The following is a 72089-nucleotide window of genomic DNA, read 5'->3' as shown; positions in this document are numbered from 1 at the left end:
GTCTACGATAGCACTGTGTTTAGTTTATTGACAACCTTGTGTTAATCCAGTGCTTTTGAGGTGGTTAGCTCATCAATATTATTGTCGGAGTCTCCAAACATATTACAACCAGTGATAACAAAGCAGTCCTGTAGCATAATCTTTGATTCTGGTGCCTATTTCTCAACGGAGAAAGTCGCGGGTACTTCCTGTTTGAGTTTCTGCTTGTAAACAGGAAGCAGTTGTACAGACTCATGGTCTGGTTTGGCTTATGGACGGAAAAGGGAGGGCTTTGTATGCTTGCTTGTGAGTAGAATAGCAGTGGTCATTATCGACCCTAGTGGCCTTGGAGACGTGTTGACAGAAGTTGGGCATCACGTGTTTTAGTGACGTGGAATTAAAATCTCCGGTAACCAGAAAAGCAGCCTCTGGTTGTAGGTTTTCTTGCTTGTTTATAGCCTTGTACGGTTTGTTAAGATCCAGTTTGCTGTTTTTCTTGTCCTGAGGTGGAATGTACACAACAGTCACGATAACAGCTGAAAACTCCCTCGGGAGGTAGAAGGTATTCCAAGACTATCAGGTATTCCAAGACGGGTGAACAGTGGGTCGACACTTCCACCGCACTGGAGTTAGCACACCAGTTGGTGTTGATGTAGAGGCAAACCCCTCCCCCCATCGATTTCCCAGACTCCACTATCCTGTCCGCCCGGTGAATGGAGAATCCATCGAGTTGGATAGCCATGTAGGGTATCTTGTCCGAGAGCCATGTTTCGGAAAAGCAAAGAATGTTGCAGTTTCGAGGGTCCCGTTGGTAGCATATCCCCGCCCCCGGCCCCCTTCCCTCTGCAATGCCGACGTTTCCTCTTGGGTAGCTCGAAAATTGGATTGGAATTACAGAGCGAGCCCAGGGCAGGTGAGTCGAAGTTGAAGCCGGAATTGGGGTAAGTGTCATGTTCGTTTTTAGGATCGGACCAAGGCGCAGCATGGTATGCGTACATTTTTATTTATTTCAAGAATGAAACACTGAACGAAAAAACAAAATAACAAAACAAACCGTGAAGCTATACAAACGAGTGCTGACAGGCAACTACACATAGACAAGATCCCACAAAACACAAAAGGGAAATGGCTACCTAAATATGATCCCCAATCAGAGATAACAATAAACAGCTGTCTCTGATTGAGAACCATATCAGGCCAACATAGAAATACAAAAACCCCTAGACCTACAACAACCCTAGACATACAAAAATCCTAGACAATACAAAAACTAGAGTACCCACCCTAGTCACACGCTGACCTAACCAAAATATAAAGAAAACAGAGATATCTAAGGTCAGGGCGTGACAGTAAGTAACTGCCGATCTGATGTTCAAAAGTTATTGTCGGTTGTAAGAAGTAATAGAGGATACATTTATTGAAAATAAAGTAAAAATAAACAACAAAATAATCACAAAAAAGCTAAGTTGGGTTGGAGGTTGCAAAACAGCTGCCATCCAATACGGCACCATCTTTCTTCAGGATGTAAGTGAGTGTAATATGCTGTGATGGTCAATGAAAACATCAAATTTGACCATAGAAGTAGTAGTTCATGAGGTTCCTGTCAATGAATGGCTGCTGGTAGGTCACTTTTGTACATTTAAGAGCAGACATCCTTTATGCAAAACTGCTAAAGAAAGTGTCAAAAGTTCAGCGGAAGCAATATTCTGCAAACGTTATAAAACACCACAAAGTCCACACTAATCAGGAAAAGGTGAATGACAAAATGACAGAGTAACTATCAGCTCTTTCAAAATCCAAGTAACGATAAAAGAGGTGTTGTTTGCATGAACTCTTAGTCCCATTATATTTTATATCACACATCCGTATTATTGTATGTGACACAATAGATTCTATGTGTATGTAAGACAGTAAAACAGGCCCTTGACTGTTAAACAGGCCCTTGACTGTTAAACAGGCCCTTGACTGTTAAACAGGCCCTTGACAGTTACTGAGTAAATGCTGAAACTGGGGTCAACTTGATACTAGATTTTCTTGGTAATTGTGCCTGAATGTAGCACTATATATTTAGCAAATATACACATTAAAAACAAAGACTACATCAAGTATGGCCATGTTGTGATGGATCCAGACAACAGGCTGTCTGTGTCACCAGAGCTTATGGTTTTATTTCTAAAATGCAGAAGCAACATTATGCTCATAATGTCCAGCTCAGGACTCAGTGGACACAGCAATGGAGGGAGTAACCTGCCATTTGAGAGAGCTGTGGTGGGCACACCAAATTACTGACAGATGCTGTGAGTTGCTTGTCACATGCTCGGCAGTCCAGAGAGGGACATAAACACATGTATATGTCCAGATGTTGATTCAAACAGTCAACACAGAGTTATTACACTGAACCTCAAGCAAACATGAGCTCACCCCACAAAGAGCGAAACCCATTACAGTCATGCAGGCCACAGCCACCCTTTTCAGGGATGGGTTTAGAAGTTGGTGGCCTTTATAGGTAGTCTGGCTCAAGGTCTGTAGGGGTTTAGCCATCTATTCTAAATACTGTTGTCATTGCCATACATGCATAAGCCTGGTAACAGGCTTATGCATCAAGATGCATGACATTATTCCTGGACACCTGGCCAGGCAGCAACAGAACATAGGCTAATTCACTCACATAGAGCTACACTGAGTGTACAAAACATGAAGAACACCTGCTCTTTCCATGACATAGACTGACCAGGTGAATTCAGGTAAAAGCTATGATCCCTTATTGATGCCACTTGTTAAATCCACTTCAATCAGTGTAGATGAAGGGAAGGAAACAGGTAAAAACAAAAACAAAAAAACGTATTTTAAGCCTTGAGACAATTGAGACATGGACTGTGTATGTGTGCCATTCAGAGGATGAATGGGCAAGACAAAATATTTAAGTGCTTTTGAATGGGGAATGGTAGGGGCACTGGTTTGTGTCAAGAACTACAACGCTACTGGGTTTTCACATTCAACAGTTTCCTGTGTATCAAGAATGGTCCACCACCCAAAGGACATCCAGGCACCTTGACAACTGTGGGAAGCATTGGAGTCAACATGGGCCAGCATCCCTGTGGAACGCTTTCAACACCTTGTAGTGTCCATGCCCCGACAATTTATGCAACTCAATATTAGGAAGGTGTTCCTAATGTTTGGTATACTCAGTATATATTGTTGATAGGACTAATTGCAACCTAAAACATCTCTACAAACTATGCTTAAAATCACCAACAAATCTATGGATACTCCCAATAGGCTATTCAAGTTTCAATGTACCCATACAAACACTGATTTGGCTTTCAACCATAATAAGTGGATAGATTGTAGTTAATGAGGAAATATTGCAGCATAGTCACTTAGCCATATAAAGACTATTTCTACCCTCAAAGGAAATGGCAGAACTTCCTCTGGTTACAGATTCCAAATCACATTTTGCTACCTCTCCTCCACCACAGGGAAAAACAGATGTTCCTTGCTTTTGCGCTGCGTTCATGTGCTATTCAGAACTAGGACACTTTGAAACGTAAGACTTGCTATACAGTTGTAGTTATACACGTGCAGTGTTCAACGAATCAGACTTTTGAGTAAGCAATGCGTTGTACTACACACAAACACTTAGCCAACAAACATTGTTTAAAAATGTAGATTTGTTACGTGTTGAATTGTGTGTTTCTTGCACAGAATGTGGATATTTTCCAATGAAAAGCATCTCATGTGAAGTGCCTGTTACAACTGTGTCTTCCAGCTGAACATATGAAGAACTGACGTCACACTTCAAGATACTACACAGTCTGCGCTCCAGACTACATCAGTGTAGTCGTACCGGTTTCGTTCCAGACAACGTCCTTCAAGCTGAAGAGACAACTCCATTCGCCTGTTCTGATTGGAATATACACGTTATTCAAGGTATGTCTGTAACATTTTTCATCATTTATTGGAGTAATCATATTACATTGGTATTTGTAGGCTTCTACGTCAACAGTTGATGAACGAATAAAACAATAGAAATTCTGCACCATCCGTTTTAAAAACTTTGCAAATAAATAGCCAACCCGAGCAACAGTTACATTCATATCATTTGTATGTGTAGCTTATGTCTTATGGTCATGATATACCAGTTGAGGGTAACATTAACTTATTAATAATTTGTAATAAAAATAATTGAATGAATCCATAATTCCTAACAAATTTTAATAAGCAATACTAAATCAATAAATTACTCGTACATGATAAATAGGTAACTTAAGCAGTGCATTTTATAGGCATATTACTCATTATCCAACTAGATGAGAAATATCAACTGAATTACATTTTCTTTTTCATTCTATATGAAAAACCTTCCTTCCTCATTCCATAGTTATATTCCATAGTATACAAGATAGGCAACTGTAATGTGAAACTCTGAACAAATCCTTTTCCTTAATTACTCCCCCCAAAAAAACGAATTATAGAGTGCACATTCTCCAGTTTTATAACGATCTTGGGGTTTCCAAAATGTTCTATCTTTGTGGCTTGTGAGGGCAAGTTAAGGAGATATACCTTAATTAACACATGTGTTGCTAAATTCATGATTCTCAGCACATTTGAAGTGTGTCAGTGAACTCTAGGGGATGTAAATAAGAACAGCAAGGCAGCATGCCTGAAGAGTGGTGAAGGTCATTTATCCTAAGAATAGAACAACATACTAAATATGAAAATATTAAATGGTTTATGCAGATTAGACAATTTTGCACATAATTAATTTACTGCATATTATCAAACTGTCATCTTCTCTGAAAATTAAACATTTTTTTTATTACTCTCTCAGGTTCTCAAACACAATGATGGCCTTAACCACAACTCCTTTGTATCCTGAGATCTGGACAGAGCTGTCTCACAATGACTCATCGCCAGGCAACTCGACAGATGACTATGAGGACTACCCTGACGAGCACGCAGAGCTCCGGCAGTCCCTCAACTTCATGTCCCTCATCGTTTACTGCCTGGCCTTCGTGCTGGGGGTTCTGGGAAATGGACTTGTCATCTGGGTGACGGGATTTAAGATGAAGAAGACGGTCAACACGGTGTGGTTCCTCAACCTGGCTGTGGCCGACTTCCTTTTCACAGCGTTCCTGCCTCTGAGCGTGACCTACACGGCCATGGACTTTCACTGGCCCTTCGGCAAGTTCATGTGCAAGCTCAACTCCACGATCAGCTTCCTCAACATGTTCGCCAGCGTCTACATCCTGGTGGTCATCAGCATGGACAGGTGTGTGTCCGTGGTGCGCCCTGTCTGGGCCCAGAACCATCGGAACATACGCAAGGCATCCTGTATCAGTCTGGGTGTCTGGCTGTGGGCCCTGGTCCTCAGCTCCCCCTACTTTGTCTTCCGGGACATCGGGGCGTCCTACAAGAACGAAGAAATCCTCAACTGCTTCAACAACTTTGCTTTCTCCGATGACTATGACACAAAGGAGGTGGCAGAGCTGCGAGTGTTCCGCCATCAGGCCATGATCGTAACCCGCTTCCTGCTGGGCTTCGTGGTGCCCTTCGCCATCATCGTCACTTGCTACGCCATCATCATCCACCGGCTCAAGAGGAACCGCAACCTGGCCAGCCACTCCGGGCGGCCATTCAAGATCATCGCCGCAGTTATCACAGCTTTCTTCCTGTGCTGGGCCCCCTACCACATCATGGCCCTGATCGAGATGGTGAACAACGCGGCCGCTGAGTTCAGCTACACGTTAGACCACGTCACCACCATCGGGGTCCCCATAGCCACCAGCCTGGCCTTCCTCAACAGCTGTCTGAACCCCCTGCTGTACGTGTTCATGGGCCAGGACTTCAAGGAGAAGCTGCGCAAGTCCATTCTGACGGTTCTGGAGAGTGCCTTCACCGAGGAAGTGTCAAGGTCCAACCACACCTACACAAACTCTGGACTCACAAGCCGTAGCAAGGAGAAGTCCTATTCTGATGCTGAGGTATAGGGTCTTATATTATAATGAGAAAAACGTTATTGACCACATAATCTGGAAATTTGACTTTGGCTTTACGATAACATGATTGACATCCTTTAAAGCAAAGAAAATACAAACATTAGAAGGACCTTGTCATCAAGGTAATTCAATAATGTTTTCAAACAGCTTGACACTTAGTTTAAGGGAAAGTTTAAGGCAGGATTCAAGAATTTGAACGCTGAGCATGTACTCAGTTTTAACAAGGTAAATCTCCAGGACTGAATTCAAATCAAAAAGTTTGATTTCAATAATCTTTTGTGACTCAGAAAATTATGGGTTCTGTGGACACATTTCAGCACTGTTTTTGTATGAGCAATACAGTTACTAATGAGAATGTTGAAAGTGGGGTAGACTGTTAATAGAGAATACTGGATAAGATCAGAATAATTTGTATGATACACACATGTCATTGTTCAAGCTGAATATATAAATGGTCTGTCTTTTCGTTCAAAGCCACTTTTTGTACATGCTTGTTTTTGTAAAGAAATTGGCTAATATTTAACAAGGTGACTATTATCTGTGGTTTAAACTTGTATAGTTTATTATTGAAGGAATGTTGTTTTTCCTTAATACTTTGATGTATATGTTTGTATTTGTATACATTTGTATGTATGTATGATGTTATTAAAGGTTGAATAGATGACTACTTATTCATTTCTATTTTCCAGAAATCTCCTGAAGGCATGACCGTCTCTGCCACATGGTGGCAGCAAAGCTCTGTCACAGTTAGATTAAATGGAAATGTAATTTTGAAAATAAATCCCCCGCCTTGTGTCAAAAATCCCTCCCTATCTATTTAGGATTATCCCTGACATGTTTTTTAATTTACAGATTGTATATCAATTCATACTGTATTGCTTTGACCTGTCCAATGGTATTAGATCAATGATGGAGGAAGCAATTAACAATTTGATTCCCCCTCTCATTTCAACTGGGGTTAAACCTTTTTTTCCAACCATTTCTAGGCCAATTGAACTTCAAGCATTTGCAGCTTTAGAACAGTAAATGTTTTCATGATGATGATGATCATCATCATCACCACCACCACATCATCAACACCTTAATCATAACTGAATTTAACTTGACATTATCAGCTCTTTAATCCTTTCACATTTGTAGAAGTTCAACTTGCTACAGGCAAAATATGATGGTGTCCTTCAAGGTAGCCTGTTTTTATTACTTCAGTCAACCTAGCTATATTTCTGCTTCAGTAGGGTTAAGGCTATAACTGATATTTTGGCAACAATGTATCACAAGAATAGTGGTCAGCCCAGCCACAGTGTACAAGTCTACAAGACAGACTGGTAAAATAATAGCTTATGGAGTGGTCATGAGGTGGGGGTAAGATGGCGTACAGGAAAACATTTAGAAAAGTGGAACATATACTACAAAAGTATGTGGACACCTGCTCGTCGAACATCTCATTCCAAAATCATGGACATTATTTTGGAGTTGTTCCCCCCTTTCCTGCTATAACAGCCTCCACTCATCTGGGAAGGCTTTCCACTAGATGTTGAAACATTGCTGCAGGGACTTTTTTCCTTTCAGCCACAAGAGCATTAGTTAAATTGGGCACTGATGTTGGGGAATAGGCCTGGCTTCCAAATCATCCCAAAGGTGTTTGAAGTGGTTGAGCTCAGGGCTCTGTGCCGGACATTCTTTGTTCTTCCACACCGACCTCGACAAACCATTTCTGTATGGACCTTGCTTTGTGCACGGGGGGTATTGTTATGCTGAAACAGGAAAGGGCCTTCCCCAAACTGTTGCCACAAAGTTGGAAGCACAGAATCGTCTAAAATGTCTTTATATGCTGTAGCATTAAGATTTCCCTTCACTGGAACTAAGGGGCCTAGCGCGAACTATGAAAAACAGCCCCAGACCATTATTTCTCCACCACCAAAATTTACAGTTGGCACTATCTATTCGGGCAGGTAGCGTTCTCCTGGCAGCCCAGATTTGTCCATTGGACTGCCAGATGGGGAAGAGTTATTCATCACTGCAGAGAAGGCGTTGCTACTGCTCCAGAGTCCAATGGTGGTGAGCTTTACACAACTCCAGCCGACGCTTGGCATTGCGCATGGTGATATTAGGCTTGTGTGCAGATTGTCGGCCATGGAAACACATTTAATGAAGCTCCCGACAAACAGTTCTTGTGCTGATGTTGCTTCCAGAGGCAGTTTAGAAGTCTGTAGTGAGTGTTTAACTGAGGACAGACAATGTTTACACGTTACACTTCAGCACTCAGCAGTCCCGTTCTGTGAGATTGTTTGGCCTACCACTTCGCAGCTAAGTCGTTTTTTATTTTTTTAAATTTATTTGACCTTTATTTAACCAGGTAGGCAAGTTGAGAACAAGTTCTCATTTACAATTGTGACCTGGCCAAGATAAAGCAAAGCAGTTCGACAGATACAACGACACAGAGTTACACATGGAGTAAAACAAACATACAGTCAATAATACAGTATAAACAAGTCTATATACGATGTGAGCAAATGAGGTGAGATAAGGGAGGTAAAGGCAAAAAGGCCATGGTGGCAAAGTAAATACAATATAGCAAGTAAAACACTGGAATGGTAGTTTTGCAATGGAAGAATGTGCAAAGTAGAAATAAAAATAATGGGGTGCAAAGGAGCAAAATAAATAAATAAATAAAATACAGTTGGGAAAGAGGTAGTTGTTTGGGCTAAATTATAGGTGGGCTATGTACAGGTGCAGTAATCTGTGAGCTGCTCTGACAGTTGGTGCTTAAAGCTAGTGAGGGAGATAAGTGTTTCCAGTTTCAGAGATTTTTGTAGTTCGTTCCAGTCATTGGCAGCAGAGAACTGGAAGAGAGGCGGCCAAAGAAAGAATTGGTTTTGGGGGTGACTAGAGAGATATACCTGCTGGAGCGTGTGCTACAGGTGGGAGATGCTATGGTGACCAGCGAGCTGAGATAAGGGGGACTTTACCTAGCAGGGTCTTGTAGATGACATGGAGCCAGTGGGTTTGGCGACGAGTATGAAGCGAGGGCCAGCCAACGAGAGCGTACAGGTCGCAATGGTGGGTAGTATATGGGGCTTTGGTGACAAAACGGATTGCACTGTGATAGACTGCATCCAATTTGTTGAGTAGGGTATTGGAGGCTATTTTGTAAATGACATCGCCAAAGTCGAGGATTGGTAGGATGGTCAGTTTTACAAGGGTATGTTTGGCAGCATGAGTGAAGGATGCTTTGTTGCGAAATAGGAAGCCAATTCTAGATTTAACTTTGGATTGGAGATGTTTGATATGGGTCTGGAAGGAGAGTTTACAGTCTAACCAGACACCAAAGTATTTGTAGTTGTCCACGTATTCTAAGTCAGAGCCGTCCAGAGAAGTGATGTTGGACAGGTGGGTAGGTGCAGGTAGCGATCGGTTGAAGAGCATGCATTTAGTTTTACTTGTATTTAAGAGCAATTGGAGGCCACGGAAGGAGAGTTGTATGGCATTGAAGCTCATCTGGAGGGTTATAAACACAGTGTCCAAAGAATGGCCGGAAGTATACAGAATGGTGTCGTCTGCGTAGAGGTGGATCAGAGACTCACCAGCAGCAAGAGCGACCTCATTGATGTATACAGAGAAGAGAGTCGGTCCAAGAATTGAACCCTGTGGCACCCCCATAGAGACTGCCAGAGGTCCGGACAGCAGACCCTCCGATTTGACACACTGAACTCTATCAGAGAAGTAGTTGGTGAACCAGGCGAGGCAATCATTTGAGAAACCAAGGCTGTCGATTCTGCCGATGAGGATGTGGTGATTGACAGAGTCGAAAGCCTTGGCCAGATCAATGAATACGGCTGCACAGTAATGTTTCTTATCGATGGCGGTTAAGATATCGTTTAGGACCTTGAGTGTGGCTGAGGTGCACCCATGACCAGCTCTGAAACCAGATTGCATAGCAAAGAAGGTATGGTGAGATTCGAAATGGTCGGTAATCTGTTTGTTGACTTGGCTTTCAAAGACCTTAGAAAGGCATGGTAGGATAGATATAGGTCTGTAGCAGTTTGGGTCAAGAGTGTCCCCCCCTTTGAAGAGGGGGATGACCGCAGCTGCTTTCCAATCTTTGGGAATCTCAGACGACACGAAAGAGAGGTTGAACAGGCTAGTAATAGGGGTGGCAACAATTTCGGCAGATAATTTTAGAAAGAAAGGGTCCAGATTGTCTAGCCCGGCTGATTTGTAGGGTCCAGATTTTGCAGCTCTTTCAGAACATCAGCTGAATGGATTTGGGAGAAGGAGAAATGGGGAAGGCTTGGGAGAGTTGCTGTTGGGGGTGCAGTGCTGTTGACCGGGGTAGGAGTAGCCAGGTGGAAAGCATGGCCAGCCGTAGAAAAATGCTTATTGAAATTCTCAATTATGGTGGATTTATCAGTGGTGACAGTGTTTCCTATCTTCAGTGCAGTGGGCAGCTGGGAGGAGGTGTTCTTATTCTCCATGGACTTTACAGTGTCCCAGAACTTTTTTGAGTTAGTGTTGCAGGAAGCAAATTTCTGCTTGAAAAAGCTAGCCTTGGCTTTTCTAACTGCCTGTGTATAATGGTTTCTAGCTTCCCTGAACAGCTGCATATCACGGGGGCTAATGCAGAACGCCATAGGATGTTTTTGTGTTGGTTAAGGGCAGTCAGTTCTGGGGAGAACCAAGGGCTATATCTGTTCCTGGTTCTAAATTTCCTGAATGGAGCATGTTTATTTAAGATGGTTAGGAAGGCATTTAAAAAAAATATCCAGGCATCCTCTACTGACGGGATGAGATCAATATCCTTCCAGGATACCCCGGCCAGGTCGATTAGAAAGGCCTGCTCGCTGAAGTGTTTCAGGGAGCGTTTTAAATCAAATCAAATCAAATTTTATTTGTCACATACACATGGTTAGCAGATGTTAATGCGAGTGTAGCGAAATGCTTGTGCTTCTAGTTCCGACAATGCAGTAATAATCCAACAAGTAATCTAACTAACAATTCCAACAAAAAAAACTACTGTCTTATACACAGTCTAAGGGGATAAAGAATATGTACATAAAGATATATGAATGAGTGATGGTACAGAGCAGCTTAGGCAAGATACAGTAGATGGTATCGAGTACAGTATATACATATGAGATGAGTATGTAAACAAAGTGGCATAGTTAAAGTGGCTAGTGATACATGTATTACATAAGGATGCAGTAGATGATATAGAGTACAGTATATACTTATACATATGAGATGAATAATGTAGGGTATGTAAACATTATATTAGGTAGCATTGTTTAAAGTGGCTAGTGATATATTTTACATCATTTCCCATCAATTCCCATTATTAAAGTGGCTGGAGTTGAGTCAGTGTGTTGGCAGCAGCCACTCAATGTTAGTGGTGGCTGTTTAACAGTCTGATGGCCTTGAGATAGAAGCTGTTTTTCAGTCTCTCGGTCCCAGCTTTGATGCACCTGTACTGACCTCGCCTTCTGGATGATAGCGGGGTGAACAGGCAGTGGCTCGGGTGGTTGTTGTCCTTGATGATCTTTATGGCCTTCCTGTAACATCGGGTGGTGTAGGTGTCCTGGAGGGCAGGTAGTTTGCCCCCGGTGATGCGTTGTGCAGACCTCACTACCCTCTGGAGAGCCTTACGGTTGTGGGCGGAGCAGTTGCCGTACCAGGCGGTGATACAGCCCGCCAGGATGCTCTCGATTGTGCATCTGTAGAAGTTTGTGAGTGCTTTTGGTGACAAGCCGAATTTCTTCAGCCTCCTGAGGTTGAAGAGGCGCTGCTGTGCCTTCTTCACGATGCTGTCTGTGTGAGTGGACCAATTCAGTTTGTCTGTGATGTGTATGCCGAGGAACTTAAAACTTACTACCCTCTCCACTACTGTTCCATCGATGTGGATAGGGGGGTGTTCCCTCTGCTGTTTCCTGAAGTACACAATCATCTCCTTAGTTTTGTTGACGTTGAGTGTGAGGTTATCAGCGGGGTGGAGATGTTGTTGCCTACCCTCACCACCTGGGGGGCGGCCCGTCAGGAAGTCCAGTACCCAGTTGCACAGGGCGGGGTCGAGACCCAGGGTCTTGAGCTTGATGACGAGCTTGGAGGGTACTATGGTGTTGAATGCCGAGCTGTAGTCGATGAACAGCATTCTCACATAGGTATTCCTCTTGTCCAGATGGGTTAGGGCAGTGTGCAGTGTGGTTGAGATTGCATCGTCTGTGGACCTATTTGGGCGGTAAGCAATTTGGAGTGGGTCTAGGGTGTCAGGTAGGGTGGAGGTGATATGGTCCTTGACTAGTCTCTCAAAGCACTTCATGATGACGGAAGTGAGTGCTACGCGGCGGTAGTCGTTTAGCTCAGTTACCTTAGCTTTCTTGGGAACAGGAACAATGGTGGCCCTCTTGAAGCATGTGGGAACAGCAGACTGGTATAGGGATTGATTGAATATGTCCGTGAACACACCGGCCAGCTGGTCTGCGCATGCTCTGAGGGCGCGGCTGGGGATGCCGTCTGGGCCTGCAGCCTTGCGAGGGTTAACACGTTTAAATGTTTTACTCACCTCGGCTGCAGTGAAGTAGAGTCCGCATGTTTTCGTTGCAGGCCGTGTCAGAGGCACTGTATTGTCCTCAAAGCAGGCAAAAAAGTTATTTAGTCTGCCTGGGAGCAAGACATCCTGGTCCGTGACTGGGCTGGTTTTCTTCTTGTAGTCCGTGATTGACTGTAAACCCTGCCACATACCTCTTAATACTTCTTAATACTTAACGCCACTCCAGTTATCACTCTTTTTAACAGCGCCCTGTTCCAGAGACGAAAACAAGTCACAGTTCTTGTCCCCAGTCGTGTGGTGCGGATCGCACGCTCCCTCTGGAAGGTAGAAACACAAAAAATGTGCACGATTCCACTGTGAGTCACTTAAACTGACCCAACATTCCCCAACCTCTTTACCACCCAACCTGACACCACATATTGATCTGCCAGAAGGCAAGGATCCATTCTCTCCAAAAATATCCCTCCCACTGGGCCAGAATCTTCTTTGTCATAATCACGATGAGGATCAAACTCTACGTTCTTCACCGCACCTGCCACCGCAGTGAGTGGAGGTCGTTTGACCGCTGACCCATTACGGATGCAAGCAATGAGGCAGTGATCGCTGAGATCTTGGTTGAAGACAGCAGAGGTGTATTTAGAGGGGAAGTTGGTTAGGATGATATCTATGAGGGTGCCTGTGTTTAAGGCTTTGGGGAGGTACCTGGTAGGTTCATTGATAATTTGTTGTTGCTCCTAGACGTTTCAACTTCACAATAACAGCACTTACAGTTAACAGGGGAAGAAATTTGACAAACTGACTTGTTGGAAACGTGGCATACTATGATTGTGCCATGTTGAAAGTCACTAAGGCAATTCTACTGCCAATGTTTGTCTATTGAGATTGCATGACAGTGTGCTCGATTTAATATACTTGCCAGCTTGGCTTGCTTGGCTGAAATAGCAAAATCTACTCATTTCAAGGGGTGTCCACAGACTTTTGTATATATACAGTAGTGTATTATAAGTACATTTGTAATGGGGACAAGCACAAGCCATCTGGAAGATCTGATGAAGGAGAATATGGCGGTCAGGGAAAAAAGGAGAAAAGTGGAACATGTTTTGAATGAATATGGAAAGGTGGATCACACAGAACTTTTGGAAGACCTACAGAAGGAAATTGAATCTGACCAGTGTGAGGATGAATTAACTGCGGTGGCAGGTGCGGTGAAGAGCGTAGAGTTTGATCCTCATCGTGATTATGACAAAGAAGATTCTGGCCCAGTGGGAGGGATATTTTTGGAGAGAATGGATCCTTGCCTTCTGGCAGATCAATATGTGGTGTCAGGTTGGGTGGTAAAGAGGTTGGGGAATGTTGGGTCAGTTTAAGTGACTCACAGTGGAATCGTGCACATTTTTTGTGTTTCTACCTTCCAGAGGGAGCGTGCGATCCGCACCACACGACTGGGGACAAGAACTGTGACTTGTTTTCGTCTCTGGAACAGGGCGCTGTTAAAAAGAGTGATAACTGGAGTGGCGTTAAGTATTAAGTGGATCAACTGGAGATGAAGATTTGTTTGGTGCGACGCAGACCCGGTGGATAACGTGGTGAAACAAAGAAGACACTGTCTGTACTTCTGAGTTTTGATGCAGAGGTTGGATGTGTCAGTTATCCCTTGTTAGCTTTTTTCCTAAATCCATTACGGTGTTTTAGGTGTCAAGCTTATGGTCATGTGGCAGCAGTGTGTAGGAGGGAGATTCCTCGATGTGCGAAGTGTGCAGGAGGACATGAGACAAAGGAATCTGTAGTATCGGTGGAAAAAGTTGTGTGTGGAGAGGTGAGGTGAGGTGTAGAGGTGCCAATGGTGCTGGAGATCAGAGGTGCCCGGTGAGAGAAAGGCAGTTTGAGATTGCCAGCATCAGAGTAGTGCAGGTGTTGTATGCTGAGGCTGTGAAGAGAGTAATACAGGAAGATGGATCCATGTGAGTAGGCTGAGGCCAATAGAGAGTGATAGGAATTACATGTGCTTCAGTAAGGTAGATTTTTTGGGGCATTCATGGCCATGGTTGTCAATTGTACCGCAGGAATGGAATGTAAATTACAGAGGATAGATGTTCTGGTGGCAGCTGCTGAGAAGCACTTAGGTGTACAAGATTTTACTGCAGAAGTATCACAGATGTTTTGAACGATATAGTGTCCTGTCCTCCCAGGCTGCTGGCCCCCATGTAGGATCAGATAGGGCCAATGTAGTGGAATAGTGGTGAGGTTTTAATGAGTACAGGGTTAGTTGGTAGGGCAATTTTTCACAAAGATAATACATTCATACTACAAAATAGAAGGGTGATACACAGCCAATACAGTAGGTGGCGGCATTCACCTATAATATTTGTTTGCGGACCGCCATAATACCAAAGAAAAAGAAGAAGACTAGCCGATGGTCTCCGCCCCTTTCTCCTCCCCTGATTCTTATAATTACTATATAGAAAAAATGGTGCTAACTAGCGGGGAACTGGGTGGATACAACACGATTCACAATGTAACATAAGTGGAGCGATATAAAGAATGGGCAGAGAAAGTCTAACGGACTTTAGAAATGTGGTAAGTACATTCCAGAGTTCGATCCGATACAAGTTATACCTAACCTTGCTAGCTAGCTTTATGAACGGTCAGATAGGCCTCGCGCAATCTACGCTAGCTAAGGTAGTAGTCGCGGTGCCATCATTGCGCAAACAAAAGCGAAGAATTGAGCTAGCTATCTTGCTGCTGTCACTTGGTTGTCTCCTTACAAGCCAGATACAATGCATTTCACACACATGTTCGCATTTCGTTTAAATACATTGTTTTTTTTCTCTCTAACAACGTAGTTAGCTAAATAACTTTTGTAGAGTTGGAGGCGAGCAGCAGCCCGACATTTTGTTGGTATCAAGACAGCTGTCACGATGCTTTAACTCTGGCTCTACACATGCAGAGAATCGCTAACTGACTATGTGGCCATTGGCCAGACTGTCATAAGGGTATCTAGTGAACTTATTTCATATATACAAAAATATATCTGGGCATACAGGGTTGTGAAATGTATCTAGCTAGCTAGCTAGCTAACCCCGTTTAGATAAGAATACAGTTAATGTAGCTACGCAACTTATTCAAAATGGACACTTCTAGTGTATTTTTGAGTATGGATAGCTAGCTAGCTGATTTAGGTAGCTAAGTTGATTGATTTTAAAAATGATCAGCGTTTTCAACTGTTACTGACTTATTTTTCATAACTGTACAAACTACATAACTGTTCTCATGAACTGTAAAGTTAGCTATTTGGTAGAACCTGACCGATATGAGATGTTTGGATCTGCTTTTAGTTTGTAAACGTTCACGATAACCAATATATTTGCCAACATTTATATTATTATAGCTGGAATAAAAAAATCTGTATGGATTGTATTTAAAACAGCTCTACAAAGGTACCTCAGAAAGCTGATTTCATAATTTATTTTTAGGAAAGAACATTTAATGTAAGCACCACATAACATTTAGGAGCACCAGAAAACCAAAACTTTTATTGGGGGGGGTTATTCAAGGGAAAGGAGGATAAACTGCAGAGATTGCAGCAAAAAAATGTGTCTCTGAAGACTGAGCTGCATCATGCTAGCCAGTTGGCAAAACAATGAACTGGACAAGTTTTCTATGTTTTGTTATTTAGATATGTTTTCATTGATTGTAGGGCTGTAGACACTAAATTCTGGTAGTTGTCAATTGAAAGGAGAAACTTAAATGAGCATGGTTACGTGCACACACTACGATTATTGTGGATAGTCAGATTAACATAATAGTTTGTTCTAAACAATACATTTCTCAAATCCTGTTTACATGGACACATTAGAAATCAGGCTACCTGATGGAACTTAAATAAATGCAGAAATTGATAATAAAAAGAAACGTCCCAGCAGTGTGACAGTGTTCATTTTTGCAAAGCCTATTTGATTCGGCTCAAATACACAGCCGGAAAGCCGATTGTAAGCTGTTTACGTGTCCTAATAAATCGAAAGATTGCTCAGAAATCCAAGTGTTTTATTTGGTGCATGCTTACTTCGATTTTGACTGTATGCCGATTAAGATAAGCAGATACGTTTCGAGTTAGGTCAGGGGTTATGGGTAGGATTTAGCGTAGGGATGTCCCAAGGATACCAGGTGGCAATAATCCTCAGTGAACAGTGTCAAGTACTCTCTCACAGCTAGTTAGCTGGCTAGCACTCGTCATGGAAATGGGGGTGGTGAAACGTGAATATGAACCAGTCTCTGACAAGTGTCAGCCAATATATTAAAACTTAGCTACGACACGCTACTTTGTAACATGCTATATCATTTGTACCTATGAAAACATTTGAATGACAGAGCTTGAGGAATACCCTTCGCAAAGATGAAATACAGTGCATTCGGAAAGTATTCAGACCCCTTCCCTATTCCATATTTTGTTACGTTACAACTAGAGGTCGACCGATTACGATTTTTCAACGGCGATAACTATTATTGGAGGACCAAAAAAAGCCGATACCGATTAATTGGCAGATTTTGTTTTATTTATTTGTAATAATGACAATTACAACAATACTGAATGAACACTTAGTTTAACTTAATATAATGCATCAATAAAATCAATTTAGCCTCAAATAAATAATGAAACCTGTTCAATTTGGTTTAAGTAATGCAAAAACAAAGTGTTGGAGAAGAAAGTAAAAGTGCAATATGTGCCATGTAAGAAAGCTAACGTTTAAGTTCCTTGCTCAGAATATGAGAACATGAAAGATGGTGGTTCCTTTTAACATGAGTCTTCAATATTCCCAGGTAAGAAGTTTTAGGATGTAGTTATTATAGGACTATTTCTCTCTCTACGATTTGTATTTCACATACCTTTGACCATTGGATGTTCTTATAGGCACTTTAATATTGCCAGTGTAACAGTATAGCTTCCATCCATCTCCTCGCCGCTACCTGGGCTCGAACTAGGATCACATAGACAACAGCCACCCTCGAAGCAGCGTTACCCATGCAGAGCAAGGGGAACAACTACTCCAAGTCTGAGCGAGTGATGTTTGAAACGCTATTAGTGCGCACCCCGCTAACTAGCTAGCCATTTCACATCTGTTACACCAGCCTAATCTCGGGAGTTGAATGGCTTGAAGTCATAAATGGCGCAATGCTTAAAGCATTGCGAAGAGCTGCTGGCAAAACGCACAAAAGTGCTGTTTGAATGAATGCTTACGAGCCTGCTGGTGCCTACCATCGCTCAGTCAGATTGCTCTATCAAATCATAGACTTAATTATAACATAGTAACACACAGAAATACGAGCCTTAGGTCATTAATATGGTTGAATCCGGAAACTATCATTTCGAAAACAAAACGTTTATTATTTCAGTGAAATATGGAACCGTTCCGTATTTTATCTAACGGATGGCATCCCTAAGTCTAAATATTGCTGTTACATTGCACAACCCTCAATGTTATGTCATAATTACGTAAAATTCTGGCAAATTAGTTCGCAATGAGCCAGGCAGCCCAAACTGTTGCATATACCCTGAGTCTGTGTGCAATGAACGCAAGAGAAGTGACACAATTTCACCTGGTTAATATGGCCTGCTTTTAGCCAAATATGCAGGTTTAAAAATAAATATACTTCTGTGTATACTTCTGTGTATTGATTTTTAAAAAAGACATTGATGTTTATGGTTAGGTGCACGTTGGAGCAACGACAGTCCTTTTTCTCGAATACGCACTGCACCGATTTATATGCAACGCAGGACACGCTAGATACATTTGTAATATCATCAACCATGTGTAGTTATAACTAGTGATTTAAGATGTTTTTTTATAAGTTTAAGTTTAATGCTATCTAGCAACTTACCTTGGCTTCTTACTGCATTCGCATAACAGGCAGGCTCCCCGTGAGGCAGGTGGTTAGAGCGTTGGACTAGTTAACCTAACCGTAAGGTTGCAAGATTCAATCCCTGAGCTGACCAGGTAAAAATCTGTTGTTCTGCCCCTGAACAAGGCAGTTAACCCACCGTTCCTAGGCCATCATTGAAAATAAGAACGTGTTTTTAATTGACTTGCCTAGTTAAATAAAGTTGTAAAAAAAAAAATCTTCAAAATCGGCATCCAAAAATACCTGTTTCCGATTGTTATGAAAACTTGAAATTGGCCCTAATTAATCAGCCATTCCGATTAATCGGTCGACCTCTACTTTACAACCTTATTCTAAAATGGATAAAAACAAAATATAAATCTACACACAATACCCCATAATGACAAAGCGAAATCAGGTTTTTATAAATGTTTGCAAATTTATTTAAAAAAATCAAAACGGATACCTTACATAAGTATTCAGACCCTTTACTATGAGACTCAAAATTGAGCTCAAGTGCATCCTGTTTCCATTGATCATCCTTGATGTTTCTACAACTTGATTGGAGGTGGCCAAGAACCCGATGGTCACAGAGAGCTCCAGAGTTCCTCTTGGAGGTGGTTGTCCTTCTGGAAGGTTCTCTCATCTCTGCAGCACTCCACCAATCAGGCCTTCATGGTAGAGGGGCCAGACGGAAGCCACTCCTCAGTAAAAGGCACATGACAGCCCGCTTGGAGTTTGCATAAAGGCACCTAAAGGACTCTCAGACCATGAGAAACAAAATTCTCTGGTCAGATGAAACCAAGATTGAACTATTTGGCCTGAATGCCAAGCGTCACGACTGGAGGAAACCTGGCATCATCCCTATGGTGAAGCATGGTGGTGGTGGTGGCGGCAGCATGTTTTGGGGATGTTTTTCAGCAGCGGGTACTGGGAGACTAGTCAGGATTGAGACAAAAATCCCCAAATACCGGTGTGCCGCGCTTGAGGCATCATACCCAAGAAGACTCGAGGCTGTAATCGCTGCTAAAGCTGCTTCAACAAAGTACTGAGTAAAGGGTCTGAATACTTACATAAATGTGATATTTCAGTTTATTTTGAATACATTTGCCAACATTTCTAAACTTGTTTTTGCTTTGTATTTAGGGGGTATTGTGTGTAGATTGGGTGGGGACATTTTCGAATAAGGCTGTAACGTAACAAAATGTAGAAAAAGTCAAGGTCTGAATACTTTCCGAATGCACTGTATAACACACCAGTTTTCATGGGCTTCACTAAAGGTCTGTGAGGTTACCAGAGTTTAACGTTCTCAGAACGGCACTTGCTTTACATTCATTGTTTGTCACGATACCCAACACCCTTCCATGGCACTTCAAGTAACAGTATATGGCCGGTGTGCAGTTTTGGCACTTTACTGAGCTGGCAAGCTTCTATCTATTCAGCACTCACCGTAGATGCAGTAACAGTAGGTTCACAGTAGTTCACTCTCCTCTCTGACAGGTTTAGTTGCGTTGGGTGATATTGTCCAGTCTTGCTGTAATGCATTAAGGCAAGTTAAAAGTGTTTAAATAAAGACTAAAGGTATAAAAAAAATTGGGGCTAAAACGGTGCCTAAAAATACAGATTTGCGATTGTTATGAAATAAGCCTATGTAAAGAGCTCCCTCTTCAGGGTAAATAATTAAATGCAAAAATAAGTCAAATTCTATGAAGACCTAGGTGTTTTAACGGTTTATGCTTGCTTTGCTTAGGACCTTACACTGATTTAAGATAATCAGAGGAAAGTGTTTACATGATTAATGCAAAACTCTGAGTATTGCCATAATCAGTTTAAAATTAAGTTATTAGTAGTTCCGGGATGATACCAGTATCGCAATACTCATTAGTAACGTGGAAAGGAAACAAAAACAAAGCATATTTAATTTCTTTAGGAAATCAGCCCTAGTGTTGGAAACAAGCATGATTATGTTGTCATTGAGTCACATTTATTTATTTTCCAAGCTATAGCACACAATATTTCACATCAGGTTTTTAAAGGACCAAAGAGTTTGGTCTGCTTCGTGTCTTCATTTTTACCATGGAAAAAATATTGCAGTAGTGGTATCGTCACAGCCCTAATTATTAGTGTGCATGTAAACGTACTCCATGGTTCTCCTCACTTTTGTCAAGTGATTTTTATGAAATTTAGTTGGTTAGCTAATTTGGATATGTCTCAGACACAAATAGGCCTATGGGAAGCTGCATTTTCCTCAGAGTAGCTACTGTATATGCATTGGTAATCTGTCATTGCTAACATCTTCCATCTGTAAAAATATGATCTGCATTATTCCTAGAGCGGGTACTAAGATAAGATGATTGTACTTGTATGCAATAAAGCCCAGCAATTTTAACGTAGCCTAATGTCTGGAAACCGCATGTTGCTGTGCTCCACTCTAATAGTTTAGCTAGGCCATTTGTGGAACTTTAACAATCTAACAAATATATTTTTTTGTAAAAAAAAAACAGCCAGGCACCAAGCTGCTAGCTATGTAGTGTGTGAGATGGTCTATGAAGATTAGAGGTCGACCGATTATGATTTTTCAACGCCGATACTGATTATGGGAGGACCAAAAAAAGCTGATACCGATTATCAGCCGATTTTTATTTATTTATTTATTTGTAATAATGACAATTGCAATACTGAATGAACACTTATTTTAACTTAATATAATACATAAATAAAATCAATTTAATCAATTTAATCAATTTAAAATAAATAATGAAACATGTTCAATTTGGTTTAAATAATGCAAAAACAAAGTGTTGGAGAAGTAAAAGTGCAATATGTGCCATGTTAAAGCTAACATTTAAGTTCCTTGCTCAGAACATGAGAACATATGAAAGTTGGTGGTTCCTTTTAACATGAGACTTCAATATTCCAAGGTAAGAGGTTTTAGGTTGTAGTTAATATAGTATTTATAGGACTTTCTCTCTGTAGCATTTTGTATTTCATATACCTTTGACTATTGGATGTTCTTATAGGCACTATAGTATTTCCAGTGTAACAGTATAGCTTCCGTCCCTCTCCTCATCCCTACCTGGGCTCGAACCAGGAACACATCGACAACAGCCACCCTCGAAGCAGCGCTACCCATGCAGAGCAAGGGAAACAACCACTCCAAGTCCCAGAGCGAGTGACGTTTGAAACGCTATTCATGCCCACCCCGCTAACTAGCTAGCCATTTCACATCGGTTACACCAGCCATTAGGCTGATAGGCTTGAAGTCCTAAACAGCGCTGTGCTTGTGAAGAGCTGCTGGCAAAACGCACTAAAGTGCTGTTTGAATTAATGCTTACGAGCCTGCTGCTGCCTACCATCGCTCAGTCAGGCTGCTCTATCAAATCATAGACTTAATAATAACATAGTAACACTCAGAAATACGAGCCTTTGGTCATTAATATGGTTGAATCCGGAAACTATAATTTTGAAAACAAAACGTTTATTATTTCAGTGAAATATGGAACCGTTACGTATTTTATCTAACGGATGGCATCCCTAAGTCTAAATATTGCTGTTACATTGCGCAACCTTCAATGTTATGACATAATTACATAAAATTCTGGCAAATTAGTTCGCAATGAGCCAGGCAGCCCAAACTGTTGCATATACCCTGAGTCTGACATAATTTCACCTGGTTAATATGGCCTGCTTTTAGCCAAATATGCAGGTTTAAAAATAAATATACTTCTGTGTATTGATTTAAAAAAAGACATTGATGTTTATGGTTAGGTGCAAGTTGCAGCAACGACAGTCCTTTTTCTCGAATACGCACTGCACCGATTCTATGCAACGCAGGACACGCTAGATAAATTTGTAATATCATCAACCATGTGTAGTTATAACTAGTGAATATGATTTTATGTTTTTTTATAAGATAAGTTTAATGCTAGCTAGCAACTTACCTTGGCTTCTACTGCATTCGCGTAACAGGCAGTCTCCTTGTGGAGTGCAATGAGATGCAGGTGGTTATAGCGTTGGACCAGTAAACTGTAAGGTTGCAATATTAGATCCCCCAAGCTGATGAGGTGAAAATCTGTCGTTCTGCCCCTGAACAAGGCAGTAAACCCACTGTTCCTAGGCCGTCATTGAAAATAATGTGTTCTTAACTGACTTGCCTCGTTAAATAAAGACTAAAGGTATAAAAAAATTTGGGGCTAAAACGGTGCCCAAAAATACCTATTTCCGATTGTTATGAAAACTTGAAATCGGCCCTAATTAATCAGCCATTCCGATTAATCGGTCGACCTCTAATGGAAATATCTTGGGAAGTGAACGATAGAAGTGATGTGACATGCAGCCAAAATGGATGCGCACATTTGCCACACTCAAGGGACACGAATGTTGTCATGGACCTGCTGATTTTTATTTATTTTTTACTCTGTGTAAGCTGTACATGTCCCATATACCTCACTGTAAAGCCGCCTTGAAGGCGCTGTAAAGCACAAGTCTAAATGCTTAGAAGATTGACGGTGCGCGTACCATTCACTTCACTTTTGTCATGGGGAAACCCGTTGGATGGCGTTTTTTTTACTACAAAAAGTGGACTTTCATGTTTTGCATCAGACTGGGTTAAAAAGGAGCATCATTTTAATCATTAGCATGTCCATTTCCTACCAATCTCTGAAATGTGTTTGATAGTTACTGTCACATAAAACTTGATCACTCATCAACCCTTACTGGGTGTGGCGAAAGCTTCTCAAAATGGTTGACCTGAGGGTATTGGAAGCAAAGTAAGGTTTCGATCAAGGTAACTGTTTGACTGCTCTTTTTTTAGGCCGTTTTGATAATAGGAAGAGCTAGTATCTGGACAATACAGGCGTCAATTGTCTCCATCTAATTTGAATGAGACTGAATTAATTTGTTTCAAAAGGTGTCAGCCTTTTTAACAGAATTGAAAGCTGATATAGGAGAGGCTTTGCAGCTCAGGAGAGGCTTGGAAATTTGTAGCATCCAATCATTTGTGTTCCTACTCATGGTGTTGTAATAAAACTGTTATAGTTAGTCAGGACCAGCACCTACACCATATGTTTGGTAAAGTAGTAACTTATTTTTTCTCTTTCAGTTGTTGACCAGACAAAGGAAGAGTTCTACAAAACAAGGTGCTCATGAAGAATGGAACTAACCATGTTTAACATTTAACTTTGATCATTGAACACACCCTAATGGATTACGTAAGCTCTGCTGAACCAGATGTTGATGCCTTCATCTGCACAGAATGTGGGGATGGCTTCAGGCGCTACCTTGACTTGGTTAAACACATTACTGTTCATGAACGACTCAGGACTTATGAACGAACAGATTCATTTTCCCTTGACAGTTTGCCCAATGGGTTTCAAGTTCCCCGTGAGTATGCTCTCCATGAAAATGGAACTTTCATAGTGGTTGACAGATCTGGACCATCAAACAACCCTTCTGTCAAGCAGCCATCTTCAACTCCTTCACCTTATCAGAATTCAAAGACCATTGTACTTACAACTAAGCCAGCCAAAACTGATCTACGTGTTAACACAGTATCTCACTCCCAGTGCCGCAGTGTCTCTCCTCTAAAACAGTACCGATGCGAAACATGTGGAAAATCGTTTAACAACAAGCTGAGTTTACAACACCATCAACAGTATCGGAATTTAGAGCAAGGTTTTAAATGCACGTTGTGTTGCAAGATCTTCAGAGATAAAGAGAGGCTAAGGGAACATCTCCAAGAACATGCCCATGAAATATTTTACTGCTGTGATCAGTGTGGAAAACGCTTTCTGAAACAAGAGACCCTGTATGCTCATCAAAAAGAGCAGCATGGATCGCTGGGGTTCAAACAAATGGGGAAGTCAGACAATAGTCAAGAGAACATAATACAGAAAACATATCCCTGTAAGAAGTGTAATCTGTGTTTTTTCTGGCTCTCCGACATGCAGAGCCACTTACTCAGTCATTCCAAAGACAAACCATTATCTGTGAACTCTTCATCCAAAATCGAGCAACAGTCTCAGAAAGATGAGCGATCACATACCATAGAGTACAGCGACAGCACCCCGACTACCGATGAGACCAAACAGTACAGCAGCGGCACCCCTACTACCGATGTGACCAAACAGTACAGCAGCGGCACCCCTACTACCGATGTGACCAAACAGTACAGCAGCGGCACCCCTACTACCGATGTGACCAAACAGTACAGCAGTGACGCAACTGTCGATGTGAAGACCCACAATGGCAAATCGGATTCCAAAACACCATCCTCTTTCAGACCATACCGCTGTGGTTTGTGTGGAGATCGCTTCCAGCAGTTAACAGACTTGAAGGAGCATCATCTTACCCATCAAACACAGGAAGAAATTGACAAGTTAAATAAGGATTCAGAGTCACAAAGAGTTGTAAAAAAGTGGCAAAGGTATACTCGCATTGAGTGCATCGTAACAAAAGCACCTGCAAGGAAGGGAGGAAGGCCCCCACTTTATAAAAAAGGCTCTGGGACAAAATTGCATCCATGCAAGCACTGCCACCGTGTTTTCAGTCACTCAAGTAGTCTGTCTCGGCACAATAGATCCCACAAGGGGACTCTTCACACTTGTGTTCTCTGTGGGAAACATTTTCCACAACGCTGTGATGTCCGGAGGCATATAGCCATGTATCACAAACCTGAATTAGAGAAGAAACCAAGTCTTAAGTACTTGGCATTGCATTCTAAACCAGATGGTGGTTCCCAATTGAATTCTGATGTGTTGGAACAGAATGTGTCATCTAAAATAAAACCCAAAAAGTCTTTAGACCGTGTTGTTGCAGAATTGGACAGTGACAATGGTGAAGATCAACAAACCACATCTACTGGAGAAGTGTCCGCTGCTCCTAAGGTACGGAGGAACTACAAGTGTGACCAATGTGGGAAAAAGTTTGGACTGCTGTGTGTGTACCAACGGCATTTGCGGTACCACAAAAGGGAACCAGGTAGTGAAATGGTTAAGTGCCCTCACTGTCCAAGTCGCTTCCGGAGTTCTTCTGCTCTAAGACGCCATCTTGAGATTCACCCAAGTCAGTCAAGGGGGGAAATGGACATGGAAGGACGGGCATCTCCCACTGCTGACTCCAATCCAGACCTGGACTCTGACCAAGACAATGTAAAGGATTTAGTGGGTCATGGGGACATTGACGATGTCAAGGGTGGGAATGGTGAAAAAATTGGTCCAGCAGAGGTGCTGTACGAATGCACTGAGTGTACAGAGACTTTTTCCTCCCTGCAGAAGTTTCTGAAGCACCAGAGTTCTCATGGGTCCGATAACCTTGGCTAATGGAAACTATGCATGGTATTTATATCCGGAGGTCCGAACCCTAACTTGAGATCAATGCACATACCACATATTGTTGCACTGTTATGCAGACCTCAATTCATGATTTACGAAAGTCCGAGTTACGTGCACGTCTCAAGTTAGGATTCTTGCCTTGATGATGGAGCAGTTTAACAAGTGTTTAAAAATTATTTTTTTAACAATGACTTGAGGAACTACAACCAGTATGGTTCTTGGGGTGGGTGGGTCATTCATTCTGAACCAGAGTAGGATGACATTGATGTAGCACTGCATAGATCAAGATGGTGACTTAAGAACTGGGAATTACTGAGATTTTTTTATGTATTTTCTACAATCATGTGAATTTGAGGTTAGTTTTGTATCAATGTTTTAGATTGTTTTGGTTACTTCAGTTAAACCTTTGACAATACCCCTGGAAATGCCATGGGAATAATGCCTTAATATGCTCATTATTGAAGCTAGTAGTCGAGCACAATTTGCTAAAGACCCATGGACCCATGCAAACCGTTAAGATGGTCTGCGGTAACAATGACTGTCCATTTTGTAAAGTAATTAGAAATGTTTTTTTTTTTTTTTTTTTACATGTACATTTCCATTGGGATTTCACTTAAACTATTTAAGAGATTATTTATTTGCAATTGCCAAGCCTTTACATCCATGGTGTCTTTCTCAAGATCAGAAAACCTGTCAAGGTGAGATGTTCCCAAACTACCAGACCAGGAATGTTGGTATCATTTTGAAAGGCTTTCTCATGCATCGTCTTTTCACTATATTGTGGCCATGTCTCTCAATTCACAAACTGGTTCTGTTATCTAGATCCGTGGTTCCCAATGAGGGGTACTAAGACCTCTGGGAGTACTTAGCCTATCCACAGTGGGTACTTGAGAAGACTCATGAGACCATAGGCCTAGTGTAAAATGCACATGAGGGGGTACTTCAGGGGTTGTCTGGGCAGAGCAAAATTCAGTTGGTGGTACAGTAACCGAAAAAGATTGGGAACCACTGCCCTCTGATTTCTGCTGCCAGTCCTCCGGGTGGCCAAGGATCTGTTAATGCATGATCACGTTTTTCCTTAGGACACGACAAGGTCCAGTGAGGTCCAGCAAGCCACACGTAGCATTGTGATGTAAATTAGCCTTTTCAAATGGAACTGTTGCTTCCTTTACTGCCTTCCAAACAAATGCATTGGCCCTGATTTTATGCCATTAAAGTTGAAAACATTTATTTTTTCCTAGAAATCAAAGATTGACCTTTTTTAAATGACCCATCAGTCATGGTTTTCAACTAATGATGAATGTGATATGGTGGAAATGTCATTTTTGTGACTTTCCAACTCGTGGTAGGCTAGATATTTTTCTGCCAGTGCTTTGTTGCCTACACACTGGAATGTTCATCCTATTCAAGTTATAAGAGAAGCACCATGTCTAAGATTCATAGGATGATGGTTTATATCAATTATATACACTGCTCAAAAAAATAAAGGGAACACTAAAATAACACATCCTAGATCTGAATGAATGAAATATTCTTATTAAATACTTTTTTCTTTACATAGTTGAATGTGCTGACAACAAAAATCACACAATGATCAATGGAAATCAAATTTATCAACCCATGGAGGTCAGGATTTTGAGTCACACTCAAAATTAAAGAGGAAAACCACACTACAGGCTGATCCAACTTTGATGTAATGTCCTTAAAACAAGTCAAAATGAGGCTCAGTAGTGAGTGTGGCCTGTATGACCTCCCTACAACGCCTGGGCATGCTCCTAATGAGGTGGCGGATGGTCTCCTGAGGGATCTCCTCTCAGACCTGGACTAAAGCATCCGCCAACTCCTGGCAGTCTGTGGTGCAACGTGGTGTTGGTGGATGGAGCGAGACATGATGTCTCAGATGTGCTCAATTGGATTCAGGTCTGGGGAACAGGCGGGCCAGTCCATAGCATCAATACCTTCCTATTGCAGGAACTGCTGACACACTCCAGCCACATGAGGTCTAGCATTGTCTTGCATTAGGAGGAACCCAGGGCCAACCGCACCAGCATATGGTCTCACAAGGGGTCTGAGGATCTCATCTCAGTATCTAACGGCAGTCAGGCTACCTCTGGCGAGCACATGGAGGGCTGTGCGGCCCCCCAAAGAAATGCCAACCCACACCATGACTGACCCACCGCCAAACAGGTCATGCTGGAGGATGTTTTAGGCAGCAGAACATTCTCCACGGCGTCTCCAGACTGCCACGTCTGTCGCATGTGCTCAGTGTGAACCTGCTTTCATCTGTGAAGAGCACAGGGCGCCAGTGGCGAATTTGCCAATCTCTGGCAAATGCCAAACGTCCTGCACGGTGTTGGGCTGTAAAGCACAACCCCCACCTGTGGACGTCGGGCCCTCATACCACCCTCATGGAGTCTGTTTCTGACCGTTTGAGCAGACGCATGCACATTTGTGGCCTGCTGGAGGTCATTTTGCAGGGCTCTGGCAGTGCTCCTCCTTGCATAAAGGTGGAGGTAGCGGTCCTGCTGCTGGGTTGTTGCCCTCCTACGGCCTCCTCCACATCTCCTGATGTACTGGCCTGTCTCCTGGTAGCGCCTCCATGCTCTGGACACTACGCTGACAGACACAGCAAACCTTCTTGCCACAGCTTGCATTGATGTGCCATCCTGGATGAGCTGCACTACCTGAGCCACTTGTGTGGGTTGTAGACTCCGTCTCATGCTACCACTAGAGTGAAAGCACCGCCAGCATTCAAAAGTGACCAAAACATCAGCAAGGAAGCATAGAAACTGATAAGTGGTCTGTGGTCCCCACCTGCAGAACCACTCCTTTATTGGGGGTGTCTTGCTAATTGCCTATAATTTCCACCTGTTGTCTATTCCATTTGCACAACAGCATGTGAAATTTATTGTCAATCAGTGTTGCTTCCTAAGTGGACAGTTTGATTTCACAGAAGTGTGATTAACTTGGAGTTACACTGTGTTGTTTAAGTGTTCCCTTTATTTTTTTGAGCAGTGTATAAGATAGGATGTAGTCTCTCGACTATAAAGAAACATCATGGCAGGTTCAGACTTCTAAATGGATCTGTGTTGAACACAAGCAATTCAGTAGATCAGACTTGTTCAGAATCATGTAGCCAGAAGGATAGAGGTGTCTTTGGGGGGGGGAAAGGAAAATTGCCTCTTTATGACCAGCGTGATCTTGTTCCAGAAACATCTGCCCAAATGCTCAGTCTGGTGGATCAACGAGTCAAACTTGGCCTTTGTTAGCCAATACAGAAAGCCTGGGAGAAACTACCAGTGCAAAGGCATTGATTGGTTAAATCTGCTTAATCTACAAACCAATCATCTTCCACAAACACTTCCCCATAACCTCGCAGTTGTGTGATTTGCTCAAATTAAATGATGACAAATACTTTACTCAAGTCACTGAACCGTTCATATCCCAGGCTTAGATGCACTTTGCGCAATAGCCTGGGGACAAGGTTATGAAAAGCGTCACTGTCCTTTGCACTGAATTGATTTAGCTATTATCTGGTTAACAGTACACGGAATAAGGAATTGAGTGCCGGTTAACAAACTATGCATGATATTATGCATTTAATTACCTCGCTAGTTACAGGTCACGTCAATGTGCCATCCAGGGTTGTCTTCATTACGTCTTACAACTTTAACAGTTTACCGTTTAAGAACCAAAAGGAACGGTGAGGGCCCAACTGAAGTTGAAAAATGTTGAGTTGGAGTGAACGGTTTCAAACGGTTTGCAACAGAATCGGCGTAATTAATATACCCCAGGTAGGTTTGTATTGAATTGCTAATGTACTTTTCCATTCTGGAAAATGCCATTCTGAGCAGAGGAACACGGCCATTGTTTCCACAGCCGCAAAAGTCCGCGCACATGACTCATTGACATACAGGATGAAATCAAGTCCTGGAGCATTACCTATTGCTTCCCAAAAGCAATGAATGTCCTGTGCAAAGCAAGGGAAACAACGACCACAACACTTGCATGATGGACTGACTAGCTCACCACCAACAAGCTAGCGATTCCACATCGGCTACATAAGTGTCTATGTAAAGGACGTGTAAGTGAGCATGAATTTCTCCTGATTAGGCTTGCACAGAGGCTCGGACCTTTGCCTTACTAGCACACTTACTAGCCCTCCTGAAGTGTCTTACCAGTTGGAGGATTGCAAAAAAATATATATTTGCTGGCAGAAGTGGGGACACTTCAGGCTGAGAGTAATTTTCACACATGCCCATGTGCTACGCTCGCCCATCAAACTTACTCAATAGTGACCCCAGTGCAACTATAGACCTGTGTCACGGCACCATTGTAAAGGACAAGTACCACTTTCTCCTGATTTGGCTCACACGAGGCTCAAACCCAGGATACCTGCCTTGCTATCCCACGTGACTGCCCTCCTGAAGTGTCTTACCAGTTGGCGCCATGAAAAAAGCTAACTATTCACTGGTGCAAGTATGGATAGTTCAAGCTGAGGAGTAAGTTTCACACACCCCCATGTGCTAAATCCACAAATTAGACTTTCACGTAAATCATTCATTAACGCCAATGGGAGACTTACAGAGACATTTGTTTTAAGGGTACGGATCTCAAGGCTGAGTAACCTTATTTACTTTTCTACAATCATTGTTTAGCTTGTATGAACTTTGAGACCTGTCTTTACACCGATAATCAATTGGTAGTGAGTCAAGAAAGTGTTGGGTTTTCTCCACACGATCAGTCAAAAGCACACTTCATTCCAAGAAGCTATGCTGATCATCATGGATGCACCCACTTTAACTTACTGTACCCAAATTCAATCAAGCGGTTTCATCCATATGATGGTGACAGTATGCTTGTAGGCCTGTATTTTTTAATTTTTTTTTTACTGATGTTACATTTATTTGTGTCATTGTCCCTCATGATGTCCATACCCAAGGTACATGCTGACCTCCGGGTTAGAGCAAAAAAACAAATGTGGATAGCAGTTCTGCAGCACGATGGCCACCTACTGGTGACGTGATGCACTGTGCATTCTATGATTAGTATGAAAAGTGCATTTGTTACTTGCATTGAACACATCAGCTCCTCCCGTTTTACCTGCCTTGTGTTATTTGTCCAATAGACACATTCATCATTGAACCTCTTACAGATCTCGCCTTGTTCATGAATATGTCCAATTTGTGGCCTTGTCAAACCAGCTTCTAAGGATAGATCGACTCAAGATTTGTTTCCTCTTAAATCAACTGTAAATGGCATATTGGTTTGCAGAACCATACAGTCCAAACTATCTCCGGTCATACCACTGGCTATCGTTTCATTGGAGTTACATATAGTATTACACAATTCCTATTGTTTATGCCATATATTGGCCCTCAATTTGTATCTTAGGAAGAGAGTCTAGTATTATTTACCAAACCCAATAGGCTTAGTTCTTAACTGGATTGATTTGACAGAATGCTTTACATTAAGGGGTAGCTTAGTTGTTGGTTAAAGAGTGGTGTGTACAGGTCCTTGACAACCCATGATGTTCTCAACCCTTAATGTAGACTTTATCTTATCAACGGCACCATTCCAACCTATTGCTTGGTTAAATATCATGGATTTGCAGTTGGTTTTGGAATAAACATACCCCAAAAGACAGTAAATAGCAGTAACTGGTCTTATGGTAAGGCTCTTACATGTGGCCCAGGCTTGCTCATAGAAGACATGAGTGGTTTCCCTTTCTTTTTTGTACAAATTCTACTATATGCTTGAAATACTGTCCTTACTAGGACATGGCATGTAATTTTGGTATTTCACTTCACTGGTATGATGTAAAGTGGTGCCGTTGCTGGAGCCCATTAAAAAAAACAAAGCCACCATTTTGTCTCCAGTCTTTCTTGATTCTTGCAACCAAGATGGTGGCAACTAGGCAGAAGCAATCCAGGGCAGACCTAAAGCAGGGACACTGCTGGTTGTTGTTCTGCTATGTAGACCAACCTAAGGGCTGCTCTGAAATTGAGGTGGGATTACACATTTGGTTCTTAATAACAACATAAGTGGGCAGAGCAACACAGGACAGCAGAGTAGTCGCCTGCTTTTGAGCGAACTGAGTCATGGCACTCTCCGCAGTAGCAGCCGTCGTCCTGCACGCATAGTGATCACACAGAAGCCTTGATGCACGCGGCAGGATGTGCGCAGAAGCTGTACTGCGCAGCCATAGAACGTGTAGGGCGGGTACTTGCAAGGTTCTCCTTCCTTTTCATTGGTTCTAATAGCATAGAGTCATAAATGTTCCCGGGGTTCGGGCACATTGTGTGATTCGATAAAGAGAAAAACAAGAAAAAATATATATTTCTGAAAAACGACCAAATTATCAATATGTTCACGGAAATGTCTAGCTAGGTAGTAACCTAAAGCATCGAGGGACCGGAGATAACAACAGGAGTCAGGACGGCGGTACGCAAAACTGCATTGCCTGGTGAGTGCGGTTCTGAATTGAGTTCTAGATTAGAACCATTGTAGTTTGTGGTAGTAGCTAGTTAGCTAGCCTGCCTGGAGGCAGTAGATGATAATTGCCAAGCGAACATAAGCACATTTTAAGCATTGCAAGGGATGTTACCCTTTCCACTGGCATGAAAACATTATTTCGAGTTATTTGGTTTGAGTGGTTAGTTAAATGCATGCTTCTTCAGACATTCTGCTTTCTGACGACCTGGCTGGGGCTTCACCCCTACCCACTGGGCATAGACCATACGTCAATTCAGCGTACATTCCACGTTGGTTGAACGTAATTTCACTGAAATTACGTGGAAACAACGTTGATTTAACCGGTGTGTGCCCAGTGGCAGTAGGTAAGGTCTAACGTTATTGTAGTTGCTAGTAAAAGTACATTAGCAATTCAATACAAACCTACCTGGGGTATATTAATTACGCCGATTCTGTTGCAAACCGTTTGAAACCGTTCACTCCAACTCAACATTTTTCAACTTCAGTTGGGCCCTCACCGTTCCTTTTGGTTCTTAAACGGTAAACTGTTAAAGTTGTAAGACGTAATGAAGACACCCCTGGATGGCACATTGACGTGACCTGTAACTAGCGAGGTAATTAAATGCATAATATCATGCATAGTTTGTTAACTGGCACTCAATTCCTTATTCCGTGTACTGTTAACCAGATAATAGCTAAATCAATTTACTTAGATCAAGTTTCACGTTTCCTCAATGTTTAGGAGGTAGAGATAGGCATGGGTACATGTTGAACTTGCAACCCATGTAGGTAGATGTGTGATGGAAATGCTGCTACACTGGGATTATTGTAGTAAATTCCATTTATTTTTGGCAGTAGACAACCTCAACTGATTCTAGCCAAATTATATCTTATTTCTGCATGTAGAAAGCGGGAACATATTTTTGTCACATACAGTGTAGGTCTAGTTACTACCCCTAGTTACATTATTGATGTTATGATGCTAATGTAAGGAAATCAAACACTCCTGCCATTATAAAATTGTGTTTCTGAGTATGCAGCTTAACTCTCTTGATAAATAGTTCAGATACGTTCATGCTGCTTTTCTGCTTCAACACCCGTGTTAAACTAGTTGTATACACCTTGATGTTATACCAGGCGTATACACCCTGATCCATGTCAGAGTAGATACGTCGGTGCCATGGCCCAGTGGGACATGGGTGCCAACCTGCGTAGATGGAAACAAGTCTGAGCCTATTGGGTAAAAAATTGTCAAAGACCCCTGCCACCCCAGTCATAGACTCTTCTCTCTGCTACTGCATGATGGCAAGTGGTACCGGAGTGCCAAGTCTAGGACAAAAAGGCTTTTCAACAGTTTTTAACCCCAAGCCATAAGACTCCTGAACAGGTAATCAAATGGCTACCCGGACTATTTGCATTGTGTGCCACCTCCGAACCCCGCTTTTTACGCTGCTGATACTCTCTGTTTATCATATATGCATAGTCACTTTAACTATACATTCATGTACATACTACCTCAATTGGGCCGACCAACCAGTGCTCCCGCACATTGGCTAACCGGGCTATCTGCATTGTTTCCTACCCTCCAACCCCTCTTTTACGCAACTACTACTCTCTGTTCATCATATCTACATGTACATACTACCTCAATCAGCCTGACTAACTGGTGTCTGTATGTAGCCTCGCTACTGTATATAACCTGTCTTTTTACTGTTTTATTTCTTTACCTACCTATTGTCTACCTAATACCTTTTTGCACTATTGGTTAGAGCCTGTAAGTAAGCATTTCACTGTAAGGTCTACACCTGATGTATTCAGCTCACGTGACAAATAAACTTTGATTTGAGTTGGCTGGGTGTCCTTTGGGTGGTAGACCATAATTGATACACGGGAGAGTGTTGAGCGTGAAAAACCCAGCAGCGTTGCCGTTCTTGACCAACTCAAACCGGTGCGTCTGGCACCTACTACCATACCCTGTTCAAAGGCACTTAAAAGGCACACACATCTTTTGTCTTGCTCGTTCACCCAGTGGACTTCCATCTTATACGCAGTGGCGAACTTAGCATGTAAATCTTGGTGGGGCACTTTTTTTCCCTTCAATGCATGACAGCATGCCAACAGTAAACAATACATTGCACTATAACGGTGACAAACGGTTCCCACAAACTGTTAGGGCCTACAGAAAGCTTTCCCAACTGCAGTCCCAACACTGTACCACTGCAACACCTGACTATCAGCGGAGCCTTGTCTGGCAGCGAAACAGATAATTCAGCCTAATTTACTGCCTTTAAAAAAAAAAGCAGCTAATATGGCTGACTTGCTTTTCTATTGACAACTGAGATGGCATAAGGGGACAACAAGCGGATAAGAGGCAATCCGTAATTGCGATTTTAAGACATTAATGTGCGAGCTAGGACAGATGTAGTCAATGTAACTATTTGTTCAGCACTTTGAAATGTACAGCGACAGAATTCAGACCATGGACCTTTCTTACAGTGTTCTCCCTGTACACCAAGTCAGAACTACAGGATAAATAAAGGGGGTTATAAGCAAACAATGAAAACTTACAATATTCAATGATGACTTTTCTCTAAAACAGGCTATAGGCTACATGTGCACCACCAAGTCAGAACAGTAGGTGGAATTAAGAGTGGTGAATAAACCAAACTATTAGGGTGAGGCACCTGGGCTACTAACAGCTTACTACACAACATACACTTAGTATTACTTTTAAAGGTCGATCAATTATGATTTTTCAACGCCGATACCAATTATTGGAGGACCAAAAAAGCCGATACTGATTAATCGGCCAATTAAAAAAAAATCTGTTTTTATATATATATATATACACACACATTTTTGTAATAATGACAATTTCAACAATACTGAGTGAACAATGAACACTTATTTTAACTTAATGTAATACATAAATAAAATCAAGTTAGTCTCATAACATGAGAACATATGTTAAAACAAACCACCAGATTTCATGAGTCTTCAATATTCCCAGTTAAGAAGTTTTAGGTTGTAGTGCAGAAAGCAGAGCTTGTCTTCATGGTCCCCTGTCAGTCTGCTCCTCCACTTATCATAAATGATCCCCACCTCACTGAACACTCTTTGCACTGGACTTCAGCCCTGCCCTCTTGGCTTCCAAAGATTCTAGCGTAGAGGCTGTCCACCAGACTGGGTGGCTGATCTACCTGGACTCTTTGCTCTTTTGCACCTGGATCTGGGTCCTCCTCTTCACTCGCCCCATCTGCTGTGGCTCTGGGATTTGGTTTCCTTAGTAGGTCAGACTCCTCCTTCAGCCACTCTTTTGTTTTCTCTAGTGCTGTCCCTGAGGTGAAGGCATAGCTCTTGTAATGTAGATCCAGGACAGTTGCCAGCACCAGGCACTTTGTCTCCTCTGCCTTGGAGAACCTCCTTGTCAGACTGTCCATCATGGTCTTCCGTAAAGTGTTGATGCCTTGAGTAGAAGAACCCTCCTGCTGCAGCTTCAGCAGCAACACACTGGGGATGATGCATGCTGCTGTAGAGTTGGAGTGGCTCATCTCCACGGTCACCTCCTCCATTAGGTGCCAGAGTCTCAATTAGGTTAGAGACAATGTCCCATTGTGCAGCAGACAAACTGCTGATGTGTCCGTATTCACCTGCATATACATTCAATGCACGCCTCTGTTCAAACATCCTCTGCAACATCTGTAGTGTTGACTTCCAGTGAGTTTGAACTGCTTGCATGATGCTGTGTTTGGGAAGGCCAAGCTCTTCCTGAATGGCCCTCAGCCTTTGTTTGGCCAGTACAGCTCTTCAACATGGCAATAATGTCTAGCACAGCTCTCTGACTGGATAGTCCATAATTGATTACAAGCTGTAGGGTGTGTGCACTGCAGCTGAAGTCTGGAAGCTCTGCCAGTCTCAAACCTTTCACCATGTTTGCCCCACTGTGTCTGAGGACCAGCACTACACGTTCTGTGTGGATTTCCCAGTATTCCAACATGGTCAAAAACATCTCTCTGATGTAGTTTCCTGTGTGTGATCCATTCATAGTCTTGACATTCAGCACAACCTGCTTTCTTGTCCAAACATTGTCAATGAAATGTCCAGTAAGGCTCATCGGGGACTCTAGTGCCTGACCAGAGGTCAGTTGTGAATGCCATGTGTGGAGCGTTGACTGGTGACACCAGATTCTTCACATTCATCACAACTCTTTCATGTGTTTTATCTTGCATTTCTGTGCTAAATAATTTTTCATCTGTACCGGAGTTCAGCAAGAGTAATCAGCCGCTGAAAACCAACGTCAGACACCACTGTGAATGGCTGGATGTCAGTGTCAATCATCTCAATAATTGCTACATCCATCTTCTTGGCCCTTTGGATCTTTGTCCTGCCATTTTGCTTGCTTATTAAAAAGTTATAAGATTGTAGCCTGCGATGTGTCTATCACTTTTTCCTTGTGAAGAATTTGCGTTAGCTTTTTTCATCATTACTTTCTTATGGGCTTTTAGATGGTTGTTCTTAAGGTGATTCCACAGGTTTGTGGTATTTTTTTGATTTAGCCGTTGCAGACCACATGCGTACATCTTCATCACAAATAAGACACCTTGCTTTCCCTGATGCCAATTCCATGTAATAGTCCCACACTGGTGCTCTGCTTTTCTCTGCCATCTGTAAACACACACAGAGCTCTGAAGTGACAATGATACTGAAGAGTCTGCTTAGGAGACAAATACTCTCAACTGTTTGAATAAAAATAGAGTTTAAGTTACCTGTGATGAATGTTGAAAACAAAAACTGTAATTTCTATATGCAGGAAATCCTATTTTAATAATGGGAATGGTAAGAATTGACTACCAAAGTGCGAGTCATAATTCCCATGACACCTTCTAGCAAAATCTGAAAAGCGGTTCCTTCATTATTTTATTCCATCGGATATTTTTAGATTGACTTAAAATAAGGTCTGTGTTTCGTGCAGGCTTACACACCACCTTGCCAATTTTATAACTGTGTAGATATCCATAGGACAAGGTAAACTGATCAATATTGGCTAAATATAAGCGAAGGTAATTTTTTTTGTAGAGTGGATTTATGAAAATATCTTGACAAACGTTACCTTATCCTAGTGAGATTTACACGGGTATCAAAACGCCGAGGTGGTTTAAGCCTGAACGAAACACAGACCTTATTTGAAGTAGATCAAGACATTCTCTATGGAAGACATGAACGGTAAAATAACGAAGGAACCCCTTTCAAGTTCAGTCGCAAGTTATTACAGGAATTATAACGTTGACTATTTTCTCTCTAAACCATATACCTTTGACTATTACCACCCCTCAGTCAGACTGCTCTATCAAATATCAAATCATAGACTTAACTATAATAAACACACAGAAATACGGGCCTTCGGTCAAATCCGGAAACTATCACCTCGAAAACAAAACTTCTATTCCGTTCCATATTTTATTTAACGGGTGGCATCCATGAGTCTAAATATTCTTGTTACATTGCACAACCTTCAATGTTATGTCATAATTACGTAAAATTCTGGCAAATTAGTTCGCAAAGAGCCAGGCGGCCCAAACTGTTGCATATACCCTGACTCTGCGTGCAATGAACGCAAGAGAAGTGACAATTTCACCTGGTTAATATTGCCTGCTAACCTGGATTTCTGTTAGCTAAATATGCAGGTTTAAAAATGTATACTTGTGTATTGATTTTAAGAAAGGCATTTTGGTGTTTATGGTCAGGTACACGTTGGAGCAACGAGAGTCGTTTTAACGAATGGCACGCATCGATTATATGCAATGCAGGACACGCTATATAAATTTGTAATATCATCAACCATGTGTAGTTAACTAGTGATTATGATTGATTTTCATAAGATAAGTTTAATGCTAGCTAGAAACTTACCTTGGCTTACTGCATTCGCATAAACAGGCAGGCTCCTCTTGGAGTGCAATGTAATCCGGTGGTTAGAGTATAGGACTAGTTAACTGTAAGTTTGCAAAATTGAATCCCCCGAGCTGACAAGGTAAAAATCTGTCGTTCTGCCCCTGAACGAGGCAGTTAACCCACTGTTCTTAACTGACTTGCCTAGTTAAATAAAGGTGTAAAAAAATCGTCCAAATCGTTGTCCAAAAATACTGATTTCCGATTGTTATGAAAACTTGAAATCGACCATTCCGATTAATCAGTTGATATCTAATGACTTTCTTAGCTACAGTATACATATCTCCCTGGCATGTTACATCATTTATGCAGCAGCATACAAGAGATTTTTGGGCTCAACTTGTCCTGTGCTCACTTGAACAGGAAGGTGGCACAGCGGTCCTTCGCGGGACATTTTGTCATCAAAATCTGGCGTTCTCTGGATTTATGGGCCTTTCAAGACAACTGGGAACTCGGAAACAAACCAGGTTGAATCAAGAAGGTGTCAGTGATCTTCAGGTCGGAGCTCTAGAAATAGGCCCGACTTCCCGATTTGGCATTCCGAGTTGAATGACCGTTCAAACGTATTTTCCCAGTCTGATCTAGTTTTTTCTAGAGTTTCCAGTTGTCTTGAACTCACTGAAGTCTGAGATTTCCCGGTCCCGCATTTCCAGTTGTTTTGAACGCGGCAGAAGTCATGCTGGATTGACAGCATGACCAACGTTGAATGTTTATCCTTTTAGGCTTGGAAAAGAGACCCTTAAACTTGGACCATACACCCACTCCACTGAATAGCAGGTTAGTGATTGCTTGCAGTTAGCCACTGATTCCTTCCAAAACACTCTGTTGAATTAGTGATTTCCAACTTGTCCAATGTTTATGCAGAGCGATACGGCCATCTTTGCCATCGGTCCAAACAATTAGCCAAGCAAGGGAAGTTGGCAACGTAATCCCCTCAGCCCTCATTTGTGATCGAGTTTGCACTCGCTTCGCGTTCCTAGGAAACTATGCAGTTTTTTTTACGTGTTATTTCTTACATTAGTACCCCAGGTCATCTTAGGTTTCATTACATACAGTCGAGAAGAACTACTGAATATAAGATCAGCGTCAACTCACCATCAGTACGACCAAGAATATGTTTTTCGCGACGCGGATCCTGTGTTCTGCCTTACAAACAGGACAACGGAGTGGATTCCATGCAGCGACCCAAAAAAACGACTCTGAAAAAGAGGGAAACGAGGCGGTCTTCTGGTCAGACTCCGGAGACGGGCACACCGTGCACCACTCCCTAGCATTCTTCTTGTCAATGTCCAGTCTCTTGACAACAAGGTTGATGAAATCCGAGCAAGGGTAGCATTCCAGAGGGACATCAGAGACTGTAACGTTCTTTGCTTCACGGAAACATGGCTCACTGGAGAGACGCTATCCGAGGCGGTGCAGCCAGCGGGTTTCTCCACGCATCGCGCCGACAGAAACAAACATCTTTCTGGTAAGAAGAGGGGCGGGGGCGTATGCCTTATGGCTAACGTGACATGGTGTGATGAAAGAAACATACAGGAACTCAAATCCTTCTGTTCACCTGATTTAGAATTCCTCACAATCAAATGTAGACCGCATTATCTACCAAGAGAATTCTCTTCGATAATATAATCACAGCCATATATATCCCCCCCCAAGCAGACACATCGATGGCTCTGAACAAACTTTATTTAACTCTCTGCAAACTGGAAACCATATATCCGGAGGCTGCATTCATTGTAGCTGGGGATTTTAACAAGGCTAATCTGAAAACAAGACTCCCTAAATTTTATCAGCATATCGATTGCGCAACCAGGGCTGGAAAAACCTTGGATCATTGCTATTCTAACGTCCGCGACCATATAAGGCCCTGCCCCGCCCCCCTTTCGGAAAAGCTGACCACGACTCCATTTTGTTGATCCCTGCCTACAGACAGAAACTAAAACAAGAGGCTCCCACGCTGAGGTCTGTCCAACGCTGGTCTGACCAAGCTGACTCCACACTCCAAGACTGCTTCCATCACGTGGACTGGGAGATGTTTCGTATTGCGTCAGATAACAATATTGACGAATACGCTGATTCGGTGTGCGAGTTCATTAGAACGTGCGTTGAAGATGTCGTTCCCATAGCAACGATTAAAACATTCCCTTACCAGAAACCGTGGATTGATGGCAGCATTCGCGTGAAACTGAAAGCGCGAACCACTGCTTTTAATCAGGGCAAGGTGTCTGGTAACATGACCGAATACAAACAGTGCAGCTATTCCCTCCGCAAGGCTATCAAACAAGCTAAGCGTCAGTACAGAGACAAAGTAGAATCTCAATTCAACGGCTCAGACACAAGAGGCATGTGGCAGGGTCTACAGTCAATCACGGACTACAGGAAGAAATCCAGCCCAGTCACGGACCAGGATGTCTTGCTCCCAGGCAGACTAAATAACTTTTTTGCCCGCTTTGAGGACAATACAGTGCCACTGACACGGCCTGCAACGAAAACCTGCGGTCTCTCCTTCACTGCAGCCGAGGTGAGTAAGACATTTAAACGTGTTAACCCTCGCAAGGCTGCAGGCCCAGACGGCATCCCCAGCCGCGCCCTCAGAGCATGCGCAGACCAGCTGGCCGGTGTGTTTACGGACATATTCAATCAATCCCTATACCAGTCTGCTGTTCCCACATGCTTCAAGAGGGCCACCATTGTTCCTGTTCCCAAGAAAGCTAAGGTAACTGAGCTAAACGACTACCGCCCCGTAGCACTCACTTCCGTCATCATGAAGTGCTTTGAGAGACTAGTCAAGGACCATATCACCTCCACCCTACCTGACACCCTAGACCCACTCCAATTTGCTTACCGCCCAAATAGGTCCACAGACGATGCAATCTCAACCACACTGCACACTGCCCTAACCCATCTGGACAGGAGGAATACCTATGTGAGAATGCTGTTCATCGACTACAGCTCAGCATTCAACACCATAGTACCCTCCAAGCTCGTCATCAAGCTCGAGACCCTGGGTCTCGACCCCGCCCTGTGCAACTGGGTACTGGACTTCCTGACGGGCCGCCCCAGGTGGTGAGGGTAGGCAACAACATCTCCTCCCCGCTGATCCTCAACACTGGGGCCCCACAAGGGTGCGTTCTGAGCCCTCTCCTGTACTCCCTGTTCACCCACGACTGCGTGGCCACGCACGCCTCCAACTCAATCATCAAGTTTGCGGACGACACAACAGTGGTAGGCTTGATTACCAACAACGACGAGACGGCCTACAGGGAGGAGGTGAGGGCCCTCGGAGTGTGGTGTCAGGAAAATAACCTCACACTCAACGTCAACAAAACTAAGGAGATGATTGTGGACTTCAGGAAACAGCAGAGGGAACACCCCCCTATCCACATCGATGGAACAGTAGTGGAGAGGGTAGCAAGTTTTAAGTTCCTTGGCATACACATCACAGACAAACTGAATTGGTCCACTCACACAGACAGCATCGTGAAGAAGGCGCAGCAGCGCCTCTTCAACCTCAGGAGGCTGAAGAAATTCGGCTTGTCACCAAAAGCACTCACAAACTTCTACAGATGCACAATCGAGAGCATCCTGGCGGGCTGTATCACCGCCTGGTACGTCATCTGCTCCGCCCTCAACCGTAAGGTTCTCCAGAGGGTAGTGAGGTCTGCACAACGCATCACCGGGGGCAAACTACCTGTCCTCCAGGACACCTACACCACCCGATGTTACAGGAAGGCCATAAAGATCATCAAGGACATCAACCACCCGAGCCACTGCCTGTTCACCCCGCTATCATCCAGAAGGCGAGGTCAGTACAGGTGCATCAAAGCTGGGACCGAGAGACTGAAAAACAGCTTCTATCTCAAGGCCATCAGACTGTTAAACAGTCACCACTAACATTGAGTGGCTGCTGCCAACACACTGACACTGACACAACTCCAGCCACTTTAATAATGGGAATTGATGGGAAATGATGTAAATATATCACTAGCCACTTTAAACAATGCTACCTTATATAATGTTACTTACCCTACATTATTCATCTCATATGCATACGTATATACTGTACTCTATATCATCGACTGCATCCTTATGTAATACATGTATCACTAGCCACTTTAACTATGCCACTTTGTTTACATACTCATCTCATATGTATATACTGTACTCGATACCATCTACTGTATCTTGCCTATGCAGCTCTGTACGATCACTCATTCATATATCCTTATGTACATATTCTTTATCCCCTTAAACTTGTGTCTATAAGGTAGTAGTTTTGGAATTGTTAGTTAGATTACTTGTTGGTTATTACTGCACTGTCGGAACTAGAAGCACAAGCATTTCGCTACACTCGCATTAACATCTGCTAACCATGTGTATGTGGCAAATAAAAACAAATTGATTGATTTGATTTGAAATGTACAATTCTGCTCACTCCGGGGCCTGAAACGCCCCAAAATTCAATCCGCAATAATTGTACATCTGCTAAGAAAAGTCTGCCAAAACCTTACACTTGTATGTTGGTTTCTTTTATATTGATATTGGTTTAAGTAAAAACAAATGTGAGTAAGTTAGAAATTGTGCTACTAATGTACATGATGGCACGAACACGTATCATGAAAGTAATGTTTTTGTTAGGTTCGCTTTCGGATATGTCAGGGAAAGTTGTATGATGTAACATCACACTTGTACATTTGTAATTTTCCTTTTACCTGATATTGTTGGATGGCTTGCATTCATTGTCAGCGGATGCCTCGTCTTCTAGCAAAGATATGAAATACAGTCATAATTGACTGTAGCGCATATAAAGCACACACAACCGCTACCGGTGGTACCATCATGACTTAAACAACCGTGGGACGAAATAGTGACACATTTCCGGGCATGGGCGATCCATTTAAAATTCCTTCATTTTTCCCTCGCACCTTGCCCTGCAAGTGTCATCTCATTATACGCCATGGTACGTCATCATGGTACGTCACTTAATTTGAGGGGAGAGGATGTGTCTTTTACGTGTTTGGAATGCAGCCTATGCATGCCTCAAGGTAGGGTTCAGGTTCAGATTGCAGTTCCGTCTGGCAGACGTCCCAAGAGTGCATGAGAGCGAGTGCACAACTTTGTTTGAGAGCGACTAGTTTGTTGCAGAAAGTTGCATATAACCGGCTAGAGTATTTTGTTTAATAAAGAAAATGTTGGGTGTATTTACTGACGGCCTGTATACAGTTGAAGTCTGAAGTTTACATACACTTAGGTTGGAGTTATTAAAACTCTTCTTTTTTTTTACCACTCCTCAAATTTCTTGTTAACTTGTTATGGCTGCAATCCCGATATCGGGATACGTGTCATCAACAACCGCTGAATAGCAGAGCGCTACATACAATATAAATATTTAGATTCATGAAATCACAAGTGCAATATAGGAAAACAGAGCTTAGCCTTTTTTGAAATTATGCTTTATAGCGAAAGCAATCCAAGCGTTTATCGATCGCACGATAAAACATTAAGTACACTTAGCATCAGGTAGCTCGGTCACGAAAATCAGAAAAGCAATCAAATTAATCGTTTACCTTTGCTCTTTGGATGTTTTCACTCACGAGCATCCCAGTTACACAACAGATGTTCCTTTTGTTCCATAAAGATTATTTTTAGATCCAAAATACCTCTGTTTGTTTTGTTGCGTTATGTTCAGAAATCCACAGGAAAGAGCGGTCACGACAACGCAGACAAATTCCAAATAGTTTCCATAATGTCCACAGAAACATGTCAAATGTTTTTTATAATCAATCCTCAGGTTGTTTTTAAAAAATATATAATTGATAATATATCAACTGCAAATGTCTTTCACAGTAGGAGAGGGAAAAGCAATACCTATCCAAACTCTGTTGCGCGAGCAAAACTCATGTGACCACTTGACGCAATGTTATCGTTCTGGCTCATTTTTTCAAAATAAAAGCCTGAAACTATGTCCGAAGACTGACACCTTGAGGAAGCGATAGGAAAAGGAATCTTGTTCATATCCCTTTTAAATGGAGTAAAGGGAGGCTATGGAACATGGAGTTTTCAAAATAGAAGCCACTTCCTGCTTTGATTTTCCTCAGGGTTTCGCCTGCAATATCAGTTCTGTTATACTCGCAGACAATATTTTGAAAGATTTGGAAACTTTAGAGTGTTTTCTATCCAATACTAATAATAATATGCATATATTAGCAACTGAGACTGAGGAACTGGCCGTTTTACAATGGGCACCTTTTCATCCAATCTACTCAATACTGCCCCTGCAGCCATAAAAAGTTAACAAGCTCATTCGTATGTTTTTTAAAATGACAAGTCATTGTAAATACAAATACCACGGTTGGTATGCAGGGACTCATTTGATTATAGAACCATCTGATGAGTGAAGATCCATCGGAAACAATTTTAAGAGATACACACATTTTGTTTTACCCGTATTAAGCACAAGTTTTATATCAATAAGGGCTTCCCGCACAACTGCAAAATCAGACTGTAGCCATGTCACAGCCAAGTCAAAGGTCAGTCGGGGCAATCGTACATAAATGTATCATCCACATACAGATGAAATGTACAATATAACAGATTGAGCAATAGCATTTATATAAATAGTGAAAAGAACAGGTCCTAGTACTGACCCCACCTTTTTATGTACTTCAAGAAAGTTGGACTTAACTCGGGCCATCTTTATTGATGGGGTTATCACTGAAAAAAAATCATGAAACCGAGAGCAGGCATCACAAGCCCAATCGAGGACAACTTATTCAATAAAATAGCACGATCAACAGCAAACACTTTTGACAAGTCAAGTAAAATTTTACTTACTCATATGCGCCAAATACAATAGGTGTAGACCTTAGCGTGAAATGCTTACTTACGAGCCCTTAACCAACAATGCCGCTAAGAAAATATAGTTAAAATATTTACTAAACAAAGAACAACGAGGCTATATACAGGCGGAACAGGTTAGTCAAGGTAATTTATACATGTAGGTCGGGGTAAAGTGACTTGGTGCTCTGGTACCGCTTGCCGTCCGGTAGCAGAGAGAACAGCCTGACATCGGTGACTGGAGTCCATAAACAAGGTAGCACAAAGATCTACATTTAATTCTCCCGCCTTATGTCAGCTCACTGGTCACCATAGCAGCACCCACCCATAGCACGCGCTCCAGCAGGTACAGTGCCTTGCGAAAGTATTTGGCCCCCTTGAACTTTGCGACCTTTTGCCACATTTCAGGCTTCAAACATAAAGATATAAAACTGTATTTTTTTGTGAAGAATCAACAACAAGTGGGACACAATCATGAAGTGGAACGACATTTATTGGATATTTCAAACTTTTTTAACAAATCAAAAACTGAAAAATTGGGCGTGCAAAATTATTCAGCCCCCTTAAGTTAATACTTTGTAGCGCCACCTTTTGCTGCGATTACAGCTGTAAGTCGCTTGGGGTATGTCTCTATCAGTTTTGCACATCGAGAGACTGAAATTTTTTCCCATTCCTCCTTGCAAAACAGCTCGAGCTCAGTGAGGTTGGATGGAGAGCATTTGTGAACAGCAGTTTTCAGTTCTTTCCACAGATTCTCGATTGGATTCAGGTCTGGACTTTGACTTGGCCATTCTAACACCTGCATATGTTTATTTTTGAACCATTCCATTGTAGATTTTGCTTTATGTTTTGGATCATTGTCTTGTTGGAAGACAAATCTCCGTCCCAGTCTCAGGTCTTTTGCAGACTCCATCAGGTTTTCTTCCAGAATGGTCCTGTATTTGGCTCCATCCATCTTCCCATCAATTTTAACCATCTTCCCTGTCCCTGCTGAAGAAAAGCAGGCCCAAACCATGATGCTGCCACCATCATGTTTGACAGTGGGGATGGTGTGTTCAGGGTGATGAGCTGTGTTGCTTTTACGCCAAACATAACGTTTTGCATTGTTGCCAAAAAGTTCAATTTTGGTTTCATCTGACCAGAGCACCTTCTTCCACATGTTTGGTGTGTCTCCCAGGTGGCTTGTGGCAAACTTTAAACGACACTTTTTATGGATATCTTTAAGAAATGGCTTTCTTCTTGCCACTCTTCCATAAAGGCCAGATTTGTGCAATATACGAGTGATTGTTGTCCTATGGACAGAGTCTCCCACCTCAGCTGTAGATCTCTGCAGTTCATCCAGAGTGATCATGGGCCTCTTGGCTGCATCTCTGATCAGTCTTCTCCTTGTATGAGCTGAAAGTTTAGAGGGACGGCCAGGTCTTGGTAGATTTGCAGTGGTCTGATACTCCTTCCATTTCAATATTATCGCTTGCACAGTGCTCCTTGGGATGTTTAAAGCTTGGGAAATCTTTTTGTATTCAAATCCGGCTTTAAACTTCTTCACAACAGTATCTCGGACCTGCCTGGTGTGTTCCTTGTTCTTCATGATGCTCTCTGCGCTTTTAACGGACCTCTGAGACTATCACAGTGCAGGTGCATTTATACGGAGACTTGATTACACACAGGTGAATTGTATTTATCATCATTAGTCATTTAGGTCAACATTGGATCATTCAGAGATCCTCACTGAACTTCTGGAGAGAGTTTGCTGCACTGAAAGTAAAGGGGCCGAATACTTTCGCAAGGCACTGTATATCTCACTGGTCACCCCCAAGCCAATCCTTCCAGTTCTCTGCTGCCAATGACGGGAACGAACTGTGAAAATCTCTGAAGCTGGAGATTCTTACCTCCCCAACTAGCTTTAAGCACCAGCTGTCAGAGCAGCTCACAGATCACTGCACCTGTACATAGCTCATCTGTAAATAGCCCTTCTACCTCGTCCCCATAATTTATTTATTTATCTTGCTCCTTTGCACCCCAGTATCTCTACTTGCACATTCATCTTCTGCACATCCTACAATTCCAGTGTTTATTAATTGCTATATTGTAATTACTTTGCCACCATGGCCTATTTATTGCCTTACCTCTCTTATCCTACCTCATTTGCACATGCTGTATATAGATTTGTTTTCTACTGTATTATTGATTGTATGTTTGTTTATTCCATGCATAACTCTGGTATGTGTCGAACTGCTTTGCTTTATCTTGGCCAGGTCACAGTTGCAAATGAGAACTTGTTCTCAACTAGCCTACCTAGTTAAATAAAGGTGAAATAAAGTTACAAAATAAATTTGTTTAATCTCCTTTGGCAGTGATTACAGCCTCAAGTCTTCTTGGGTATGACACAACAAGATTGTCACACCTTTATTTGTGAAGTTTTCCCATTTCTCTCTGCAGATCCTCTCAAGCTCTGTCAGGTTGGAAAGGGAGTGTCACTGCACAGCTATTTTCAGGTCTCTCCAGAGATGTTCGATCAAGTTCAAGTCCAGGCTCTGGCTGGGCCACTCAAGGACATTCAGAGACTTGACCCGAAGCCACTCCTGCGTTGTCTTGGCTGTGTGCTTAGGGTTGTTGTCCTGTTGGAAGGTGAACCTTCACCCAAATCTGAGGTCCTGAGCACCCTGGAGCAGGTTTTCATCAAAGATCTCTGTACTTGGCTCTGTTCATCTTTCCCTGAATCCTGACTAATCTCCCAGTCCCTGCCTCATAATCAAATCAAATGTATTTTTAAAGCCCTTTTTACATCAACTGATATCTCAAAGTGCTGTACAGAAACCCAGCCTAAAACCCCAAACAGCAAGCTATGCAGGTGTAGCAGCACGGTGGCTAGGAAAAACTCCCTAGGAAGGCCAGAACCTAGGAAGAAACCTAGAGAGGAACCAGGCTATGAGGGGTTGCCATTCCTCTTCTGGCTGTGGAGATTATAACAGAACATGGCCAAGATGTTCAAATGTTTATAGATGACCAGCCGGGTCAAATAATAATAATCACAGTGATGGTTGAGGGTGCAACAGGTCAGCACCTCAGGAGTAAATGGCAGTTGGCTTTTCATAGCCGACCGTTCAGAGTATCTCTACCGCTCCTGCTGTCTCTAGAGAGTTGAAAACAGCAGGTCTGGGAGAGGTAGCACGTCCGTTGAAAAGGCCAGGGATCCATAGCCGCAGGCAGAACAGTTGAAACTGGAGCAGCAGCACGGCCAGCTGGTCTGGGGACAGAAGGGTGTCATCAGGCCAGGTAGTCCTGAGGCATGGTCCTAGGGCTCAGGTCTTCTGAGAGAGGGAAAGAAAGAATTAGAGAGCGTACTTAAATTCGCACAGGACACCGGATAAGACAAGGAATACTCCAGATATAACAGACTGACCCTAGTCCCCCGACACATAAACCTCTGAGGCATAAATACTGGAGGCTGAGACAGGAGGGGTCGGGAGACACTGTGGCCCCGTCCGACGATACCCCCAGACAGGGCCAAACAGGCAGGATATAACCCCAGCCACTTTGCCAAAGCACAGCCCCCACACCACTAGAGGAATATCTTCAACCACCAATTTACCATCCTGAGACAAGGCCGAGTATAGCCCACAAAGATCTCTGCCACAGCACAACCCAAGGGAGGGCGCCAACCCAGACAGGAAGATCACGCCAGTGACTCAACCCACTCAAGTGACGCACCCCTCCTAAGGACGGCATGGAAGAGCACCACTAAAGCCAGTGACTCAGCCCCTGTAATAGGGTTAGAGGCAGAGAATCCCAGTGGAGAGAGGGGAACCGGCCAGGCAGAGACAGCAAGGGAGATTCGTTGCTCCAGTGCCTTTCCGTTCACCTTCACACTCCTGGGCCAGACCACACTCAATCATAGGACCTACTGAAGAGATGAGTCTTCAATAAAGACTTAAAAGTTGAGACGTAGTCTGCGTCTCTCACATGGGTAGGCAGACCATTCCATAAACATGGAGCTCTATAGGATAAAGCCTTACATGGGTTTGCTCCTACCTGGGCTTGCTCCAGCTGTTTGCTTAGAAATTCTAGGGGCCGTTAGGAGTCCTGCGTCTTGTGACTGTAGCGTACGTGTCGGTATGTATGGCAGGACCAAATCGGAAAGATGGGTAGGAGCAAGCCCATGTAATGCTTTGCAGTTTAGCAGTAAAACCTTGAAATCAGCCCTTCCCTTAACAGGATGTCAGTGTGGAGAAGCTAGCACTGGAGTGATTCAAATTCAAGTAATGTTCAAATTCTTTGGTTCTAGTCAAGATTCTAGCAGCCGTGTTTAGCACTAACTGAAGTTTATTTGGTGCTTTATCCGGGTAGCCGGAAAGTAGAGCATTGCAGTAGTCTAACCTAGAAGTAACAAAAGCATGGATTAATTTGTCTGCATTTCTGGACAGACAGTTTCGGATTTTTTGCCATGTTACGTAGATGGAAAAAAGCTGTCCTTGAAACAGTCTTGATATGTTCGTCAAAAGAGAGATTAGGGTCCAGAGTAACGCTGAGGTCCTTCAGTTTTATTTGAGACGACTGTACAACTATCAAGGTTAATTGTCAGATTCAACAGAAGATCTCTTTGTTTCTTGGGACCAAGAACAAGCATCTCTGTTTTTCTGAGTTTAATAGTAGAACATTTGCAGCCATCCACTTCATTGTGTCTGGAACACAGGCTTCCAGCGAGGGCAATTTTGGGGCTTCACCATGTTTTGTCGAAATGTACAGCTGTGTCTCATCTGCATAGCAGTGAAAGTTAACATTGTGTTTCCGAATGACATCACCAAAAGGTAAAATATATAGTGGAAAACAATAGTGGTCCTAAAACGGAACCTTGAGGAACACCGAAATTTACAGTTGATTTGTCAGAGGACAAACCATCCACAGAGACAGAGATCTTTCCGTCAGATAAGATCTAAACCAGGCCAGAACTTGTCCGTGTAGACCAATTTGGGTTTCCAATCTCTCCAAAAGAATGTGGGGATCGATGGTATCAAAAGCAGCACTAAGGTCTAGGGGCACGAGGACTGATGCCGAGCCTCGGTCTGACGCTATTAAAAGGTTATTTACCACCTTCGCAAGTGCAGTCTCAGTGCTATGGTGGGGTCTAAAACCTGACATGAAGCGTTTCATGTACATTGTTTGTCTTCAGGAAGGCAGCTTTTTCATTTTTTTTGAGAGGGATGAGTTTTTTTGGGGGGGGGGGTCAAGATTTGGCTTTTTCAAGAGAGGCTTTATTGCTGCCACTTTCAGTGAGTTTGGTACACATCCGGTGGATAGAGAGGCATTTATTATGTTCAACATAGGAGGGCCAAATACAGGAAGCAGCTCTTTCAGTAGTTTAGTTGGAATAGGTTGCAGGTTTAGAGGCCATGATTATTTTCATTGTTGTGTTAAAAGATGTATAGTACTAAAACACTTGACTCTGGAAGAGTTGTGCAGACTCGGGACAACTGATCTTTGGAGGAATACGCAGATTTAAAGAGGAGTCTGTCATTTGCTTTCTAATGATCATGATCTTTTCTTCAAAGAAGTATATGAATTTGTCACTGCTGAAGTGAAAGCCATCCTCTCTTGGGGAATGCTGGTTTTTAGTTAGCTTTTCGACAGTATCAAAAATACATTTTGGATTGTTCTTATTTTCTTCAATTAAGTTGGAAAAATAGGATGAACGAGCAGCAGTGAGGGCTCTTCAATACTGCACAGTACTGTCTTTCCAAGCTAGTCGATAGACTTCCAGTTTGGTGTGGCACCATTTCCGTTCCAATTTTCTGGAAGCTTGCTTCAGAGCTCGGGTATTTTCTGTATACCAGGGAGCTAGTTTCTTGTGACAAATGTTTTTAGGGGTGCGACTGCATCTAGGGTATTGCGCAAGGTTAAATTGAGTTCCTCAGTTAGGTGGTTAACTGATTTTATTACTCTGATGTCCTTGGGTAGGCAGAGGGAGTCTGGAAGGGCATCTAGGAATCTTTGGGTTGACCAAGAATTTATAGCACGACTTTTGATGATCTTTGGTTGGGCTTTGAGCAGATTATTTGTTGCGATTGCAAACGTAATAAAATGGTGGTCCGATAGTCCAGGATTATGAGGAAAAACGTTAAGATCCACAACATTTATTCCACTAGACAATACTAGGTCCAGAGTATGACTGTGGCAGTGAGTAGGTCCAGAGACATGTTGGACAAAACCCACTCAGTCGATGATGGCGCCGAAAGCCTTTTGGAGTGGGTCTGTGGACTTTTCCATGTGAATATTAGTCACCAAAAATTAGAATATTATCTGCCATGACTACAAGGTCCGATAGGAATTCAGGGAACTCGGTGAGGAACACTGTATATGGCCCAGGAGGCCTGTAAACAGTAGCTATAATAAGTGATTGAGTGGGCTGTGTAGATTTCATGACTATAGAAGCTCAAAAGACACAAACGTTTTTTTTTTGTAAATTGAAATTTGCTATCATAAATGTTAGCAACACCTCTTCCTTTGCGGGATGCGCCGGGATATGGTCACTCGTGTAACCAGGAGGTGAGGCCTCATTTATCACAGTAAATTCATCAGGCTTAACTTGTTAGGGAGGATGTTCCCTCGGGGGGATCAAATCAGCGGGTAGTCAGCGGATATTTTAGAGCGTCACTGATCGTTTTTCGTTAAAATTCAAACTTTCATTAAAACACACAAGCAAGGTATTGAATTAAAGCTACACTCGTTGTGAATCTAGCCACCGAGTCAGATTTGTAAAATGCTTTTCGGCGAAAGCATGAGAAGCTATTATCTGATAGCATGTAACACCCCAAAAGACCCGTAGAGGATGTAAACAAAAATAATTAGCGTAGTCGGCGCTACACAAACCGCACAATAAAATATAAAACATTCATTACCTTTGACCATCTTCTTTCTTGGCACTCCTTGATGTCCCATAATCAATACTGGGTCTTTTTTTGGATTAAATCGGTCCATATATAGCCTAGATATCGATCTATGAAGACTGTGTGATAAACGGAAAAAAATAGCGTTTCATAACGTAACGTCATTTTTTAAAAGTTAAAAAGTCGACGATAAACTTTCACAAAACACTTCGAAATACCTTTCTAATGCAACTTTAGGTATTACTACACGTCAATAAGCTATAAAAATCATCAGTGGGCGATGTAAATTCGATAGCCTGCCGTGTGGAAAAATGTCCGGAAAAAAATACAGACAATGCCTCGGGTTGGTGGTCGGAGAGAATCGGTTCCCTTTGGTCGGATCTACCAAGAATCAATTCAGATTCAAATGAGGAGACTCTATACATCCTGTGGAAGCTGTAGGTACTGCAAGCTCGGCCCCATATATTACGGTTCACCTTTAACAATTCATGGAAGTGGCGCATGGATATTTTTTTCCATCTCCAGTGATCAGATTTTCCTGCGCTTTTCGATGAAACAGACGTTCTGTTATAGTCACAGCCGTGATTTAAACAGTTTTAGAAACGTCTGAGTGTTTTCTATCCACACATACTAATCATATGCATATACTATATTCCTGGAATGAGTAGCAGGGCGCTGAAATGTTGCGCGATTTTTAACAAAAAGCTGCGAAAATTCGCAGCATCCCAAAGAGCCATGTTTCAATCAGGCCAATCGCATCAAGATCATGATCAGTGATTAGTTCATTGACTATAACTGCCATGGAAGAGAGGGATCTAACATTAAGTAGCCCTATTTTTACATGTAATCACAATCTCTTTCAATAATGGCAGGAATGGAGGAGGTCTTTATTCCAGTGAGATTGCTAAGGCGACCACCGCCATGTTTAGTTTTGCCCAACCTAGGTCGAGGCACAGACACGGTCTCAATGGGGATAGCTGAGCTGACTACACTGACTAGTCTAGTGGCAGATTCCACTAAGATGGCAGGTTGGCTGGCTGGCTAACAGCCTGCTGCCTGGCCTGAACCCTATCTCATTGTGGAGCTAGGGGAGTTAGAGCCCTGTCTATGTTCGTAGTTAAGATGAGAGCACCCCTCCAGCTAGGATGGAGTCCGTCACTCCTCAACAGGCCAGGCTTGGTCCTGTTTGTGGGTGAGTCCCAGAAATAGGGCCAATTATCTACGAAATTATTTTAAACCGCTCGATTGAGTTGAGACTGCTGTAGTGCTCATCACTCCCCCTAACTGGGAGGGGGCCAGAGACAATTACTCGATGCCGACACATCTTACTAGCTGAAGATATGTTGCGCTTTGTGACCTCTGACTGTTTCATCCTAACATCGTTGGTGCCGACGTGGATAACAATATCCCTATACTCTCTACACTCGGTGCTGGCAAAAGCTAAAACTGGCATCTTCAGATTAGCCTTAATGTCGGTAGCCCTGCCCCCTGGTAAACAGTGTATGATTGCTGGATGATTTGTTTTAAGTCTAATACTGCAGGTAATGGAGTCGCCAATGACTAGGGTTTTCAACTTGTCAGAGCTAATGGTGGGAGGCTTCGGCGTCTCAGACTCCTTAACGGGAGGAGTAGAGACCAGAGAAGGCTCAGCCTCTGACTCCGACTCGCTGCTTAATGGGGAGAACCGGTTGAATGTTTCTGTCGGCTGAATGAGTGACACCGGTTGAGCATTCCTACAGCATTTCCCTCCAGCCATGAGAAAGCTGTCCGGCTGTGGGGACTGTGCGAGGGGATTTAAGCTACTATCTGTACTTACTGGTGGTACAGACACCGTTTCATCCTTTCCTTCACTGAAATGACCCTTGTCTAACGATTGTGTCTGAAGCTGGGCTTGCAGCACAGCTATCCTCACCGTAAGGCAATCGTTCTCTTGTATATTAATAGTACCGCGACTGCATTTAGAAGGCATCAAGTTAATATTACTACTTAGCTTCGGCTGGTGTAGGTCCTGACAAACCACGTCCAGATAAAGCATCCGGAGTGAAAAAAGTTTAATGAAAAAAAAGTAGAGCGAGGGGAAAAATTGAAAATATATAAACGGTAAGTAAAACCGTAAAGTTGTCAGGTAGCAAAGTAAGGTTAGCAACAAAACGCACAGCAGCACGTAAAACAAGTCTGCAAGTTGTGACTGGAAATGACACTTTGACGCAATGAGTGAAGCTTTCTCAGGTGTCCAAAGAATGGATACCTCGTGGGATCCTCCTCATCACATTCAGGCCAAAGAGTTCAGTCTTGGTTTCATCAGACCAGAGAATCTTATTTTTCATGGTCTGAGAGACCTTTAGGTGCCTTTTTGCAAACTAAGCGGGCTGTCATTTGCCTTTCACTGAGGAATGGCTTCTCTCTGGCCACTCTTTCACGGGGGCAATGCAAGTCTTCCGGGAAGCCATTTGATTAGCTGTTCAGGACTCTTATGGCTTGGGGTAGAAGCTGTTTTGGATGTCGACTTGGCTCTCTGGTACCGCTTGTCGTGCGGTAACATAGACAACAGTCTATAACGAGGGGGGCTGGAGTCTGACCATTTTTAGGGCCTTCCTCTGACACCGCCTGGAATAGAGGTCCTGGATGGCCGGAAGCTTGGCCCCAGTGATATACTGGGCCGTACGGCGGAGGCCGAGCAGTTGCCATACCAGGCAGTGATGCATCCAGTCTAGGATGCTGTTGTCCAGGTGGGAAGGGGCAGTGTGTAGAGCAATAGAGATTGCATCATCTGTGGATCTGTTGGGGCGGTATGCAAATTGGAGTGGGTCTAGGGTTTCTGGGATAATGGTGTTGATGTGAGCCATGACCAGCCTTTCAAAGCACTTCATGGCTGCAGACGTGAGTGCTACGGGTCCGTACTCATTTCGGCAAGTTACCTTAGTTTTCTTGGGTACAGGGACTATGGTGGTCTGCTTGAAACATGTTGGTATTACAGACTCGGACAGGGAGAGGTTAAACATGTCAATGAAGACGCTTGCCAGTTGGTCAGCGAATGCTTTCAGTACACATCCTGGTAATCCGTCTGGCTCTGCGGCCTTGTGAATGTTGACCTGTTTTAAAAGTCCTACTCACATTGGCTACTTAGTGTGATCACACAGTCGTCCGGAAGAGCTGATGCTCTCATGAATGTTTCAGTGTTTACTCGCCTCGAAGCAAGCATAAAGTAATTTAGCTCGTTTGGTAGGCTTGTGTCACTGTGTGCTTCCACTTGTAGTCGTTAATAGTTGGCCAGCCCTGCCACATCCAATGAGCATCGGAACAGGTGTAGTACATTTCAATCTTAGTCCTATATTTACACTTTGCCTGTTTGATGGTTCATCGAAGGGCATAGGGGGATTTCTTATAAGCTTCCGGGTTAGAGTCCCGCTCCTTGAATGCGGCAGCTCTACCCTTTACCTCAGTGTGGATGTTGCCTATAATCCATGGCTTCTGGTTGGGGGTATGTACAGTGAGGGGAAAAATTATTTGATCCCCTGCTGATTTTGTACGTTTGCCCACTGACAAAGAAATGATCAGACTATAATTTTAATGATAGGTTTATTTGAACAGTGAGAGACAGAATAACAACAACAAAAATCCAGAAAAACGCATGTCAAAAATGTTATAAATTTATTTGCATTTTGATGGGGGAAATAAGCATGATTTATATTTTTATTTCCGTGTTTTGTGTCACGCCTGCAGGGTTGAAATATGTTTTCGCTCTTTTGTTTACGGAGGTGCTATCCTCAGATAATAGCATCGTTTGCTTTCGCTGAAAAGCCTTTTTGAAATCTGACATGTTGGCTGGATTCACAACACGTGTAGCTTTAATTTGGTGTCTTACATGTGTGATTTCATGAAAGTTAGATTTTTTTATAGGAATTTATTTGAATTTGGCGCTCTGCATTGTCTCTGGCTTTTAGCCAAGTGGGACGCTACTGTCCCACATATCCCAGAGAGGTTTTAACATGCTGTGAGAAATTAGGTAAAACTGATTTGAGTTTTCCTGCATTAAAGTCCCCAGCCGCCAGGCGTTCCGCCTCTGGATGAGCGTTTTTCCTGTTTGCTTATGGCGGTATACTTGTCATTGAGTGCGGTCCAAGTCCCAGCATCGGTTTGTGGTGGTAAATAGACCGCTACGAAGAATATAGATGGGAAAAACTCTCTTGGGAAATAATGTGGTCTACAGCTTATCATAAGATACTCTACCTTAGGTGAGCAAAACCTTGAGACCTCCTTAGACTTATTGCACCAGCTGTTGTTTACAAATCTACACAGACCACCACCCCATGTCTTACCAGGGGCAGTTGTTCTATCCTGCCGAAAAAGCGTAAAACCGGCCAGCTTTGTTATTTATTCATGTCGTCGTTCAGCCACGACTCCGTGAATGTTTTTAACATCCCGTTGGTAGGATATACGTGATTGTAGTTCTATTTTATTTTCCAGTGATTGTACGTTGGCTAATAGGACTGGTGGTCTAGACAGATTACCCAGTCGCCATCGGGTCCTTACAAGGCACCCCAACTACTTCCCCGATATCTCTGTCTCGTTCTCCTTGCGAATGACGTGGATGAGAGCCTTGTCGGGTGTCTGGAGTAAATCCTTCGCGTCCGACTCGTTAAAGAAAAAAGCTTCTTCCAGTACGGGGTGAGTAATAGCTGTCCTGATATCTAGAAGCTATTTTCATTCATAAGAGACGGTGGCAGAAACATTATGTACAAAATAAGTTACAAATAATGTGAAAAAACACACAATAGTACTATTTGGTTAGGGGACTGTAAAACGGCAGCCACCTCCTCCGGCGCCATTCTTAATTCTTCTCTTGGAAGACCTTCAATGCTGTCCCTCGATACAATCCTGTCTTGGCGCTCTACGGACAATTCCTTGAACATCATGGCTTGGTTTTTGCTCTGACATGCACGGTCAACTTTGGGACCTTTTATATAGACAGGTGTGTGCCTTTCCAAATCATGTCCAGTTAATTGAATTTACCACAGGTGGACTCCAATCAAGTTGTAGAAACATCTCAAGGATATTCAATGGAAACAGATGCACCTGAGCTCAATTTTGAGTCTCATAGTGAAGGGTCTGATGACTTATGTAAATAGGGTATTTTCTGTTTATTTATTTTTTATACATTTGCAAAATTGACTCAACCTGTTTTTGCTTTGTCATTATGGGGTATTGTGTGTAGATTTTAAAGGGGAAATGATTTAATCCATTTTAGAATAAGGCTGTAACGTAACAAAATGTGGGAACGGGGAAGAGGTCTGAATACTTTCTGAATGCACTGTAGCTTTTGGGTTGTTTCTGGACATTGCTGTCTTACTACTGCTCTTAGTCCTTACTAGAGGGATCTATCAGCTATGACGGTGTAGTCTAATACCCCTTTCTCTACCGTGCCAACCAAGACTGTACTGCGCTGGCTTAGATATTTTATTTTCACATTGTCCTTTCCAGCACAGTTCCAACAACTATGGTGGATGCATAATCAGGTAGGCAAAGTACAGCTTGGGTACAGGGCTCCACAAATTCTTCTAAATTGAATATCCTACCTCCACCAAGGAAAATGTCTGCAAACTGTGGGCAAATAAACATCAGGACAATCCTTTTGCAGCCACCACTTGTCCCACTATTCAAAGCAATGCCTGTACTGAGCAAGAGTAATTTGAATTTGAAATCCTTTTGTATTTTAACTCATGCACCTCTGCAAGCTCTGTTCCAATGGCATTAGCCCGTTCAGAAATGGTTGAATGTAGTGACGCCCTGACTTGGTGTTATTTTCTATCAACATAAAATATTTAGAAGATTAAATTTGATTACCTTTTTATTTTCTAGCTTCATGGGTAAATGTAGCCTTACCCACATCAACCTGGAACCCATGCACACATGCTAAAGCAGGTGGTGAGTATTTGGTCTAATTGTTTTGCATGCAGAGACAAAGGTGACAAGAAATGTAGCCTAACAAATGTAGACATTTGTCTTAATCTTGATATGGTGTACTCTCCTTGTACAGCTAACATTTGATCACCAATACCCACTTTTACCAAGATATTTTAATTAACTGTATGTGGTATCATTGAAAATTGACACTATCTGTCATGTATATTTGTTATCTTTCAGGATTGGGTGTTGGAAAACAGTGGTCCCAGGTCCCCTGTGGAGGTCGAGCATGGCTCAAGGATTTAATACTTGTTTTCGTAACCTTCCGCCATTGTCGTCAGAATCCGAAGGCACATTCAAAGTCCTTGAATCCGAAGATAGTTTGGCGCACCACCTTGAAAGCCTCATTGAGCATAATGACCTTTCCAACACCGTGGTTTCGCCAGAGAACATTTCCTCGGACTTGAACTTGAGTTCAAACTTTTTCTCAAATTCCAATACTAGTTCTGATTTTGTACAAGAGAAATACTATGATGACGTCGTTTGGCAAGATGAGGGTCAACCAGTACATCATGAAGGTCAGTTTAACCACACAAGCAACAGCTTCTTTACCCCAGCTAGAGCAGCCAGTTCAAGTAATTGCCTCTCAACTTCAGGTGTAGACCTAAACCCCCATGATCTTAAACAAGAATGTGACTTATTGAACCCTTCCATTCCGGAGGACTACTCAGATGTTAGTAGCTGCTCAGAGTCCGATGTTGATAGGACAGGGCCTTCTTGTGAAATGTTAAAACATGGTTCAAATGATACTCCACTAGTTGCAGATTACAAGAAGGAAAATGAATGTGCATGGAAGAGCCCAGAAAGCATGGCTACTTCAGAGAGTGAGGTAGAAGAGGATCAAGATGAACCACCAGAGAAGGAAAAGGAGACATTCATGCGAGAGAATAAATACTCGGAGACCTCCGGTGCTCCAGAAAGCCTATCTGTTTCAGAGGACGAGGGAGAAAAGGATCATCTGGATGGAGAAACACATGGGAAAGATGAGGAGACTTGCATGGAGCAAGATGGTCAACACACAGATTCTTCCTTGGGTGCCGAAGAAAGCCAGACTGCCTCAGTGAATGAGAGAAACGAGGAACTGGATGATGAAGCACAGAATGCAGAAGAGGGTTGCATGGAGGAAGATGATCGGTACTCAAATGTCAGCAACCTAGAGGGCCAAAATGAAGGAACCATTGTAAGAGAGAGCTTTAAAGAGAAAGAGGGGCATTCATTATCCCAAGGAACTATGGACTCGCAGGGTATCAATGCATCCAACGCTCAAGATTCTGATAACAAGCTGAATGATAATACCTGTAACTTTGAATATCAGGATTCAGTTAAGGATAAGGACTCTTTAAAGGTTGCTGGTCAAAAAAATTGCAAAAGTTCCTCTGTCATTTGTGGATTAGGCCTAGGGGGTAGCAATCAAACGTTTGAGTCTTGTTTGGAATTCCCTGAAAATCAATCATTGAAAACTAGATTTCAGGAGATCGTTGGTAGTGCCACTCAAAGTACAAACTCAACCTACGAGGAAAGTGCGAGTGATTCCATTCGTGCAAGTGGAGGGAAAGAGGATCATAGTAGCTTTGATTTTTTGGAGCGTTGTTTAGGTCTGAACAACTTTGGAATTGAACAAAAGTCCTGTATTGAAAATGAGTGGCTAAGACCTATGGATGAGTCAAATGTATTGTCTTGTTTGGAAAAGGACCAGGCATCCCAACAGAACCTAATGCGCCATATCGAGCCACCAAACCTTGTGAGAGCTGGTCTAGAAAACACAAGAGAGACATTTCATAAAGTATTCACGGCAGATGATGAGCAAGAACCCCAAGTGCTAAGTGAATGCTACTGTGAACCATTGTCAAGAGAAGATTGTATGCGTGACACCGAGGGCAATCTGGAAGGGGGGGAGACCGGGTCTATTGATTCAACTGGGTTAAACCAGGAGAGAGGAAATTCAACCATTAATAACATTGAAGACGAGAGGGATTTTGAGGACCAAGCAGCTCCGTTGAAATCCTCACTGCATATGAAGAAAAGCATGCACCCTATTGTACTGCTCAGGAACTTCAAACAAAAAAATTACACAGATGGGGCTTATCAGTGTGCAGCATGCCAACAGGCCACACAAAGTATAGACCATCTAATTGAGCACCACCATTGTAACCACTCTAAGAACAAATTCAATTTCTGTCAGACCTGTGGTACTTACTTGACATGTGATTCACTAGCCAAGAAACATCAGTGTGGTATTATTGATGAAAATGCACAACTCTCTTCTAATATGAAACCCCAGAAGAGAAAATCAACCGGGCATGCTTTTCACAAATGTAGATACTGCACACAGACATTTTACAGACTGTGTGACTACAACAAGCATGTGCAGAGCCACTCGGGTAGAACTGAACACACGTGTCATAGGTGTGGCTCTAACTTTTCACAATGCCGTAGCCTGAACAGACATTTACTTGAAAAGAAATGCCGGCGTCGAAGTTCACAAGTTCCTGTTAAACAGATTCAAACAACCCCACGTATCAGCATTTACAAAAAGGGAACTGTACATCCATATGTCCTTCCACCAGACAGCCCCTATGCCAATCTTCCAGATTGTTTTGTGAAGCTAGTGGACATTTGCAAGGAGCATGTTTGTCGTCTTTGTGGGAAACGCTTTGCAAGCAGTGCAAAACTCTACAAGCACGGATACAATGTACACCATACAAAAACTAGGTCATATAACGTTCGGCCTAAGTGTCAGAACACATACAGGTCATATAAGTGTCAGAAATGCCTGATGACATTCAATTATTCAAGCAATTTTAGCAGGCACAAGAAAAGATGCAAAGGAGCTGAGACGAATGAGAAATTCAAGTGCCCTCTTTGCCCACGCCTTTTCAAATATTCCTACAACCGGTCCCGCCATTTGCGCGAGCAGTGCATTAAAGACTTTACACAGGGAAGCTCGGGGAAAGTTGAAATGAAATTTCGATGCCCTTTCTGCACCACAACCTTTAGTAATGCATCTAACCGACATAGACACATAAGATTGGTGTGCCTCAAGGAATATATACACAATGAGACTTCAAGGACCAAAGCTGAACGCCAGGAAAACATGGCCCAGAAAGAAACACAAAAGCCGCCACTGAAAACGGCACTGAATCGAAATGAGCCGGGTCTCAAATGCAACTACTGTCCAGCCGTTTTTGCTTATTCTTCTGGAAAGTACAGACACATGAGGAAACATAAGTTGTTTGAAAACACTGGAAAAAAGTTCAGATATTCAAGCCTAGTTCCCATTTCTAACAAGTCCAAGGCTAGTATTGAGGACCCCAAAGACGGTCCACTCTCCAGTGAAGTCAGCAGCCAGCCCTTTTCCTGTCTCTTCTGTGGAAAATGGTTCAACACTTCATATTCCCTGAAGAAACACATCTGTAGTATGCATATGGGTGACAAACCATATCGCTGCCTGGAATGTGGGAAACGTTTTGGGAAAGAAATCCATCTTGTCGCTCACAAAAAAGTGCACCAGCGAAGGATACAGTGTACTGTTTGCAAGAAGATACTTCCTACCATTGGGGACTTGATTCAACACAGGCAATCTCACATCAAAAAGGGCATGCTTCAGTGCCCAGACTGCCCATCGCAGTTCCAGTACCCAGTGTATCTTCTTCGACATATGGCATCACATCACAAACTTCAGCAAGAGCAGCCACTCAAAGAGAAAAAACAGAGGCACCCCTCAAAACTTGAGCCGCTTGAGTCTTTGCCACCACTCAAAGAGCAGGAAGAGGAAGAAAAGTTGGGGTGCCCCCTATGTCCAGAGGTCTTTCACAGTGGCACAGAACTGAGTAGTCATTGCCTAAACCATGTATCGGAGTCCTCTTCAAGTCAGTGTCCATTTTGTAAACGCCTCTTCTCTTCCCGCACATCTTTGGTACGCCATATACGCATTCATACAGGGGAGAAACCATTTTCTTGTCAGAGTTGTGGAGAACCTTTTCGTCGAAAAGAGTATCTCCAGTTGCACCAAGAAAAGTGTCCAGGTCCAAAAAGCAAGCAAGAACTGCCCACTATTAAAGAAAGTGAAGAAGTCTCATCAAAATCTTTGGTGACAAGAATAAGGAAGGTATACAAATGTTCATACTGTCCTCGGGAATTTGAAAAATTGCCCCGTTTATTACTGCACCACAATGGCCACATGCAAAATACAGTAACCCCCTGTCCAAAATGTGGTAAATGTTACAGACAAAGGCGCAAGTTACATGAAAGACTTTGCAATGGCTCAAACATAAAATCTATAGAGCCAGTGAGCACTGTCTGGCATCCTTGTAGGAATTGTGGGAGGAAGTTTTCAAGGGATTATAATCGAGATGTCCATGAGAGGATTTGCCACTCTGTAAAGCCCTTGCAAAAAACCACCAGCTTTTCTGGCAACTCAAACATCCATCCTTGCAGGAATTGTGGAAAGTACTTTACAAGGAGTGATAATCGGAATTTCCATGAGAAGACTTGCAACTCTGCCAAGCCCTTGCAAAACAACACCATAGAAATTGGGACCAGTAGCAGGGAAAAGTTGCGGCACAAATGCCCCCACTGTCCAAGCAAGTTCAAGTACAGAAGTTTTCTCCTGAGACATATTGGGTCACACACTGGAGAAAGATCATATCCATGCATGCACTGTGGTCACAGCTATGGAATCCAGTCACGATGCTTACAGCATGAAGCTTTCTGTGATGGTGTTAATCGGCAAAAGCCACCAAGCACCAGCCTTGGTGAATATAAGTGCAATATCTGCACAAAAGTCTTCATGAAATCCCGAAACTTAAGGCGGCACATCCTAACGCACACAGAGGTAAAGCCATATCGCTGTAAGGCCTGTGACAGCTGTTTCTCCAGACATGATCATCTAAAACTGCACCAGACTCGCTGCAAAGGGAAAAGACAACGTTTAGAGGTTCGCATTGCCAAAATGAGTCTGGCAGATGTTGGAATGGGCTGGCAAAATAACCTGAACATTACCGATTCAGGAACGCAACAAGGGTTTGACTGCAGCATATGTTCAAAGAGCTTCCCCACTCACAGCATTATGGCCCGACATATTGCCATGTCACATGCTATAAGAACTGTCAGTTCATTTACTCATGAAAAATCACTTAAGAGACATATAAACATTGGTGCATGTCAAAGAATTTATGCAAAAACAAAGCATTCAGAAAAGCTAAATGTTACAAGCCCACCATCAAGAGAGACAAACCGACTTCTACAGAGGATCCAGCTGCAATATAAAGACAAACGCAAATTCAAATGTACTTTTTGCCCTCGCCTTTTCAAAAGTGGTGAGCAATTGAGGGTGCACACCCGCTTGCATACAGGGGAGAAACCTTTTGGATGTTCTAATTGTGGTGAGAGATTTATCCGTAGGGACTACCTGCAGCGCCATTTGAACAGGTGCAAAGGGGAACCTCTTGACAGAGTGCTTTGTGACAGATGTGGTGACGTATTTTCGCAAGATGAACTCGAGAACCATCAACTGACATGTGTTGTCAAGTGTAAATCACCTGCCCATAGTCAAACTGAGTCCACTGCTGGCAGTCCACCAAAAGGGTTCTCTTGTGCTAATTGCAGTGCCCGCTTCTTGTTGTTCTCTCAGCTCCAGCAACACTTTCTCAACACGCATAGAGACGCTCCAACAAATCAGGCTTCACCTCTACAGGAGCAGTTGTCTACTATGGTGAACATAAAAGAGGAGTCTTTGGATGAAGGATATGGTGACACTCAGCAGAATAGTGATAACAATCTCATGCTTGATCAAGACAGTGATCGGAATAATGATATGAACAAACTCATTAAGTGTCCACAGTGCAACATGAACTTTGGAAATAAGGGTGGATTTGCCAGACACATGCGTACACATTTAGGACAGTACCCATTCAACTGCAAGAAATGCAATAAAGGCTTTTGGAACAAAAACTTATGTCGGACACATGTAAGGAAATGTAGAGTTGTAAAGGTCACGAAAGAAGTAGTTCACACTGACTCTGTAATTACTTCAGAGATGGATCCTACTCTTAAAGAGAGTGTTCTAGTCTTCAACCAAGGTTCCAAAACAACAGGCACTGGGGTTTTGCAGACTAATTTCTCCTGCAAAGATGACATGAAGGATTTAACACTACAGAATGACTCTGGAAATCAAGGCAAAGGAAGGTCTTCCAATGATAGAAGAAATAGTGGTCAACAAGTCCCAGGCAACAAGTACCAGTGCTCAGAATGTGATAGAAGTTTCACAGATGGGCTTCTGCTCATCAGTCATTTAGAGGACCATGGGCGCGAGGAGCTAGAAAGAAAAAAGAAATTCTGCCAGCCTTGTGGTAAGACGTTTGCTAATCCTTCAGATCTAGCAAGGCATATGAGAGGCCACTGGAATGAGAAGATCTTTTCTTGCCCCCAATGTCCACAGACTTTTCCCTGCCCTTCTGACCTTGACATCCATAGAACTTGTCATGACTCAAATAGACCATTTGTCTGCAAAGAGTGTCAACAACGGTTTTGGACCAGTCAATCTTTAGAAAACCATCAAAGCCAAGCTCATTCAAAAGAACTAATTTATACATGCCATGTCTGTAACAAGAACTATTCAATCAGAAGTTCACTTGTTAAACATATTAGGATGAAGCATCAAACCCATAAGAACATGGATGTTGTTATCCACGTGAAGGAAAAGGAGACAGCACTACAAGAGGAATTTGACATGGAAGTTGATGTGGATGGAGGAAGTAATGATGAAGATGAAAATTATGCTAATGAGGACAATGACTCTGACTCTGCAGACTACTTCCCCTGCCATGTCTGTGGGAAAACGTTCACCACATCAGAAAGCCTTGAGGATCACCAACGCTGTCACCTTGGTGAAAAACCTCATGAGTGTGCAGAATGTGGCAAGTGTTTTTTCCAGGCAGGGCAACTGCAACAGCACCTTCGGAGCCACAAGTCTGAGTATCAGTGTCAAATATGTGGCAGAGGTTTTGTCTCACTCTTTGCCTTACGCAAACACAAGCATACTCATGGAAAGAGCCGTCAACACCGTTGCTCCAAGTGCCCGCTCAGCTTCACAGGGCCCTCGCAGCTGGCAGAGCACATGGGCACCCACCGCGATGACAATTTCCCTTGTGATATATGTGATCGCACATTCTCCTGCAAGATGAGTCGGGCAACGCACCGGAAAATCCACATTGAGACAGAGGATGTTCCACCACCTTTACTTCCTCCAGAGAAGACTGCATCCTCCTCTTCTACTGCCTCTTCCTCTACAATGAAGCACCTTCAATATCGTTGTGGGGTTTGCGATGAACGTTTCAAAGAACCCGAACAACTGTCTGAGCATGGGTGCCTGGCTGCCAGAGAGCGACCTTATTCATGCCAAGAATGTAATAAGCATTTCTTGCATGCATCTCACTTAAACAAGCACGAGCTCAGTCACTACCAAATACCACAATCATACGTGTATCGGTGCAATCAATGCCACATGAGTTTCAACTACCGTCACAATTTTGTCAGTCATTTAAATGAACACGGTGACGATGAGGCTGCAGCAGAAGCTTTGAAAGGAGGCTCCGTGACAAATGCTTGGGAAACTGTTTCAGAGAAGAGAACCATTTACAAATGCCCAATTTGCTTTCACATGTTTGCTCATGCCATAGAATTGGCAAGTCACCTTTCCATACACTCTGAGAACACGTTTGCTTGCAGTGTTTGTAAGTTGACATTTCCCACCAAAAGCAAGCTTGCTGAACATGAGCGAAGCCATCTGACTGCTGCAACAGAATACAAGTGCACGGAGTGTGGTCAGAGCTTCTTGGGCAGTGATTTTCCCCACCACCACTGTGCACGTCGGCAACGTGCTGTGACAGCCCATGAACTCCCACATCTGTCTAATAGAAAGTCAATGGAGGAAGAGGTGGATGTTGGGGAGGACTTCTTTAATTGTACTGTCTGCTTAATGCGATTCTCTTCTCGCGGTAGTCTCCAGCAGCATCTAAACAAAGAGCATCACAATGAACGGCCATTCAAGTGCCAGTCTTGTGGAAAGACCTTTGCTCTGAAGAGATATCTCAGAGACCATGAGCGAAGACAACATAAATTTGGCACTGAACGAGCCCACCCGACATACAAAGCCACAGACAGTGAGAGCCAGTACAAGTGCTCAGTTTGCCCCAAAACATTAACCTCGGCACACGACCTGTCATTGCATATGAAAGTGCACACAGAACAGGAATCTGGAGGAGACCACCGTTGTGACATGTGCTATAAATCATTCAGTCGACTGTCTCTTCTCAGGCAGCATCAAGAAAGTCATGTTGGACAAGTTGTATATGAATGCACAGAGTGTGACAAAGCGTTTGCTTTCCCACATCTTCTAGAGGAACATCAAATGTCTCATGCTGCTGGACTATAAGTCTTTTTCCCCACCCTCAAAATCCTCCCACTAACTAAATGTAAAAAGACAAGTTGGACAATGGACATTTAAAAGACCTCCTGCCTCACTGATTGTGTTCAATTATCCAATGAACTCAGTCATGTCATAGAAATGTGTTTTTTTCTGGTTCTGTTTGCAGTCATCAAGCAATTTTGTGTTCACACTTCCATCTTAATCGTTTAACGTTTTTGATTGGCTCACAAGATGCTTAACTGTGTTTTTACCCCATGTCTTCTCAAATGTTTGGCCTACAACCTGGTTCGTGGAAAGGTTTAGATTATATTTACAGATTTCCTCCTATTTTAACATTTTATATCTGGTCAGAACTGCAGTTCATTGATACTATTACCTTTCCATAGAGCACTAATTTGTAACAGCCTCCATATTCAATTGTATATAGTTAGTAGTCTTATGTGCCCTGAATGTGATTACAAAAGTTTCAGTTTACTTTTCACAAAGTGAAATGTTAGCTTTTGACCATGGAATGAATTCCTGACTCTGATAAAGTATAATGGGCTGTCACTGACAGTTTTAGGAATCCATATTGACCCGGTTGTTTTTTAAAAGTTTTTTTGTTTTGCTTGCTAATCCATTATTCTGCCTAACCTTCTAAACATATTATCACTTAGACTTGAATAATGACGTGGGATACTTTTAGCCATGTATGATCCATGTAGCCCTAATAAACTTTCCAAATTCAAAACCACAGCATTGTGTATATTATGTAAATATGACATGATCGTAACCATTTAAGTATTTGACATGAAATTGACCATTGTTGTAAGCTATTAATTTTCCCTGTGTTCAGAAACATTCTATCATGCATTCAAATGCCTTATATGTGTTTTGGATGTAGTAGTTCAAGGGCAACATTTGTTGACATTTTTTCCTTATTGGATGTTACTTTTGTATGAATGGTGTTTCAATCAAAATACATTAATAAACTAAATAAACCAGTCAACTGGTCATCTGTTGTTGGATTCTTATTGATAACTTAATTTTAACAGAGTTTATTATTGTCTTTTTGATTATAAAGTAAGAGGATCTTGAAACTGTAGTTGTCACAAGCAAAGTAATGTTTGCTCATGCATTGGTTATATATATATATATATATATATATATATATATATATATACACTTTTTTGTTGACTTAATTTGATTTTACAAATTTGATAGTTGGGTTAAGCTTTTACACTACATTCATCTTTTGGAAATTTGAAAAGGCAAAATCAATTGTGCCATGTCCATGTTACATAAAACTGAGTATACAAAATACCTTCCTAATATTACGTTTGCCATCAGAACAGCCTCAATTTGCTAGGGCATGGACGTTATAAGGTGTCAAAAGTGTTCCACAGGGATGCTGGCCAATGTCTATGCCAATGCTTCCCATAGTTGTCAAGTTGGCTGAATGTCCTTTTGGGTGGTGGATTATTTTAAAAAAATAACTAGGCAAGTCGGTTAAGAACAAATTCTTATTTACAATAACGGGCTACTCTGGCCAAACCCGTACGACGCTGGTCCACTTGTGAGCCGCCCTATGGGACACCCAATCACAGCCAGATGAGGATACAGCCTGGATTCAAACCAGGTACTATAGTGACGCCTCTTTCACTGAGATGCAGTGCCTTAGACCGCTGCGCCACTCGGGAGCCCGAGTGATACACATGGGAAACTGTTGAGTGGAAAAACCCAGTAGAGTTGCAGTTCTTGACACACTCAAACGTACTGTACCCTGTTCAAAGGCACCTAAATACACTGCTCAAAAAAATAAAGGAAACACTAAAATAACACATCCTAGATCTGAATGAATTAAATATTCTTATTAAATACTTTTTTCTTTACATAGTTGAATGTGCTGACAACAAAATCACACATTATCAATGGAAATCAAATTGATAAACCCATGGAGGTCTGGATTTGGAGTCACACTCAAAATTAAAGTGGTAAACCACACTACAGGCTGATCCAACTTTGATGTAATGTCCTTAAAACGAGTCAAAATTAGGCTCAGTAGTGTGTGTGGCATCCACGTGCCTGTATGACCTCCCTACAACGCCTGGGCATGCTCCTGATGAGATGGCGGATGGTCTCCTGAGGGATCTCCTCCCAGACCTGGACTAAAGCATCCGCCAACTCCTGGACAGTCTGGTGCAACGTGGCGTTGGTGGATGGGGCGAGACATGATCTCTCAGATGTGCTCAATTGGATTCAGGTCTGGGGAACGGGCGGGCCAGTCCATATCATCAATGCCTTCCTCTTGTAGGAACTGCTGACACACTCCAGCCACATGAGGTCTAGCATTGTCTTGCATTAGGAGGAACCCAGGGCCAACCGCACCAGCATATGGTCTCACAAGGGGTCTGAGGATCTCATCTCGGTACCTAATGGCAGTCAGGCTACCTCTGGCGAGCACATGGAGGGCTGTGCGGCCCCCCAAAGAAATGCCACCCCACACCATGACTGACCCACCGCCAAACCGGTCATGCTGGAGGATGTTTTAGGCAGCAGAATGTTCTCCACGGCGTCTCCAGACTGTCACGTCTGTCACATGTGCTCAGTGTGAACCTGCTTTCATCTGTGAAGAGCACAGGGCGCCAGTGGCGAATTTGCCAATCTCGGTGTTCTCTGGCAAATGCCAAACGTCCTGCACGGTGTTGGACTGTAAGCACAACCCCCACCTGTGGATGTCGGGCCCTCATACCACCCTCATGGAGTCTGTTTCTGACTGTTTGAGCAGACACATGCACATTTGTGGCCTGCTGGAGGTCATTTTGCAGGGCTCTGGCAGTGCTCCTCCTTGCACAAAGGCAGAGGTAGCGGTCCTGCTGCTGGGTTGTTGCCCTCCTACGGCCTCCTCCACGTCTCCTGATGTACTGGCCTGTCTCCTGGTAGTGCCTCCATGCTCTGGACACTACGCTGACAGACACAGCAAACCTTCTTGCCACAGCTCGCATTGATGTGCCATCCTGGATGAGCTGCACTACCTGAGCCACTTGTGTGGGTTGTAGACTCCGTCTCATGCTACCACTAGAGTGAAAGCACCGCCAGCATTCAAAAGTGACCAAAACATCAGCCAGGAAGCATAGGAACTGAGAAGTGGTCTGTGGTCACCACCTGCAGAGCCACTCCTTTATTGGGGTGTCTTGCTAATTGCCTATAATTTCCACCTGTTGTCTATTCCATTTGCACAACAGCATGTGAAATGTATTGTCAGTCAGTGTTGCTTCCTAAGTGGACAGTTTGATTTCACAGAAGTGTGATTGACTTGAAGTTACATTGTGTTGTTTAAGTGTTCCCTTTATTTTTTTGAGCAGTGTATTTTCTTGCCCATTCACCCTCTGAATGGAACACATACACAATCCATGTCTCAATTGTCTCAGGGCTTAAAAGTCCTTTAACCTGTCTCCTCTCTTTCATCTACACTGATTGGAAGTGTATTTAACAAGTGACCTCAATGAGGGATCATAGCTTTCACCTGGTCAGTCTGTCATGGAAAGAGCAGGTGTTCCTAATGTTTTCTACACTGTAGATTTTGTGTCCGTCCATGTCTAATCAGTGATTGTGACAAAGGCTGTGTTTGTAACTTATTCAAACAGTTAAAGGGGCAATCGGCAGTTGTTACAGCCTGAATTCAAAATGGATTAAATGTATAAATTCTCACCCATAATGACAGTGAACATGTTTTAAGAAATGTTTGCCAACTTATTGAAAATGAAATATAGATCTCATTTACATAAGTATTCACAGCCCCGAGTCAGTACTTAGCTGTAATCACTGCCAAAGATGCTTCTACAGAGTTTTTCTGGGTATGTCTAAGAGATTTCCACACCGGGATTGTGCAACATTTGCACACTATTCTTTAAAAAGTTCTTTAAGCTCTGTCAAATTGGTTGTTTATCATTGCTCAACAACCATGTTCAGGTCTTGCCATAGATTTCTCCTTTGTTTTGTTGAGTGTGAGGTTATGTCTGTAATAAATCCCTTTATTGGGGAAAAACTCATTCTGATTGGCTGGGCCTGGCTCCCCAGTGGGTGAGCCTATGCCCTGCCAGGCCAACCCATGCCTGTGCCCCTGCCCAGTCATGTGAAATCTGTAGCTTAGGTCCTAATTTATTTATTTCAATTGACTGATTTCTTTATATGAACTGTAACTGTAAAATTGTTACATGTTGCGTTTATATATATTTTCCAGTATTTATGTATATATAGTACCAGTCAAGTTGGGACAACTACTCATTCCAGCATTTTTCTTTATTTTTACTATTTTCTACATTGTAAAATAATAGTGAAGACATCAAAACTATGAAATAACATGGAATCATGTAGTAACCCAAAAAGTGTTCAACAAATCCATCCCTCTCCTTCTTGGTCAAATAGCCCTTACACAGCCTGGAGGTGTGTTTTGGGTCATTGTCCTGTTGAAAAACAAATGATAGTCCCACTAAGCGCAAACCAGATGGGATGGTGTACCGCTGAAGAATGCTGTGGTAGCCAAGCTGGTTAAGTGTGCCTTGAATTCTAAATAAATCACTGACAGTCACCAGCAAAGCACCATCACACTTCCTCCATGCTTCATGGTGGGAACCACACGAGGAGATCATCTGTTCACATGCTCTGCGTCTCACAAAGACACAGAGGAGTTTTCACAAAAGCTTTCCAGAACTTGCAAACTGCTTTTTATACTGTTCAACATATCTTGTGTCAATTTAAGCTTATCCTCAATACTGACAAACTAAACTAATGGTGTTTTTTAAAGCAAGAAATAGACCTCTGAACTTTTCACCTATTACTACCTGTCAGGGACAAGGAGATTGAGGTTGTCACCTCATAAATATCTTGACATTTTAATTGATGACGGCCTCTCTTTTAAATTGCATATTCAACAACTTAGAAAAAAATTGAAGATGAAATTGGGATTTTATTTTAGGAATAAGGCCTGTTTTTCTTTTGAAGCCAGAAGGAGGCTAGTATCAGCTACATTTATGCCCTTACTAGACTATGGGGATATTTTATATATGAATGCTTCCGCTCAGTGTTTGAGATCAATTGACACCTTTTACCATGGCACTTTGAGATTTATTTTATACTGCAAAACCCTTACGCACCACTGCACTTTGTATACCAGGGTTGGCTGGCCTTCTCTAGTCACTCGTTTTGGGTTTACTACCTTTTTATTTGGGCATTTTTATTGTTCAGAAATTTGGGTAAACTCTTCGTTCACTGGATTTTATCCTGTTAACTGTTCCAAATGTCTGAACTGAATTTAGTGAAAGGGCTTTTATGTACTCTGCACCATCGTCTTGGAACGCCTTACAAAATACTTTTAGACTGGAAGAACTTGTACCGATTGGTATTTTTAAATCACTGATGAATGATCTTGAGAGTGATTCCCTGACCTGTCAATGTTTTTAATTTGCTGTTTTTGATTTTGTTATACTCTTGTGAATTCTATGGTTTTTACTAGATTACTTGTAGTTTTTCATGTTTGTAATTTTTGTCATGACTTGGTGCTGCCATCTTGGCCAGGACGCTCTTGAAAAATAGATTTTAAATCTCAATGAGCCCTTCCTGGTTAAATAAAGGTTAAATAAATCAAATAAAACAGTAGTTGGAACCAAAAATCTCAAAAAAGGACTCATCAGACCGAAGGAGATTTACACCGGCCTAATGTCCATTGCTTGTGTTTCTTGGCTCAAGCAAGTCTCTTCTTATTGGTGTCCTTTAGTAATGGTATCTTTGCAGCAATTTGACCATGAAGGCCTGATTCACGCAGTCTCCTCTTAACAGTTGATGTTG

General features: G+C 42.6%; 3 protein-coding genes and 1 pseudogene across 3 annotated transcripts; 3 read left to right on the top strand and 1 right to left on the bottom strand.

Annotated features, from left to right (window-relative positions):
• The first annotated feature begins 3758 nt into the window (after positions 1 to 3758).
• LOC112226903 (chemokine-like receptor 1) lies at positions 3759 to 6642 on the top strand. The gene is made up of 2 exons (XM_024391568.2): positions 3759 to 3909; positions 4811 to 6642. Exon 2 carries the CDS (start codon positions 4824 to 4826, stop codon positions 5967 to 5969), a length of 1146 nt encoding a protein of 381 aa, XP_024247336.1. The 5' UTR covers positions 3759 to 3909; positions 4811 to 4823; the 3' UTR covers positions 5970 to 6642.
• Positions 6643 to 14948: 8306 nt separating this feature from the next.
• Positions 14949 to 26965, top strand: LOC112226815 (zinc finger protein 271-like). Its single transcript, XM_024391396.2, has 2 exons — positions 14949 to 15099; positions 23501 to 26965. Exon 2 carries the CDS (start codon positions 23601 to 23603, stop codon positions 25716 to 25718), a length of 2118 nt encoding a protein of 705 aa, XP_024247164.1. The 5' UTR covers positions 14949 to 15099; positions 23501 to 23600; the 3' UTR covers positions 25719 to 26965.
• A 1695-nt stretch (positions 26966 to 28660) lies between these two features.
• Positions 28661 to 67256, top strand: LOC112263164. Its single transcript, XM_024439182.2, has 3 exons — positions 28661 to 32196; positions 57731 to 57796; positions 58016 to 67256. Exon 3 carries the CDS (start codon positions 58065 to 58067, stop codon positions 66267 to 66269), a length of 8205 nt encoding a protein of 2734 aa, XP_024294950.2. The 5' UTR covers positions 28661 to 32196; positions 57731 to 57796; positions 58016 to 58064; the 3' UTR covers positions 66270 to 67256.
• Positions 35270 to 38552, bottom strand: LOC121840996 (annotated as a pseudogene).
• Positions 67257 to 72089: the final 4833 nt, after the last annotated feature.

Source organism: Oncorhynchus tshawytscha, linkage group LG03 (genome assembly GCF_018296145.1).
Source record: "Oncorhynchus tshawytscha isolate Ot180627B linkage group LG03, Otsh_v2.0, whole genome shotgun sequence".
Lineage (NCBI taxonomy): Eukaryota > Metazoa > Chordata > Actinopteri > Salmoniformes > Salmonidae > Oncorhynchus > Oncorhynchus tshawytscha.
The sequence above is the reverse complement of the archived record's forward strand: the minus strand, read 5'-3'. Positions and strand labels throughout refer to the sequence as shown.

Excerpts from the sequence above, each read along its gene's own strand:
- LOC112226903 (XM_024391568.2), top strand. The coding sequence starts at position 4,824 with ATGATGGCCTTAACCACAACTCCTTTGTATCCTGAGATCTGGACAGAG.
- LOC112226815 (XM_024391396.2), top strand. The coding sequence starts at position 23,601 with ATGGATTACGTAAGCTCTGCTGAACCAGATGTTGATGCCTTCATCTGC.
- LOC112263164 (XM_024439182.2), top strand. The coding sequence starts at position 58,065 with ATGGCTCAAGGATTTAATACTTGTTTTCGTAACCTTCCGCCATTGTCG.